Source organism: Uloborus diversus, chromosome 1 (assembly GCF_026930045.1).
Source record: "Uloborus diversus isolate 005 chromosome 1, Udiv.v.3.1, whole genome shotgun sequence".
Taxonomy (NCBI): Eukaryota; Metazoa; Arthropoda; class Arachnida; order Araneae; family Uloboridae; genus Uloborus; species Uloborus diversus.
In genome coordinates, this window is record NC_072731.1 from 211,581,143 (window position 1) to 211,642,090 (window position 60,948).

The 60,948-nt window shown below is 32.3% G+C and overlaps 2 protein-coding genes across 2 annotated transcripts in view; one reads left to right on the forward strand and one right to left on the reverse strand.

Annotated features, from left to right (window-relative positions):
* LOC129224696 (cuticle protein-like) overlaps positions 1 to 5,354 on the forward strand; it is a 6,293-nt gene extending 939 nt beyond the window's left edge. The window contains exon 2 of the mRNA XM_054859247.1: positions 3,959 to 5,354. Within this exon, the coding sequence (XP_054715222.1) occupies positions 3,959 to 5,146 (1,188 nt within the window). The 3' untranslated portion in view covers positions 5,147 to 5,354. The remainder of the gene's footprint in view (positions 1 to 3,958) is intronic.
* A 20,490-nt stretch (positions 5,355 to 25,844) lies between these two features.
* Positions 25,845 to 60,002, reverse strand: LOC129234156 (ras-related protein Rab-14). The gene is made up of 8 exons (XM_054868059.1): positions 59,873 to 60,002; positions 58,590 to 58,719; positions 52,331 to 52,508; positions 44,850 to 44,916; positions 39,534 to 39,652; positions 37,100 to 37,168; positions 31,142 to 31,272; positions 25,845 to 26,796 (listed from the first exon to the last, which is right to left on the reverse strand). Exons 2-7 carry the CDS (start codon positions 58,693 to 58,695, stop codon positions 31,167 to 31,169), a joined length of 645 nt encoding a protein of 214 aa, XP_054724034.1. The 5' UTR covers positions 58,696 to 58,719; positions 59,873 to 60,002; the 3' UTR covers positions 25,845 to 26,796; positions 31,142 to 31,166.
* Positions 60,003 to 60,948: the final 946 nt, after the last annotated feature.

The following is a 60,948-nucleotide window of genomic DNA, read 5'->3' on the forward strand; positions in this document are numbered from 1 at the left end:
ATAGGGTAGACCGGGCCATGTTTAGGCAGTGCCCTTTTTTCAAAATGAATTATAACTGGAGAGCCAACAGTCATAACAGATTGATGCTGCTCCCTAGCAAATATTCTCACAAGTTTTTGAGCATCATTCAAGCTTCGGTCTAGGATGCAGAAAGAATAATCTGTTTTCTACCAAGTCGAGTAAATTTTGAGTTGAACGTTTTGAAGCTTATTGGGAATAAATAATCCTTAATTAAGAAAGAACAAATATATAAAAATCAGCAGAGTTTTATCGTTTTTTAAGAAGTGAATTTGTATGAACTGAAATGTTATTAAAATTTTTTTACACGTTAAAAATAAATCCAAACTTGGCGATGGGGCAAGTTTACGCGTTGACGTCTGAGCACCTTTACGTACGTTCTTAATGTGTCTTACTTCTAAACGTGCTTTGATTTTTTTTTTCTCCGAACTGGCTTAAAACATTTTAGTATTTCCAGGCTATTTAGTTTTGAAAATCACCATTTAATTTTTAATTGAGTGACAAATTCGTACCTTATAGCTTACAACATTGTAGTGCTATCTTCATGCCCGTTCAACTTTTACTTTATACACTATTCAGTCTGTAATAAATTTGTTTTATTTTAACGATGGTAAGACATCCTGTTCAAAACACTAGCATAACCACGTTAGGTGTCAAAATAAGTATGCGTAAACGTGCCCCTTGTCCGGGGCAAGTTTACGCATCCGACTTGGACTCGAAAATAATTTTTTTTAACGGTTAAAAATTACAAACTGAGCAACAACTGAATATTCCTATTTTGACTCCATTAACTGCTTCATCAAAACCGCAATGTCGAAAATTTCCTAATTTAAAACACAAAATATAGAAAAAATCGTTGAAAAAAAACCCACGTAAACGTGCCCTGGTCTACCCTAATATATTTTAAATGAAAAATTTAACTTAAAACTGAAAAAAATCCATACTTTGAGTACCATGTGGGAGACTTCAAATATTGCAAGAGAGCAAAAACTGCTATTTACTGTCTGACCACGGATTGTATGGAAAGACAAACATCCGTTTTACAACCGGAAATGGGCAAATCTATTATTTTTAGCGATGTCAGCTTTTGCAGAAGCAGAGTTTCATTCAAATAAGCGGAGGTAAACGCATCAAATTTTTACTTTTCCCCCTCATTCAGATAGATTCGTCTCATCTGGACGTTTGAAAATTCCATACAATCCGTGGTTGGACAGTAAAGCGAATTATCGACTCGACTGCTTATATTTTTTCAACATGATAACTTCTTAAAATTTACCTTACATTTTTTAAAAAAATATATAAAAAACAAAATCAAATTTTTGAAGAAAATTACAAATTTTAGGCCTCCTGCGGGACACCTAAATATTATTTGATATGGATAAATATTTTTGGGGGTACATGTGAGGCTATGGAAGCATCGTTTTATCCATATGAAGTTTCAAACCTCCAAAACATTTTTTTTTCTATTTGGTCTAGTACGCAGTGTTGGTTCACACTTTCAGACGCACTTTGTTTAGCCAACAAAAAAATGTATTTGGCAATTTTATCACAAACAGGTCTTAAACACAATACTTGTTCTTATTACTTAGAACCTATTTTATTATTAACTTTTACATAACATTAAACGAAACTTAAATGAAATAAAAAATTTTGAAAACATATAAAATTTTTGTTATTATAAAATCTCATTGCAGTATTTAGACTTAGACTGGATTGGAAAAAATCAAAACTCAATAGCTTTCGTTTTTAGACAGCAAAGTTACATTGTAAGGTAGGGAAATCATACTTATTTTTCCTTCAAACAATATCAATCATGTTTGAAAATCGCTATTTTTAATTACTATTTCAAGTTTCAAAGGCAATCTAAAATAGAAAATGCAATTGTTATGATTAGACACACCTTACCCAATGATATTGGTTTAACGACGAATTTGACTCATTTTTGTTGTTTGACGAAGAAAACTCTTGGTTATAAACCAAAAGTCTTTTTTTTTCTAATTAAACTCACCATTATGTGTATTTCTGTCAAGCAGAAAAAGAAGATGCCTGTATTTCATATATTTTTTAATGCTTAACCCTTTATATGTTCCAAGAAAAACAGAGCTATTAAGAGAAAAAACTTATTTTTATTCATAAAAAATCAATTTTTCCATTTTTTTTCAGAAAACAAACGGAGAAAACCGGTTTTTTTTCCACCACTTCAAAATTTTCGGAAATTTTACATCTCCTAGGTATACTATTATAAACTATTTCCTCAACTGCAAGAGTGTTCCATATTTTTAACTTACATAACCAAAAAAAAAACATTCTTGATATAAAAACCATTCTTGAAATAAAAAAAAATGTATTCGCGTTTTTTCAAAGTAAGCGAACAAAATTCTGTAATATTGTATACGTAATTGCAAATATGATTTTAACACATCAAAGCAATTCCGTGTTACATTTCTCTTTGCATTTTTGACTACAAAAAACAGCTGCTATATTTTATCAAAATAATGTCTCAATATTAATTTATTTCCAAATTGCGTAACATGAACTAGGTAAAGAGGTTTGTGTTTTCTTCCCTATGCTTTCTCCCTATGTTTTTAAAATACAGCAAAATGACGCATTATTATTATTATTATTTCTTTATTTATTTCTATTTTTTTTAATTTCTTTGAAATTTAAGTTATAGTTGTTTATCGATTCCGCTCCAGCTAATTTGGTTAAGCTGAATTTTATTTAGTGACATTTTGGTTTTCATTTCACTGACGCTAATTTATAAATTTTATTTTTCTATATACTATCAAGTTGAAATATTTTTCTTTCTTCTAACGTTTTATAAAGTGATCACTTTTATTTGCCATCCATATCTAACAGTTAAAAATGTGTTTACTCGATGAAATTGATCTTTTACCAACTCTTGTTATTTTATTTATTTTTTTTTTTTTTTTTGATATTATAATTTCATACTGACATTCGTTAAAATGGAGCGGAAGTATTGAACAAATGCCTTTGTGCTTGCTGACAATGAAAGAAAAGAAAACAAAGTAAAAAGGCACAAATTTGCGGGAAAATGCATACCTGTGTTTCAGGTAACAAGGAACCTTTTGTCTTTTCATTAAAAGCTCAATTTTTGTGCATTGAAAAAGAGATTCCTTCTTGCTCCGAAGCAGGTGTATGTAGTTTTCAGCATATTTGTGCCTGATTGCGTTGTTTTATTACCTTTTAAAAAGCAGAAATGTTTTTTGTTCCTTTTTTTGTACTTTGATATATGTAGAGAGAGAAAAACAAACTAGGTCTACTCGTATTTTGCAAAATCTGGGCATTTCTTAAAATTTCTAAACTAATAGTACAGTGACATTTACTAAAGACATTTATTCAATTTAAAAGTTAAGTTTAAAATCATTTCATATATAGCTTTTATTTGTTGAAAATATTGTCTTAATAGCTAATTTCTTATGTTTTTTGAGGCCGTGCATCATTTTCAACATCCACATTATACTGTAGATGTGCTGCAGTCTTTTGCAGACCGTAGCGTATACTGCTGTTTCTGTTCCCGGGTTACAGCAATGAATTAAACTTTAATGCAAGAATGGCTTCCTTCTTTTAGGTGGCACTGCATATGACACTTCGAGTGAAATGTACGCATATTAGCAGTTAAATTTCAATTCGACTGGGAATTTTTGAAAACTTAAAATTGTTGAAAATTATCTTTTAATAACATCATACCTATTTATTATCTATTATTATATATTTATTATCTATTATCATTTCAGTAATTACATTTGCTCCTCACACCTAAACTTAGGATATCATCTAAAAAATTCATTGAATAATTGAAATAGATTCACTCTATTGGATACGTAAAGTAGCTCTGGGGCCACCTGTGACTCAGGAAATTAACAAACCGGATGAGCTCCGTTAATATAATCTCAAAAATTGTCTTCTCTTTTTTTAGGCATCTGTACTGGTTTTGGCAGCCGCATGCTGTGCAGCTCCCCTGGGAGATACTGGGATTAATTTTTTTAGCAACACGTTCCACAAGAGCGCTCCATTGAAGGCTCACGCTTACGCAACTGAGGTTCACCATCCAGTTGCCTACTCCGCAGGCATCGCACTTGCTCCGGCTGTCAAAGGATACGCTTATGCTTCGGAAGTCCACCATGCACCAACTTTTGTTGCCCCCGTTGCTAAAGGATATGCTTACTCCTCTGAAGTTCATCACGCTCCAGTAGCACAGGCTGTTCAACCAATCAAGGGTTATGCCTACTCTTCTGGAGAGAGTAACTCACAACCAGAATCAGCAGTATCTTATGCCTCTGAGGAAGCCCAAGAAGCCCCAGCTCAAGATTCAGAGGAAGCCCCAGCAGCTGATGCTTTGGAGGACAAACAAGTAGCTCAGGAAGAACTTCCAGTCGAAGCACCGAAACAAGAAGAGTTGCCAAGCACCTATGCCTCCAATGATGCTGACCTCCCCAAAGAAGCACCATCCGCCCCTAACGCCGTGAAAGGTTATTCATACGCATCTCAAGTGCACCACGCTGCTCCAGTAGTTGCTGTGCCAGCACCAGATCATGCCCTAGCTTATGCAGCTGCTCCAGTGAAGGGATACGCTTATTCTTCTGAAGTTCACCACTCAGCTCCGGCTGTTGCTGTTGCACCAGTGGCAGCTAAAGGTTTTGCTTATTCTTCCGAAGTCCATCATCCATCCGCTGCAGTAGCTTATGCAGCTGCTCCTGTAAAGGGATACGCCTACTCTTCTGAAGTTCATCATTCAGCTCCAGTTGCTGCCAAAGGTTTCGCTTATTCTGCACAAGTCCATCATCCATCTGTTGCTGTTGCACCAGCTGCATTGACTTATGCAGCTGCTCCGGTGAAAGGCTACGCCTACTCTTCTGAAGTCCACCACGCAGCTCCAGCTGTTGCAGTTGCACCAGTGACATACGCAGTTGCTCCTGTGAAGGGATACGCCTACTCTTCTGAAGTGCACCATGCAGCTCCAGTTGTTGCACCAGTGGCGTATGCAGCTGCTCCTGTTAAAGCACATGCCTATTCCACCGAAATTCATCATGGAGGCCCAGCAATAGCTCTTTCTTCAAACCATCACGCCGTCATAAACAACTACAAAGGCACTCCTTACTACTAAACCGCCTAATCACAGAAATACAAACCTGATGATGTGAACCAAAGAGCTGAAAGTTTCTGAACGAACTATTGGTTACGAACTATATTTGAAAAGCTTTTCACAATATAAATAATATTTAAAAAGTTGTGTTCTGAAACATACAGGATGTTTATGTTCAAGACAAATGCCATATAAATTTTAAAACTTTGAAATAAAGATTTTAAAATTATTTCTTTCGCCCCAAATACTCTATGCTGCAAAATAAGTAGATAAAACAAGAAATAGCAATAATAATAAAATTAATTTAAAAAAAAAATAAAAAAAACTGAGGTTTTGAGAGATGGAATAGGTCTGAAACTCTTTAGAAATGTTGCGCGTTCTAAACTAATCACTTTGTTAACTAAAAGTAATAAATGAGTATTTTGGGCACTGTGAATATGTTAGTTTTTAAAAACTCTAGTATTCTAGCAAAATAATTAACTTTGATGCACGTAAATTTCAAAGTTTGTGACCCTACAACGGTTCGGGGTGTATGTATAAATAAAAAGGGAGGGACAGAGAGTGACTTGGCTATTGAAGAATTAACACTACCACGAAGTTCATACTGAAAAACAGTTTTACTTTCACCGGTGATTCCACGGAAATATTCGTTCTTGCGTCGATGTGTTTGGTATGTGAATGTTGATATTAACTGGTTAATGTCGATATGTATCAGCTTTCGGACTTTCTGAGTAACATATATATCAAGAAGATAACACTTTTGTATTAACTGTTGATTGCTTTACACTCTGCAAAACGCGGCAGAAATACATTATAAAACTTAATAGGGAGTTATAATAAAGCCTTACGAAAGCCTCAAAAAGGAAATAAGCTTTACCCTTATTCTTCCTTGTGCTCATCCCCCTCAAGAGCAAAGGCTCCCTCCAAAGAAAGATAAAAATTTCCCCTACCGATACAAACAATCTACGTAAATGTTTTTAAGTTAAATAAAAAAAACAAATAAATATATATAAAAAAAGCTCACTTTTCATAAACAGATAAACTATCTTCACAGTCTGATAATAATATAGGGATTCCACACAATTCTACAGAAAAAATTAGCTGTGTTTCCCTTTGTATGAATATGCAACAGTACAAATGTGCAAACACTGCTATTTGAACGCAATATCCTGATAATAGGCGGATACAAGGGGAGGGTTATGACCCCCCCCCCTTCAACAGTCGACAATATTATCAGTGTGCATTGTGTTCAAACAGTTCACGAATGAAATGTAATCAATTTCTGTAATATTTTTGATGCATTAATTATTTTTTTAATCTTTTTATTGCTTATGAAATTAGTTAGCAACGTTTATTATCCACAAAATGAGTTATTCCTAGTCGATTTGAAGCTTTTTATCAAAACCAAAGCAGTTTCAGAAAGTTTTCGTACTCAAAATAGTTAGTTCGTTAGTGTGGGGCGGGGGCATTCTTCAGCATAACTCCCCCTAAAATGGTAGTCAGTATCCGCCCCTGATCTTGATAGTTTCATCACAGGGGGGGGGGGAGCTGAAGCAAAAAATAATACATTAAAACTGAAATTATAACATCGCAACGGAATACTTACATTTAATTTTCTGTTTAAAAAAACTTCTCTTAACCACTCATTAAAAAGCTTATAAGATAAAAATGCAAAATTTTTAAAAATTAAAATTCCCTGCACGTTTCAGGTTTTTCAAAAAATTTTCAAAAAAAAAAAAAATCCCCCGTTTTTTTTTTTTTTTTTTAATTTATCCTTTTTTTTTTTTTTTTCAGATTTCCCTATGGCATGGCATCCCAATTATTACACGAGGAAGAATGTAGAAATAACTGTTTCCACCCAAACAAGATTAAAAACGCTCAAATAAAATTGACTTAAACTATTGAAGAATCTGTAAGAACAAAGAACTAAGAAGCAAAATGTCCTAAATTTCCTGTCAACGCTTAATCTTTTAACCATCTTAAAGGAGTTCTTTCTAACCCCAAAACATGCCTCTGCAAACACATGCGACTCCACGCTGTTGTATTTATTCCCTTTCACTTTCCTGCACAAAGATTTGTTTATTTCCTAATATATATCGCTTTTACTGTCATGTATGTAGAAGGTGGGGGTGACGCAATTAAGTTTCAAGCAGAGGAAAACGGAATTTGTTCCTTTCAGTAAGAAAGAGAAATGCGACATAACAAATACCTGGGACAAGCAGAATCATGACATAACAAATACCTGGGCCAAGCAGAATCATTTTACATTTTTTTGCTTAGATTCGATTCCTCTTACACTTACCAAATTTGAATTTTTGCTTCACTCCAAATAAAGAATGAAGTTATTTAAGTTTATTTTTCCACAATTGAAAATCGCTTAAATAACATTTATATACAAAAGTACATTATCAGGAGCAAAGCTTCAAGGCAGAATTGCAAGATCTTTCACTTCTGTTCCTAATCTACTTCCTTTTCTTCCAGAATTTACATCTTCATTGCTGTGTATACATGCGTCCTCCTTCATCCTCTGTGTTCCCTTATATAATTGTTATGCCTTTCCAAAATTTAAGTGAACGCATTTTGAAAGCAATATTAAGGGATGTTCTCAGAAACTTGTTGTACAGATTAACTTTTTTTATAGGTACCCCATTAATAACGTTCCATACGTAGTCTAGTGATAGGGACCAAGGAACTGCTTGGCTAGCCCCCAGATAACCAGGGAGAGATTCAAACTAGGGCTGGGCGATGCAATAATTTCTACATCGTGATGAATCGCCAATCTTACATCGCGATACATTACGATGAAACAAAAGATTTATTTTTTTTAAAGATTTACAAAACTTACTAGTTTAAATTTTAAAAAATATGTACAAGATTTTAAAATATATATATATTATGTGAGATAATTAGGCATACGTTCTAGCACCAGCAAGAAATTATCAGAAACAGAAGTGTTAAAAGCATAAGATAACAATTAAGTGTTACAGACATGTGTTTTGTTCAGGGTTGTTAGTGGACTCAGGTAAAATTTTCTGAAGACTGAAATTTTCGGAAATTATGAAGAAGCTCGACCCCTCCGCCCCCGTAAGAACTCTTCAAACATTAACAAAAATCATTGAAAAAAAATTTTTTTCAGCAATCACGATTGCTTATTGCTTTTATTTGACTGTTTTGATGTGCTATCATTTTATTTTCTCGTCAGCACCCTATGCAGCATCACCGTCGACCGGCTCCTCACGATGTTGCTCCTCTAGCGAAAGCCATCTCCAGGTTGCGTCAATAGCCTACACTTACACGCATACATACACGCACGTACAAACAAACATACACACAGTGGCGTGCCGCCCATGTACCAGAGGGACTAGGCTGGTCCCTTAAATATTTGCCCCTTCAAAAAAATTACCTTGCAGAATAATTTATTAAGAAAAAACGTGAGCAGAAAAACAAGTTTATTAGAAAGCGCTACTTCTTTTACTGCCCCTCCCTCCCTTTCTCCCCTGTGTGCGACGTCTTAAATGGACTTGTCTGAGGGACTAGCTCTTAAGAACCTGTTCCCCAGATCTCATATAGCTTTGTTAGATCCTTGGCGTTCGCTCGAAAGCTTATTTGATTACTTCTTGCATTTTTTAAACCAACGGATAAATTTTTGTTTCCGTACCTAGTGTACAGGTTTCTATGTGAGCTTCAGGAAGCAACAAATTCACTAGTCAAAGTTATTTTCCTGCGTCCATTGTGTTTTTCTTTTGTAATGGAAGGGGACTCGGTCGAAAAAACAAGTCCCCAACTGGACGTAGTTGAGGAGCATGCGCAACAGCACAGACTGCCCCGGAGCTCGAAAGAGAATTGCTGCCTGCTGAACGTTCTCGCAAACTGTTCGTTCGGAGCTTTGACTTGACCAAGAGAAAGCTCAAATACTTTTACAGAGCAGGCCTACTCCTGACCTAGCAATATCTGCGAAGCTAAAAAATTTCAATCGGCATTTTAAGAAAGATTACTTTGAGACTGTTAACTGGCTGACTGCTTGTAAGTCAAGAAAAAAATTATTTTGCTGGCCCTGCGTCCTTTTTGAAAAGGAAAAAGGCGTCTGGAATGCCAATGGATTTTCAGATATGAGCAATTTCCACAAAGCAACGATTCGTCACGAAAAAACCCAAGGACGCTACCAAGCCATTACTCAGTTGAAAACTTTTGGTAAAACTCGAATAGATTTTCATCTTAGTGAGCAATGTTGCTCATCAACTTTGAAGCATAACACTGAAGTTGATAATAATAGGGAAGATAATATATCTATAAATATTTTTACTTTTGTGTATCGTAATTTACCGTAACCAACTAGTCCCCTAAAAAATATTGATCTGCACGCCACTGATACACACACCTACACACATACGCATACATACAGACACCCACACACTCATGCCTGACACAAACACATATGCCTACACAGACACAAACACATATGCCTACACACACATACACATTCTTCCCTACCATAAACACTCATACACACAACTACCCACACACTCATACCTGCACACAGACACAAACACACACGCCTACATACACACACACACACTCGTGATTGCGAAAAACATAATTTGAATTCCAGATGTCAAAATTCAAATTAATTTTTTTTTAAGGAATCCGAATTGCTTAGTCATCTTACTAGACCGCTATTGATGTTCCGGTTCCTTTTTCAAAGTTCCCACGTAATGATCATTTCTAGTAATTTATAAGGCAACACCTTACCCATATTTGTAACGTATTTCAATTGTTATATATATTTATTTATTTCATTTTATACAAACTGCCGAATGGCAGCACCTCATTGTTGAAAAGTAATAAAAGACGTACGAGATCGTGTTCGATAGATTTTTAATTTAATTGAGCAACGGCTTCTTGAGGTGTAACAACGTTATGTGCGATGTTAAAAAAGCTTGATTGATCTTTATAATATAATGGAGTCAAATTTATATACGAAATTAGGGGGTTGGTTTACACCTTCCCGACTTCCTCCTTACCTTAGGTTGGTTTATACCTTACTAGCTGCGTTGCCTGGTCCTACTTGAAAATAAAAATTGTGTCAAGTGACGTATATTCAACAATCAGGCATAAAAAATAAATTTAAAAAAAACATCATGATTTCCCTTCCAAACAATGACGGCAAATATTAAAATACTTTTAAGAAATTAAATCCAGAAAAATGGATTTAAAATGCGTAACCATGGAAACACAAAACAAAATAAGTTTAAGGAATTAAAATGCGAAAGAAAATGTTTCACAATTTGAGTGGAATCGAGATTTCTGAAACTTGATTTAAAAATTCTTGTAACTTTTTTTCCTTTCGAGATAAAGCTTATTTTTTCGACCATAGGTCGAGTTAATTCTGGAGTAAAAAAGGTCGCTTTTTCCAATGACGTCAAAAAGAAAGCTGTGGGACAATTCCTTCATTTTTTATTGATTTATTTAATGAAGAAAGTAGTACCTAAATTTCAGCTAAGCCAAAAAAAAATCGAGCTAAAAACGCAAATAACTCCCGCTGTAATAAAGTTAGAGCATTGAAACAAATAGCGTAGAACGCGGAAAATTCTACCCTTTCGAACGATATGTAATATTAATATGTGCAAGTAATTTTTCACTCCCATATTCGGGAATCTATGTGAAAATTGGGCCTAAATTGGAATAAAAAAAAGAACTATCCATCGAATTGTTTTCGAACTGGTCTGCAAACTTTTTCAGGACTTAAAGGAACAAACTGTTAAAATTTCAGCGCATTCGGCCGGGTAGTTCTCGAGTTTTGTGAGTTCAAATGCACAGACGCTTTTTGGGGACTTCATTTTATACTATGTAGAGATAACCATGTAGTTTTGTCATGCCTTGACGAAAACTAACCAATGAAGAACGTGCTATCGCACTACTGACATGCTATCGCAATTCGGATTGAGAAAACATCTTTAAATGCAACTTGCCAGCATTCAAATGAAAAGAGAACGAAGGGCCCATAGTACAGTAAAAATAGGGGTCGGACCCAAACATCCAAAAAAAAAAAAAAAGCTAAACCTGGTGCAAATTGTTTATTACCCTCCCAATAAGAACAGGTTAAAAGTCCCACCCCATTGTGCGTCGGGTTTTGGAATGGGGGGCATCTAAAAATTGTTGTTTTGCGTATTTTTCCAGAATTTTTAGAGTAAATTTAAAGTGAGAATATTATGTCATACTAAATTTAAAAGCATGAAATTAAAGCTGTTTGACCCCCAAGAGGGATGACATAACCCACCAATGGACAGAGCCCCCTATCCCCGTAAAACGAAGCAGTACCCACGAACCCCTCCACCATACATTTCATATGGAAACATTATTTTATCCTAAGTTAAACTTAGAAATCGAGTGTGTCCATCCTTCAAGATCGATGGTGCACCTCCTCTCAAAGCTACAGCCCCCCCCCCACCGCCAAATAAAATAAATTCTCACCCCCCCCCCCCCCCCCCCCCCCCCGCCCTTTAGTTCAAGAAGAAGTATCATTTCATGCAAATCTAAAATGCATTAAATCAGGACTGTCCACCCCATAAGAACAGTAGCTCACCTCCCAAAACGAAATTATGTACTAAAATATTATCCTTCCCTTCCACCCCCTCTGATGGTGCACATTTGATTAAATGGCCAGAAAAATTACGCTGAACTGTTTTTTGCTTTCAAATGATTTCTCCTAAGCTTGTAACAAAAAGTCTTCGTTATCAAGATGTTTTTTGGAATCTAGATCCTCAGCAAAATCGTTATTGTTGCAGCTATGTTTAACACAGTTTGAGCATATAATTGAGCACTTCAGTCCACTATTCAAACATTCACTATATCCAATGTACTAAAATATATCCCCTCAGAGAAAGCACAAGATTTGAGACGCAGAAAGTCTTCTAGAGCAGAAGGTTTGGCTGTTGTAATAGGACGCAGATTATATTTCTGTGGAGCTTTCTTTGCACCCATCAAAAATGACACTAGCTTTCCCATACTTACAAGTTAATTATGCACTGCATTGCTGGGATATTTCCTTGAAGCTTACAGATCATTACCAAAAATATGATCAAGCAGGTATCTTCCATCTATTACATATGAGGCAGTGAGAAGCAAAGGGATGTAAGTGGCAAAATTAAAAATTTGGAGATAACCAGCACAAATGGTTGGTGAACCTCTCCTCTATCTTGAGCCAAGAGATGGTACTAGTAGACCTGGTAGTTGCTTCTATACAGCATTATTTAGAAAAGAAAATCAGTGAAAGCCTACCTAGGATCTTATCTTTAAACGCGTTTTATTCAAAATTTGAAAATGTCCACTTACATCCTTTTGCTTCTCACTGCCTCATATATGACACCAGCTGTTCGTTTTGTGATGGTGGAAGAACCTTTTGCTTCAGATAATAGCACTTTAACGATACAAGATTCCTTTCCTTCTGAAACCAGATTAATCGAATACTGATGGAGGATCAGCGCATAACTCGTACCAAAAGTTTTAAGCAATTTGTTATTCCATCTTTACTGTCCATACCATTCGGTGTAAAAGATGGTTTGGGCTTACACATCTTTACAGATAGTAACTACTCTCGTAACAGAAGCTAAAGACATAACTGTTTACCTCCTTTGCAAAGAAATGCCACAAAATTGTTTGCCTTCAATATCCTTTGATGTTACTACCCGAACGCTAAAGGTCTCATCGCAACTCATCTTATCATCAGCGAGTAATACCACTACCAATTTGAGAGGGAAGAAACTTCTGGGGGCTTTAGAAACGTATTGTGATTTCCAAAGTGAGAGGCAAAAAGGTGTAAATATTTAGCATTCTATTGTTGTATTGCTCATTGCTCTCATCAAGACTTGTTCTATCCTTGAATCACTACAGGTTCTAGATTACCTGAATTTGTCACTGTGTTAGTACGTTGGATAGCTGATGTTTTAGCTGATGTTTGATGTAATCAATTTTTTTTTTAATCGCATAATGTACTCAAAAGTCTGAGATAGTGTTGCAAGTATATGTCTTGCATATTTAGCATAATTTACATAACCAGCTGCGTAAAAGAGAGGTAGCTCGGTGTTTGCCAATGAGAACCACACCGACTTGGAGGGTGCAGAATTGCAGCATTGCCCGTCTCACAATTGGCAATTTTGGTTTGTCCCCCCTTCCCCCTTACGGTGATGGCAAAAGATTGTAGAATAGTTGAAGTAAGTTAATCCAGAAGAAGTAGGGAAACTTGGTCAATTTGGACTTTTTTTATGCTGCACAGGAATTTTGTTTTCCAGCGCTTTAAACAGTTTAATAACTCTAATCACAAATAATTTGGTTACTGAGCTCGCTTAGATCTTTTAGAATTATCATTCTGACATTACCATATCATTGTGTGGCATTTTGTACTTCGGAAAAGATTAAATCAAGGAAATTTTTTCGTGAACTTCACTGCAATAGTGGATTTTAGAATGTAAATTCAGGGTCCCCCCCCCCCCAAAGCGATAGCGCACCCCTTAAGTGTGACGGAGTATCCATCTTGAATAAAAGCCCACAAAGAAGAAAGAAATGCCCCTTGAAAAAAACTTCCTTAAAAATTTCGATGACGCAAAGCTGCTCCATGAACCCCTCCCCCCCACCTGTGCACCCCTGTTAATTAGAATTTTATTCTGTGAGAGTTTATTATTTTACTATTATAGAGGGTTTCTGCGAGGTTTGAGAATTTTTTTTTAAGGAATAGAAATTATTTTTATTTAAATAGAGGATTATTTCGTCCCCCCCCCTTCCCCCCAAAACCCGACGCGCAAAGTGCTGGGACTTTTTACCCCTTCTTGCTGGAAGGGTAAGAAGTAATTTGCAACAGGTTTCACCTTTTTTTTTTTTTTTGGATGTTAGGGTTTGGTCATTTTTTGGCCTAATTTTACTGTACTACATCGCCAGACGCAGATGTTTTTATTTTTTAATACTTTTTCAGTTTTCAGGGGTGGAAAATAAAAACATCATTTCTGTATCAGCTGTGTATCAGCAAAAATTCCTATTTTGTATGAGAACGAAGTAGTATGCGATAAAGTGTTAAATAAACTGTATTTTGTTTTATAATTTAAAAGAAATAGATGCAGGTATGCATGGCAGTCAGTAGATAATATGCTCTCTCTCTCTAACGAAACTTTTTTTAAAAATATTTTAAAAGAAATGCATGCATGTATGTGTGGTAGAGATTATACTGCAAAATGCAGTTTTCAAAAAAATAAATGTTAATATTTTTACACTCTTAAGATAGGTTTTCGGCACTATAAGTACATCTTAATTTTATTCAAAACATGAAATAATTATAAAAATAATGAATAAAATAAGCCAATTTAAAGTAACATAGGTTAAAATAAATTCCATTTTTCAAAATAACTGAAAAATTTACACGATGCAAAAGGAATGAAAATTTTTGGCACAGCACGCAATTTTCAGTGAATGTTAAGAATTATTTACCCTCTCTTTTACCTATTTGCTCTTTTTTAGCTTTCAATGACAAAAAATGAATACAACTGTTATTTTTTTCTTGTAGTGAATGTTTTTGGATAATAAAATCGCATTTTTGGCACCCAAAATCGCGCATTTGGCCGTTAAATTGAAAATTGGCGCAGATTTTCCAACCCTGAGTTTTAGATTATGTTCTCAACCCAAAATTTTTGGAAACGGCAAACCAAAATTTTTGGATTACTAACACCCCTGGTTTTGTTATCGCAATAAGCCTATGTTTTCAATGTAAAAAGATGTGAGTTAATGGATGCAAAGTCATGTATATATATATTCTATGTACAAGCTCACATCTTTTTTCATCTAAAAAATGGTCCCTTTTAGCACCAAAATATGTGGCAGCAATTTGTTGTTGCTTTATCCTCTAAACTTAGTTTTTTTTTTTTTTTTTTTTTTGGTAAGTGATTACATGCTGAACTTTGTTCATCATTATATTTTCCGCCAAGTGCTAAAATAAAATTTGCAGTTCCGGTATGTTTTGGAAGAAGTGAAAGTTGTTATTCGCTTATGATACCCCCATCAGTGTGTGTTTGAAAATTTTCCTATAACAAATTCTTGACACCATTGTTATTAAGCTGAACTGGCTTGACAAACTGCTAATTCAACATTGCAGTAAAAAATGGGAAATGAAAGTTTAAATCTGGAAATGGTCATGAACCGGTGTCTGTAAATTGGTGCTTGGGTTTGTTGTGAGGTGCAGTATCCTTGCATTGGTTTAGAGAAAAATTCAAAACTGGTTTAATGATGTGGGATGTACACTTTTTTAAACATACATCAATGTATCACCCAGCCCTAATCCAAACGTTGGAGAAAAAAACACTTGTGATGCACAATGCGGCAAAACACAGTAAACATAAGGCATCATGTTAAAAGGTAAGGAGTTGAAGAGAACAAACAGTTAGTAGAAAAATACAGAATTTACAGTCTATTAAGGATTTCTTCAATTATGAAAAGAAAATAGTACAACTCATGGGGAAAAAACACATGGAGTGAGGAAGAAAAGAAAAATATGGTAGACTGACCAGTAAGGAAAAAAACACACACACTTAAGCACAATTCTCTTTTCAAAAATTTAAATCATGACTAAAAACTGTAGCATTATGCATATGACAGTAGAAACGTTTTGATTGAAAAATGTCGACATCAGGGCTCGAAAATATATTTTTAAAAATATAGAAAATATCCGATATTTTGATATATATCTGATATTTTCAACTAGTACAATTATGTTTAAATAAAAACTGCTTCCTCAAATCAATGTTATTTGTTTTCTTATATTATAATGCATTAACTTTAAAATTAACGTTTTATTAATTTTAATATTCATATAATAGATTTTATGTAAAAATTTACATATTTTGAATGGCATTTAAAAATAAATGATTTTTACAAGCATTTGTGGAATGTGATAATGGAATGTATTAGGAATAAAAAAAAAGGGTAATTTATATTGATACTGACTATCATATTGAAAAGTGACTTTCATATTCATATGTTCTCTAAAACTAATGGCAAATGAAGCAGTGAGAAGCAAAAGAATGTAAGTGGCAAAATCAAAAAGTTGGAGGTAACTAGTAGACATGGTAGGTGAACCATGAAACGTTTGAACTTTATCTTGATATTTATCACACTGCCTCACTGCCTCATATATACATGCAAATAAACTGTAGATAAACATCACAGTATCATGTTCATAAACATAAAATATCTTGTAAAATCAAAAGATGAATAGTTTATTCAAAATCATGTTATTTTTTGTGTAAAATTGCAATATGTGGTACTTATATGCATTTTAAATTTAATATTTTACTATAAATTTCTCTTGATTTTGATTGAATTACTTAAGCATTAGCCACTTTATTCATTTTTCTTTGCTTAACTACTTTTAAGAGTTTTATATGGTTCAAAATTAACAAATAGGCAATATTTTAAAATTGTTACATTATTAATAATTCTATGAATATAAAATAAAGAAGGAAAGTTATAATATTTATATTATGTAAATGATATATCAATATTCTATATAAATATAGTATATTACTTTCGATTATTTTTAATATGTTAATATGAGGAATACATACAATTTTCACATTGCAAATGTCATACTTCAAAAAATATATATCGAAAATATAAACATTATGATACTTTCAAAATAAATATTGGATATATTGTCGCAGACAAACAGCAAGATATCTAATCCTTGAAATAACACTAAGATATCTTACTAAATAGCTCTGAGGAGACGATGTATCATGACATATGTAATGATACATATCGACCAATATATATCGGCGAACTCTGGTAGTTATATTTTTTATAAATGGGGTATTTTTTCGGTTTTGTACCTTTTTTTTTTCTTTTTGAGGGAAGTGGGTTGAATGAAAAAATGTACAAAAACCCTGTAAATGAATATGTGAACATAAGCAACATTTTCTTCGAAAAACCTTTTGAAACTTGTTGCAAGCTGCTCATTCATTGGATGATCCATCCTACACATCACTGAAAAAAATCCTAGAAATAACACTACGATATCTTACTAAATTGCTCTGAGGAGACGATATATCGTGACATATATCATGATACATATCGGCGAACTCTGGTAGTTATATTTTTAAAAAGTGGGGTAGTTTTTCGGCTTTGTACCTTTTTTTTCTTTTTGAGGGAAGTGGATTGAATGAAAAAATGTACAAAGACCCTATAAATGAATATGTGCACATAAGCAACATTTTCTTTGAAAAACCTTTTGAAACTTGTTGCAAGCTGCTCATTCATTGGATGATCCATCCTACACATCACTGAAAAAAATCCTAGAAATAACACTACGATATCTTACTAAATTGCTCTGAGGAGACGATATATCGTGACATATATCATGATACATATCGACTAATATATATCGGCAAACTCTGGTAGTTATATTTTTAAAAAGTGGGGTATTTTTTCGGCTTTGTACCTTTTTTTTCTTTTTGAGGGAAGTGGATTGAATGAAAAAATGTACAAAGACCCTGTAAATGAATATGTGCACATAGCAACATTTTCTTCGAAAAACCTTTTGAAACTTATTGCAAGCTGCTGATTCACTGGATGATCTATCCTACACATCACTGAAAAAAAGAAAAAAAAAACTTTTTTCCTAAAATCTATAGGAGGGCATCCCGTTAGTTACATTAATGAAAAGTTCAACCTAAACAGTGAGGTACTACAAACAAGAATCAAGTTGTAAAGAAGTAATATTTATTTCAGTCTATATGAATTTCAAACATCTTTGTCCATAAACTACGTGAACTACCAGCAATGTCAGGCCTCCACTCTAATGAAACCCACTGATGTCACATAAACCATTGGAAGAAAGAAAAGTAACACAAAATTTAGCATGCATACATCCACACATATAATATATATGTACATATACAGAAAATCTTACATCAAAATAGCCTTCTATAAAAACATCCTAATAAAGGGCAAACAAAATAAACAAAACAATATCCTACCTATATACATATATATTTATTTGTTTGTTTATCACACATCAGAAGCAGTATTTTCAGTCTATGAAACAAATGGATTTCATTACAATGGTTAGACACAGCAGTTGGAAGAGCGTCACAAGCGCTATATATTACATAGGAAAACAAAGATCAACTTCATTGGAGTAGTTTAGATAGTTTTCTTTTCACAAACATTTTAGAGTCCCAACAATTTTACATTATTTTAAATAAATTGACCCTAAAAATATCGGTACTATATATGATAGCAGGCAATGCTGATTCAGTTGAAACGTCCCAAACCAAATTTCACTTAAGGATATTTCGATAATTGTGCAATTATGCAGAGGAAAAGCAAATTTCAAATAGTAACAGATTGATTTCCAAGTAAAATGAAAAAAATGCACAATGAAAAGAAATTTGCATTTACAAACTGTATATTACAATGATTTATTTTCGGTTGGTTAAATTACAAACTTTAAGCATTTCTTTTCATGAATTTAACGTAAACATTTTTAACTTTTACGTGATAAGAAATCAAATTTCTATTTACATAACACACGAGAAAAATCGCAAGAGCTTATTAAACAAATTATGTTTTTTTTTTTTGAATCTATAGGCTATTAACAGTCCTAAATTTTCCAAAGTCGATATTACAGGGTTCATACTCATTTTTAAAAGTAAAAATTAAGGACTTTTTAAGGACTCTCTCTCAAAAAAAAGGACTTATCGGGAAAATAACTAGATAGCTTTGCGTATACCATTTTAAAGTTTTCCGGGGGGGGGGGCAAAGTATATGATACACATATTATATATATACACATGCACAAGTGCATCAGTTTCCAAAAAGCAGGGAGAGGCCCAATCAACTGGGATGTCCCATTATCAGTGAATAAAATTTTAAAATTTCACATCATAGTGATCCAAGAGGAAAATGGAGACCCCCCCCCCCCCCCCCAAGAAAAAAAGAGTTCTTAAAATCAAGCAGAAATGAGATGAGATCATGAGTGCCCTTTGAGTCCATGACATTCCAAAATTCAACAAAAAATGGCGAATTAACCAGTTTCAAACATAATACGAAAGTTTTTCCTTATTAATTAGGCTTGAAATGATTGGGTAGTAATTAATATAATAGATAGCACATATTGTTCTTAAAAAATAACATTTAATTCTCAAATTTCAGTCATAAAAAAGATTAGGAAAATGGGGATAGCTGTAGAAAATTAGTTGCATATTAAAGCATTATCATTTAGCATACATGATTAGAATGAGAGGCAAATTGAAGGAAAATAACTAAAATCTTTTTTCTTCAAGATATTTAAACTAGTGTTTTGTTATTATTGCTTTTGATCTGTTATTGTTACTAAAATCCTATTTCGAACAAATTTGCTATATCATACTATTTCTCGCAAGTTTGTTTATTTCTATATAAATTTAAATTTTGAAAGAGAGAAAGCAATTTCTAATTCCTGAGTCCTTGAATAAAGCGGTTGATGGAGCCAGAGTTCAATCTTGGCTGTATCACTCAATAATATATATATATATATATATATATATATATATATATATATATATATATATATATATATATATATATATGTATATATATATATATATATATATATATATATATATATATATATATATATATATATATATTGGGAGAGGGAGTTTAACATTTCTTTTACAAAAAAACATTTGAAAATAAATATATATATATATATATATATATATATAATTGATTATCCTTTTTCCTTGCAATGGAACTCATAGTTTGGTTTAAAAAACTTCATATTATTTCACGATTTAAAAAAAAAAAAAACTGAAGTTGCTTTATTTAATCTTTAAATTCCAAAAAATTTTACAGGCTGTAAAGCCTAACCAAAACCTTTAGAGATTCACCATAAATATATTGAAAGCTTTTTCAAATACATAAAAATAGTAACCATGACAAGTTTAAATACAATCAGAGACTGGGAGTTGGACCATATTTTTTCGATAGTCTTTTGCATTTTTTCTAAAATAAATTTAAGAAATAAAAATATTATTGAAATAATGAAAAAAATAAACAGATATAAAGTAGCATATTGTAAAAAAACCTTCCAACATTTAAAAAGATTGAAATATTTGCAGGATGCAAAAAGATTGCAATCTCAAACAAGGCAAGCAATTTTCGGCGAAGCACGTGTTTAACGTGGTCGGCATGTCTCCAAAACATACGTTTTCGGCACATATCGCGGATTATAAAGATTTGAAGGGGTAAAAACGAAAAAAATAAGAAAAAGGGGACCAAACTTGATACAGTGGTTAAAATATTAAGGAAATTTTCAGAAAATTAAGGACTTTTTAAGGGTTTTTTAGGGACCTTAATTTTGCTTGATGAAATTAAGGGTTTCTTAAGGGTTTTTTAAGGAAGTACGAACCCTGATATTAGCCAATAGAATTTAACCAATTCTTAAACTCACAGCTGACAATTTCTTTCTTCTGAATTCTAAGAATATCAGTGAGGTGGCATATAATGTTCCCAAAGAGAAGTACCAATGGAATACTTTTTTTTTAATTTAATGGGATTGCAATAAGTATGACAAAGCTCAACAGAGCTCAAAACTTTTAGTTTGGATGAAATAAAGACTCAGAAGATAAATTCAAAATATTAAAAACAAATGGCAATATAAGGCTTGAATCTTTATAAGGCTTAAAAATTTAGTAAGTATGACTATGACAGTAAAAAATTTCAAGTTAAAATCAAGGAAAAAAAATGTATACACATGCCAATTTTGAAAGTAATAGTAAAAAAGATTTAAATAGTACATAAGCTGCTATTTTACAAGAGCTAATATTTACAATATGACACATATTCATAAAATGGGAGAGTCCTTATCTCTCTTGTGGAATGTTACACTATACACAAATCATCAAGCACATTTTATACAAGAGAAAAAAAAACACAGTTGATCACATTTTGCATCCAAAGGCATGTGTAGCTTAATCTGAAAAAGCACCCCAAACAATATGAAAGTACACATTATAAATTTAAATTTTAATGTATCAATAATTTCAAGCAACATCTATATAATACGTTTTTAAAAAACAAAATAAATCTTTCTCCTAAAATTCAACATTAATCTGCCACAAATTGAAACAAAGAGCTCATTAGACAATGATTTCTAATTCACAAAAAAAAAGTAATATATTGCTTTCTGATGTACAACATTTCAGTGTTTGTTATGAGAACAACTTTACACCACTGCAACTTAAAATGACAATAAGTTACAAATTTTGATCAAGATTTTTAAAAAAAAACTCAAACTAATAAAATGTTTAAACCCCAGTAGTACATAATTATGCATTTTTGTTACTTTCAATTCACTAAAAATCTTATGAATCTGTGTTAGGTGTTTTAAAGATTCTTTACATGTTATATTGAATTTTTTTCAACTTTTTAACAGTTAAATTTATTTTCTATTCCTTCCTACTTGTTGTTGTCGAAGTCAGCAATTCTCAGCTAGTTGTCAGGCACTGGTCCACAGAAAATTTTTTGAACAGTCCTCAGATTTTTTTGCTTGTCCACGTTAAAAAAAATTTCCTTTCTCAAAAAAGAAAACACCATTATTGAAAACAAATATCCTACAGGACACTTTTTACTTGAATTTTAAAATTAATTTTGAGCTTTTGTATGATTTTTCACTAGCAATTTGATTTCTTCTAAATTAGAAAAGAGGAACACTTTGAAAATTTTCAATAAAAAATAATTAGCAAGGTAGGACAGTTAGTAAGAAAAAAAAACTGTCCTTAAAATTCAAACACCAAAAATTACTTAATGCATTACTTTTAATTATACTTAAATGAATATTGTTCAGTCATCTGTTGCAGTTAACTAACACATTTATACATGAAGAACATTAGTTCAGCATATTGAAAAAATGTGATACCGGGACATGTAGTAAACTTATACAGCTCTAGGTGCAACACCTCGGTTAAATGTATTAAGCAGTGTAACATTTTAAGCAGTTTTAGTTATTGCTTTCCCAATAAAACATACAAGTGGGTGACAAAGAATTCCATATCTCACGTGTGATAAAGACAGCAGCACACAGGTGGATTAATTGGTTATTGTTAAAGCGGTATGTATACTACATACATTTAGTGTTATACACCTTTCCTGTTAGAAATTATATGTAAATGTAAGTATCACCATCAGAACAAGCCCACGATAGACCAAAACCTTCCTCAGAGTAATCCTTTATTGTAATTTGCCTCAGGTAAGGCCTTTCCAATTTCGGATATTAAAAACTTTTAAGGTTATTTTACATATCATCCAACCATCTCGTTTTGTGAAAACATTCACAAAATAGTTGAAGTAATAATCAATGATTTTCCAATGAAAATTTTTATTTGTAACAGCGAATATTTCTTAAGCAATTCCAAGAAACTCCCAATGATAAATGAAGATGTAACCCAGCAATATGTAACTTTATTTTAGAAATAGGCATTACAAAAAAACAGAACAAAAAATTAAAAGATTCATTACCTATTTTCACTGTTTAGTCAAGAAAAAGGCACAAAAATGACTACTATTAATTAAAAAATGAAATCAAGCTTGTTGGGTAAATAGTGGAAATTTTGCTATACAGTTCTTGAGTATTTAAGAAAGTTAAACTTTTAAATGTCCAATTCAAATAATAATCAATTTAATGTGGATCGTATTAGGTAAATCACACATACAAAATAAAACAGAAATTAATAATTTTTTGATACTTAAGTATTGATTAGAAAGTCAGCAACAACTTTAATGATTAACTATTTTTCAGTAATTTACTTGCTGTTATTCAACTATTATTCAGTAATTTTTCTGCATATGTTTGGAGTCATTGTTCAAGTCAATTTATGAATGATATAAAAATGAAAAATTTACAAAAATGAAGATCATACGCATGTCTTCGTCACAAAACTATTGATAACAAAAGAAAACCATACTATACATGAACTTTATGATATTGATTGCAATTAGCAAGCGTCACAACAGCTCGCTGCAGTTTGTTTCTTTGAGTCAAGTATTATAATCAAATCAACAATAATTTTGGTTATTTGTTGCAAACAAAAGCACAACCAGAGGTTTTAAGAGAAAAGAAGCAAATTGTTTTAATTTTACTAAACAATGTTTTCCTATTTCAGCAACTTTGATTCATCAATGTTCCCTACAAACCTTAATTCTTTTCTGATGAGTTAACACTTTATTTGAATTTTAAAACTTATTGTATTTCAGGTAACATATTTCTGTAATTGAACTTCAATGAAGTTTCTTCTTTTCCCTTCCCACTTTAATTTCTTGTGCAATTGATGTGTTTTAAAAATTCGTTTCTTTAGGTGTGTGGGTGTAGGTATGTATATCTATGCACATATGTATACGCAATAAGCAAACATAAATATGCTCAGATTAACAGAAGCACAACAATGAGTAATTATTAATGTCCTCTGAAGAGCACATATCACATTAAATCACACAATCATAACAAGGAATGAATTTTTTACATTACTGATTTATTTGAACAATTTGAAATGTTTTGAGTAAAAAAAGGATATAAAAAACGAACTTAATTTTTCCAATGAACATCTCCCTTCATTTATTAAATATTACTGAAACTAAACTTAATTTTAGTTCAAGAATATTGGAAAATGCTTTTAGTATGCATTATTTGTAGCTATTTCTTGCACCCTAGGCCTTATTTTTCTCTCAATTCAAATTTATTCAAATCTTTGTCAATTCAAATTTGGTTTTTTATTTGTTTCTAATCTACTCTTAGCCAACAGAATAACATAATTAACACATAATAAATAAAAAGCTTACTCTGTAAAAATTATTATACATTGAAAACAAACAAATAATCATCAAAATTATTAATTACCAATAAAACTCTATAAAATACCAACTAATTTTGAAAGGCACCAGTAAGTTTTTAAAATCTCCAAAGATTAAAATCAGAGCACAATTAATTTACTCTAAATTACCCAATGCTCATTAAACACTTTACAAGGTAAGGCAAATGTGCTTATCATTAACAACAAAATGGAAAATTATATATGTCCCTTTAATAAGAACACTGACACACTTTGAATGCACAAGTATACAAGGACTGGTGCCCAACCTACGCCCACGGGCCACCTGGCCCGCGAAGCTCGTCCTTGTGGCCCGTTTTGTTTCAATACTACAGATCAAAAAGCAGGACTAATGAAAAAATTAAATTTGGTGTCAAATATTCAGAAATTGGGTTCGAAAAAGGGATGCAAATAATAAAAGATGCAACAATTGAAGGGTTGACACAACAAAAAAAAACAAGTGTAAAATTTCGAGTTTTCTTCGCCCCCCCCCCCCCCCGAAAAAAATTACTACTCAAGCCAATAGCATGGAATTAACAGTAAGCCAATCTGCAAAATCGTTTAGTTTTTTAAGTGACGGAAGATGGCACTAGCACATAGTCTACGATACTTGGCCTGGTACTTTGGCCTTTTTTGCTTCCTCTGTAAAATTTTCTTTTGGTGACTTACAGTTATCCCTATTTCAGTTCCTCAATCGCTGGTTTTTCCTTTCCATTTTCTATATCTTCTCATGTTATTTAGAAAAATTGTAAACATTTTTAAAATTTTGCGTGTTTCTGATCCGAGAGAATAATTTTAATATGAGGTGCAGCCCTCGAGTAGAAAAAGGTTGGGCACCACTGCAAAACATTACCTGAAAATTTTCACAAATGAAATCTGGGATTTGGAGAACTAAGGGTGAGTAAAAACACAAGTTTTGAAATTAAAAGAAGGAGCAAACTAAAATTGCACACACCTTTTTTTATCAAATTTGTTACAGTTTAACACATTTCACAATACTGAAAACATGTTGCAGATTAACTCATTGCAACAAAAAATTTTCCCCAGTCCATTCATTGTGGTTTTCATTCATCAAACTTGAACTTTCAGGGCTAAACTTATTTAATGAGCCATAAAATTTTCTTTTCAGTTCAAAAAATAACAATCATGGAACACTGAAACCCATGACCATGATTATTTAATGCCCTTAAACTACAAAATTTAGAACATAAAAAGGACTTTTAATTAAAGATTGCATCATACTTTTGCTGCAATTAATGAAATACCACACTGAGTCACCCAATTTAGTTTATCAAAAATGAAGAAATACATATAGCTAAATTGGTTAAGCACATAAATTAGAAATTTAAAACCATAAAAATCAATACTAAAACAACATCAGAATATAAATAAGATATACACATTTTTTGCTCAAGTTAAAAAGTGAAACTTAAATAAAATACTAATGTGCAGATTTCTATAAAGAGTTAAAGTAGACCCTTCACAAAACTATCAGCATTAAAATATTCATCTCAAATTTCTTAATCCCTTTGTTACAACATTCATACTTAATTACATCTATTTCAACCTGGTTACAGCAATCCTAGATTTAACAAGAATAAGGGTTTAATTGAGGAACTGAGCAATAAATAAATAATTTGTTCAACAAACGATAAACTGTTAGTTTAATACAATTAATGACTTCACAAAATTTTACAAATTTCTAGAAAATTGTCTTCAAGACTTTCTTAAAATGTTTCCTTCTAAAAAAAGGCCTTTAAAAAGAGAGTGAGAGAGAAGAAATTGGGTTATTATTTGGAAAATTTAAGATTTACAAGATCCTTTAAAGGACCATGGAACATTCTGACAATTTTAATAGCTTGTTTTGTTCACACCACTGTTGTCAACTTTTTCAAATCCATATTTTAGGAAGGTTTGGGCAAATCAGAATTTTCTTCCCAGAAAAACTACTCATATGTATGAAAATGGTATTGAAATACCAAAATCATTTCAAATCACTTCCGAAATTTCAAATAAAACATTTTGTCAAAATGTATAAAATAAATAAATAAATAAAGGAAATGAAAATAATTTATTGTGTGACCAAGTAAAAGCAAGTAGAACAAATTACTAACAAATGTTTTTACCACAATATTAACGAACTTAAATCTTAAAATGATTTTCTTTCCTTTCGTAGTTTTTATTTTTAGCCTTTGTAATGTTATTAATATTTGTTATTTACACTAAATACTTAACAGTAAGTTTCGTCTGAAAACTTATGTAGTTTTCAGTTTAAGAGATTTGAGAGAATTGATTAGTTAATTCATCACACTCAGCATTTTGTATGAGTGAAATAAAATGTTTAAGGTACAGTTACTAAGTATTTTCAAGGAAAACTACTTTTCAACTCTGAATTTCAAGACAAATTCTTTCATTAAATATTTTTACATTGTTTAAGCATTGTATTGGCCTGCACCAAGTTCACAGTAAATGAGGATTCAATAGCTCTTTTGGCCCCATATTGTCACCAACCAAGTTGAAGATGATAGAGGTTGAGGACAACGAAGGACAAAATTGGAGGTGGAGGTAAAAACTGATGGAAAAATGAGAGTGCATTCCCTAAATTTTTACAATGTACAACTTGTCAGAAAAAAGTCCTTTGGGGCCAGTCTATCGTGATGGTTCCCTTTTCAACTTGAAAAAACTAGAGCTGCAATCATGGCATCAGGGGTGGAACAGAACCAGAGTGCCACTGCTCTGCAGCATACATACAATTATCAAATCAGCAGGCTCCTTCCTCCTTGACACCTGTAAAAAAATTAAATTAAAAAATATATATATTTTACAATTCTAAACTACAGTGAAAATAACTGCGTAACATAAAATTCCATGAGGAATATGCTCAAGCAAAAAACGTTTCGAAGTCAACTGGAGCAAACATGCACACATTTCCCTTTAAAAAAAAAAAAAACCTTATAACCATCTACGGCATTTCTCTCATTAATTGAGGAGCAGCCCAATAAGATGAAGTATAAAATTGTGAATAAAATTTAGCATCCTTAGAGATGCCATTTAAGAACTTTAAAATAATGGGACAAGTTTCTGAGGTGATCACCGTCCATCTCACCCTGGTAACACAGAGGACAACATGGAGAATTCTTCACTCTAATTCTATGTAGATATTCAATGAAATAATGACCTCTTGTCAATACATGAAAACACGCTACTCCAACAGACTGAGCCAAGAAACGGTGGGTTTTATTATTTTTATTGAGTTAAAGATTTCCCACTTTCTATCCACAGTTGCATCACTATATGAAGCAGGATCGGATGGGGGAGGGGTTATGCCCCCCCCCCCAGCGACCAAATATAGCCTAACTCACAGTTGGTTAAAACTTTTTTTTTTTTTTTAAACCCCCAAATAAATCAGGTTTTTTGGTTTAAACCGGGTTTATTTGGTTTAAACACTATTTGTAAGAAAAACAATTTCATTTTAGGAAAAATCATTAAGATTTTATAAATTAATCATTAAGGAATGTTTAATATTCATAATTGAACCTAATTTCCTCGGAGTTGATTAAATAATTACGAGTAAAAACCTGTAATTTCATTTTCTCATACTAGAGATTTCTATAGGAGAATATTGTTTGAAAATCTTTTAAAAAATACAATACGTAAATGGGCCTTGGAACAAATAATCAAAGAAATAATTTACTGTGATAGTTCAGACATTATTAATCTCAAATAACCAAGAATAAATTCTTGTAAATTAATTTCCTCATAATCATAGCTATCTAGGATAAATAAAAAATAAAAGTAAAATTAAAATCATGCATTCTTAAACATGGAAAGTATTTTGCAGTATCTACAAATGAATAACAAGTCTGATATACATTACAGAACTTCAAAATCAAAAGATCAATGCATATTGCGTTTAAAAATTTTTTTAAAAATGTATAAATCATGTAATTTATTTACCTAATGTATCAGTGACAATAATTATAGAAACAGGACAAGTAGGTTTTAAGAAAACCAATATGTTTTCTATTCATTATGTTCTCCTGGTTTAATGCATTTAGGAATACAATTTCTTTATTAAAAAAAAATCATTTTAATTAAAAGCCTCAGTATGAAAATACAGTTAGCTCTTTGTTTAACGATGCTCTATTTAATGATTTTCTGTATTTAAAGACAGCTTTTCATAGTCCCGGATGCTCCACTGTACTTTTAAAAACATTCTATTTAAGGACGAATTCTTGTGGTCCCTTGAAAGTCGTTAAACAGAGAGTCAACTGTACTCTTTTAACATATTTTAATAACGAAGATTTATAAAAATTAATCTTTGTTGATTCTTTCACCATTCATACATGAGATTTCTCATGTTATATTGGGATCAAAAAAGTGCTTTGGAAGGTAAAAATTTGGCATAATTTTTTTTTTAAATAAGAGCACTCAGTTACACATTAATATTTTCTGTTTTCATAATTTTATATCTTTTCTTTTCTTGCTCTGACCGCATCGTTTATTGGGGATGCAAAAAGTGGGCAGGTATAAAGCGATATTTTATGCTTACTCTAAGTGTTCTTGGACTTCAGTTATTTTTTTTTCTCGTCATTTAAATATTCCAGCGTTAAGATTTATATACACTATGCATCATTTCAATGGTACATAATCTATCTCAATAAATCTTAAGTAATCAAGCAAATTAGGTAGTAAATAAAAGTTTTGGTTGAAATTGAAATATGTTTTTTGGACTATTTTGAAATGCAAAAGACTGAAAAATAACGATAATTGAAAGAATGAAAAAAAAGCTACTTGGATTTTTTCTCCATGTAATTTTAGAAAAACTTAGTTGGTCTGCCTTGTATGTTTAAGGAACTAATAGCAGAGCTGCATTGATTTAAAAAAAGACAAAAACAAAAGAAAAACCATTTAGGGAACTTGCATTACCTTAAAAAATATAAGTTTCTAAATTTCTTAAATCTGTAATTTATCTATAAAACTTTGCTAATTACTTTGCATTAATTAGATTTTACTCTTTTCAATAAGAAGTAAAATTTATGAAAATATCTGGGGATTATGAAGTTTTTCAAAAAAAAAAAAAAAAAAACACGGTTTTTTAAAGAAAAAAACTTGGATTTAAACCAAACAACCCTGGCCTAAATCAGCGTTTTTGGGGTTTTTTATTTCCCAATAGTTGATCCAGACCCACTATCTTCGCCAGAAAATTGTACCAGAAATTTGCACCCCCTTTTTGATGATGATCCCTTCTAAATCAGAAGCTGGATCTGCCCTTGATATAAAGAATTTCTTATTTTTTAATTTGTTATAAAACAATATAATTAATTTCCCAATTTTATAAGTCTGTTCTTAAAAAAAATTATTTTTTATTATTTATCAAAGTTATTCGGTTTGAATTTCAAGTTTTTGAAAAGATTTAAAGATATTTTTGAGGTTTTTTTTAAAAATCATTTATAAAGTACAGTACAGAAAAGTAAGCTAAAAAAGGAACAAAATGAAATTTTGTAATGACATGTATGGTCATAAACATAAACTAGTACTGCAAAAGCACTTATTTTCGCAAGACATAATTTTCAAGAAACTAAAGCTATTCTTCCGTGCTAAGCCTTAGTAAAGCAGCAAATTTAATAATGTAGCAGTTTATTGTCTCACAGAATATTAAAATTAGTTTAGCAATGAATAGTTGATACAGGTTGATAATAACAGCTAATACAACTTTGCATAATTGTTAAAGTAAATATTCAGCTATTTCTATTTAAATGGTTATTTAAAATGCGAATTCTAAAGATGAAATGCATGTAAAATATTCACTAATTCTTTCATGCAAAAAAAAACGCATTTCATTCTACGGCCAGTAATATTTTTATTTAAGTATCGTCTGCTGCCAAAATTATCTTCATGCTCTGTAAAAATGAATCTAGAAAATAAAACATTAAAAAAAAACACATTCTTTGAATATAAAAAACAGAAAATTCTTATGGATTACAGTTTTAACTGTCCGAAGTTTTGAAAATGGTATCTTTCAGAAGATAGATTCTGTTAGATTTATATTCTTTATCTTTACTAATAATAAAGCTGAAAGTCTCTCTGTCCGGAGGATGTCTGTGATGCGCAGAGCGCCTAGACCGTTCGGCCAATTTTCATGAAATTTGGCACAAAGTTCGTTTGTAGCATGGGGGTGTGCACCTCGAAACGATTTTTTGAAAATTCGATGTGGTTCTTTTTCTATTCCAATTTTAAGAACAAAACTATCATAAGATGGACGAATAAATTACGAAATTATCAAAATGTGGAGCCGTAACATGGGCAAAGCCAATTGGCGAGATACGAAATTATCATAATGTGGAACCGTAACATGGGTACAAGCCAATTGGCGGGAAAATTCACCATACATTTGTAAATATACAGACGAACAAAAAGACCTTTTAATTTTTCTATTACGGGCGAAGCCGTGCGGGTACCACTAGTACCAAATAAAGCGAAACAGTTAAGTCCAAAGAAAGCAGATATTTTCAGTATTATTTAATGATACATTGAGCACGTTTTTCTAAGCTACTTTTGTCTTATCTGTGCAGATACCCCTAAAAATGCCTAGTAATTGTCACTTACGGTGCAAATAGCTTAATATATGGAAAGGTTTTGAAAAGAAAATTTGTCGTAACTACATTTATTAATTTTAAATTAAGATTTTTACAAAAATACTCTCTTACAGTTTTTAGATAAGTTATTTACGAAACAACTACCGCAAGATGAGCATTTAATTAAGTCATAAATCAAAGAAACAAGTTGTAAAACTTTAATCATCAATTTCTCATTTTGAGCTCTACTGCAGATACCACATCTGTGCTTAGCACGGCAGTATTGGTGATTTAAGACCTGAAAATTTAGCAAGTTTTATATGAACAGAACCGAAAGTTCATACATAAAGTTGAAATATTTTGTGTGGCCTTAATGGGCTCGCAAAAGTCGTGACAATGAAAGCCTTGAAAAAAAGTGCTTTTTCAGCATGTACAATTTCAGGACTTAATTTCATTAAAAAATGAGAGAAATTTCAATTTTAAAACTTGTAACTAACAAACAAAATGCATCACATCACATACAGTACAACAAAATGCGAATGTTGTACACCTACCATTTTCTCACAAACTAGAAGACAGTTAACAAGCACATCCATCTTTGCTGGGTTGTTGGTCATTGCTGAGAGCATTTCGTGGAGCTGTGGGTTTGTGCTGGACTCCAGACTCTGCTGCATTCAAGTCCAAACTGCCATGAAAGGATTACAAGAATTTAAGGAAATTGTTATTAACAGAAGCAATGCTCATTTATTGACAGCAAAATGAAGAGTTTTGATGGATTTTATAGACAGTATGAAATAAATTACTTTTCTGCAGAACATCAACTACAGTATAAATATGTATGTATATTTTTGTTTTACCAAATGACTTTTAATAGCAATTTCTGAAAACCAAATTCTATGAATATAATATTAGTAAGATATGTTTTAAACACAGTGAGATTAATTCCATTGCTGAGTTCAAGGTTATGAGTAGAGTAGAAACAATTTAGGACACAAATCTGATAAAATTTTACGATCTTAAAATGAGGCTATCAATGAATGGAGCTAACACTAGGCTATTTGAAGGTTACAGGGCCTTACTATCTCCTTTGCTGCAGTCCATTTTCAACTGCTATTTAAAGAACTGCTTTGGCTCTTCCATGTATAAAATGCAAAATATTACATGAACCAATGTCTATTTTTCTTAAAAAAAGTTTTCTTCGGTGCAAAACCACTTTCAATTTTCCTTTTTATTCATGGAATGTCTTTGTTGAATGAAATTTGAGCACAAAATTTTGCTTCAAGTTGAATCTTATCATGTATTTGTGTGTTGCTATTTTTATGTTCATTTTTTGCTTTTTGAGGACATAAAAAAATGTCCTTTTGGAAACAAATGTATCAAATCAGACATTAAAACATATAATGAACCCAGATATCAGAGTGGGCAAAATCCAAAGATGAAATTGGGAATGGAAGAAATAGTCAAAACATACACCTACACCAGATATGGAATTATGAGTGGCATGCGAAGATTTATTACAAATTTTAGAAGTTGAGAAAAAAAAGTTGTGCTCAGAAACTGTCAAATTTAAAAAATCCTACTCATATTCAAAGAAAATATTAAAAATCTTACATGCAACTAATTTGTTTTTAATTATAGATACAATGCATAACTAGTATGTTGTGGCCATCACGAAACTTTCTTCTATATTTTTCTTTTTTTTTTTCTGATCCCTCCCCATGCTTGAGGGGGAAGCAATATTCCCAACAAAAACAAAATTACACATGCAAAAACTTGACGACCATCCCAATGTCTGAATTATTGCAAAAGCAAAGCAAAGAGCGAAAATTGAAAGTTATTTCAAAAGCCTTGCTTGAATTAATTACAAATATTTTATTTGTTAACAAACATAAGATGGCAACAGTTAAAAATTTTAAATCATTGAGATAATATTTCCTATCATTTCCATACAATTAAAATCACGAGAAATACGCAGACGACAATCTATTACGATTTATCTTTTTTATTGTTGCATTAATAAAAATATTTTTATTCACAAAAAAAAAAAAAAAAAAAAAAATCAACACCTCTTGGAGCGATCGGCGTCAAAATTGAACCAAAGCCTGTTTACATATGGATTCACATATATTCCAAATTTCAACCAGAACGTAGCATTACTTCTTGAGATAGGGCACTCAAAATTGAAAAAAAGAATGGGTGATTGCGCTACCCCCCTTTTTAGCTGTTGACACAAAAATAAAATCAGTTCTTATACCCACTAAGGGCTACTTGCCGATAAATTTTTCTTTCATTCCGTTCATTATTTCTCCAGATACAGCAGTCACAATTGACGACAAAAAACGTTCTATAGCTCAACCCCCGTTTGAGTTATTGACACCAAAATTGAATCAGCACCTGTTCCTGTTAATACCAACATATGGACCAAATTTTTTTGATTCCGCCAGTTACTTCCTGAGGAATAGCAAGCACGCGTAACTCGAAAAACGTCCCATTGCTCCACCCCCCTTGGAGGAATTCACGCCAAAAACTAATGGGCACAAGTTCACATAGGGGCACATATGTGTACTAAATTTCGTTTGATTTCATGCGGTAGTTTTTGTTGTAGAGCGGCCACAAAAAACTGGTCACACACAGACGTGACACATACATACACACACACACACAGACAGACAGACATTTTCCAAAAATGGTCGAAATGGACTCAGCACACCTCAAAACGTTCGAATCCGTCAAAATTCGAAATTCGAAAATTTGCACGAATCCAATACTTTCTTCTATATATTAGATATAGAAGAAAGTAAAAACATGGTAATTTAATTACCATGTGACTTTGAAATAAATTCAATATTATATATAAACAATTTACAATTAACAAATTTTCATTTTCTGAATGCAAATTGTTTGAAATCACATCAATTTTAAAGTCTTTTGAAGGAATTTCAAGTTAAATTCTAAAGGAAAATCATGCTAAAAAATAGGAGAAGTAAGAATTTTTTGCTGAAAAGTAGGAAAAGTAGGAATTTTTGCTGAAAAGTAGGACAATTCCTACTTAAGTAGGAAAAAGTAGGAAAAGTAGGAGGAAAATGAGCCCTGTAATTATAATAGCTTTACCTAGAAAAATATACCTGCATTGCTTGGATAACATGGGCAAAATGGTTAGCAAACAAATTGTCTGAATTACGAAATTACAAGTATTTTTCATTAGCTTTGCATGCAAACGGACATTGCAGACAATTTGCAGCTAACCGTAGTTGTGTATTACACAAATGATAATAAAAACAAAATGAAAGAAAGGGGGGGTTCAACCGAAACAAGCACTGCAACCAGAGATCTATTGTACTAGTCCCCAAACAGAAGTCTCAAAAAAGAACAATAGCTGAAGCATAATTCAATGAACACCTAATAGGAATGTTATGAATTTTCTATGGTTCAAGCAAATGATGACAAAGGTGTTCAAACCTACAGGAAAAAAACACTTCAGAATCTAGGGTTCATACTCTTTCTGGATGAAAAAATTCCATGACTTTTCCAAGACTTTTTCATGACTTCACAAAAATTTTCATAACGTTGCTATGTGAAAAGAATAGTACTATTTACTATCAAACTTGTCAATTTTTGGAAATGAGCATTAGCAAAACTTCCATGCGAATGATACTACCTCATTGAAGCAATGACTTGTAATTGAAAAACCATCAGTGTACAACTAAAAAACTAAACTATTCTTATTTGTTTTCATATAAATTTAAATAAAATACAAATACAGTGAATGGAATAAAATGCTTAAATGTCTAATACGTTTTTTTTATTTTTTATATAAACAGGCAGAATGACAATGAATGGGACAAAGGTTGAATGAGTCATTCCTAAGTTTCAAGAAATTTGCTTCAAAAGTTGCCTTTTAGTGCCAACAGTGAATTTAATCATCCACAAACTTGACAGTATTTTGGTTCTTTTAAATTCATGTTTCTAAACCAGATATTTATTTTTTTTTTAAACCATTCAGTAGTGAATAAATTTTTTGATTCAAATTTACTTGTTCACTTTTCAAATGCATAAAAATTAATAGGTTCAGAAATTCCAGAACCTAGTGTTTGATTCTTGATATTGAATGTAGCAGTGGGTCTCATGGATCAGTTTTGTGGGCCGTAGGTTGGGCACTATTGTTTTCAAGTATTAGAATTCCCCTACTGCTGTATTCTACCGCCTGATTAAAGATCATTATTTTCTAAAACCTTCAACAAATTAAGATATAAACTCAGATAAATTTAAAAATAAGGTTTTTAGGAGTGACGGAAACAAACTCGGATACAATTGAATTGAGTTTTTTGAGTGGGCCTGGCAAAATCAAGACTGCAAGTTCGTTACTACAGAATATAAAATATAAGAAGTGTTGAAAATAATGATAAATTCAAAATGAGTGATATCCAAGCAGTAAAATCATATTGCAAAAAAATACCAGCTGCTACAGAAGTGGATGCAATGAGATTTCAAAATTCAGATTTCTTTTTGGGATCGTTCAATATTCCAGTTTTAATAGCTTTTATGGGCAATACTGTTGAATCACTCAAGATTTCTAATGCTCTTTTAGCTGCTGTTAATTTCTCTTCGCTTAGGATATTTTTCCGTGACTTTAAATAAAATTCCATAACTTTGAATGAAAATGTCAATTTTCCATGACTTTTCCAGGTCTGAAAAATTTGCTTATTTTTTTCCATGATTTTCCAGGATTTCCATGACCTGTACAAACCCTGAGAATCACACATGTGATGTGAGTTAAGTTTCCTCAAGAAAGAGAACCCCAGAAAGTTGGAACTTTATTGACACCCATTAAAGCAAGGTGGCGTTTTAAGGCGCAATGGCCAATAAGAAGCCTTCCTAATACTATTTTTGTTAAGAAGTCTTTTGCATTTTTGGCATGTGATCCCAAAAAGAATTAGGAGTCCTTCTTAGGATGTCCAGCTTAATACCTTCAATGTTATTGTGGATAACTTCTCCGAAGTGAAGGTTTCTCACACAACAGCCATCATAAACATACTCCATATGCTTGAAGCTAACTAATGCTAAACTATGCTTGAGTAGCAGTTAAAGATGCAGCAGTTTGTGCAAGAGAAAGAGTTAGAACCTACAACCAAAGAAGTTTGATTTCTCCTACTTTCTCGGGAAGAAGGATGTCATAGTGGCTTTCGTCTCCTGTCCCAGTCTCCCCCTCTCCTTCCTGTTGCATTTTTGTGCAAAATTGAGTACTCCCTGCCCCCTTACTGCAGAGTCGGTGGGTTGCAGACTCCCACCATCACCTCCTCCAGCAGCAAGGTTGCTGGCTTTCTCCTTCAAGCCAGCCTCCAACTCCACGGAAGCTGGGAGCTGTGAGGTGGTAAAAGGTCAACACCTACACGACCACATTGTAGGAGCGTAAGGCTAAATACAATGAGGTTTCGCTCAGTTCCTCGAGGAGATCCATTTAAGCCATCATAACACCTAGATGCCATCTATCCATCAGCATGGTGCCTTACACCTTAGATTGGGTGTCAATTTTAGTCGCCTCTTACGACATGCATGGATTACTTTGGGTCACCACACGGAGGTACACAAATGATAATTTCAATATTGCAAAGGAGCTTCTTCACTTGCACCAACTAGTTTCAACTATAATTCATTGATAGAAAAGTTCTTTTGTTCCCAGGAAATATATAAAACTAATGTGCTATTTGAGTCAAAATCATATAATCAGTTTATAAATAACATGCTTTCACTTTTTCACAAAGACATAAACAATGGCTACCTTAATTGAAATTTTACAAATTTTAAACAAAGGTTCACTTAATGTAAGCATAAAAAGAATAAAATTACACAATAATGATTGGAAAAACTCATTATGAGTAAGGATGGAAATGACAGCCTCATTTTCCTTTTCTATTTACTTTGATGTTAAATACACCCAATCAAGATGCAGAAATTTATACACACAAAATTCTTATTTTATTAACAAAGCTAAGATGGCTGCTACCAAAACTGAAAGTTATTTAAGCAGCCAGTTGTACCTTAGTGGTTATGAAAGCTTGCAAAAACTGTTGGATGGTAATGATGCAAAGTTATGGGGACAAGTTTTAACTATGAGAGAAACATATCTATATATACAATCAAGCAAAAAAGAAATTTGATTTCAAATTAGAATACTTGAAACATTGTAAAAATCCCTTTTATAGTACATTTTAGATTTTCTTTGCTATTGAGGCAGACCATTAAAAACAGAAATTCCAAATAGGGACATTGGATAGTAATGACATTTTAGTACTTATATGAAGCCTGCATATGAATAAGTATTATTTAGCAGTTAAATGTTTCTAATTTTGTTTAGAAAGTGACTATTAAATAATATTAATAAAAGAAACAGAATCACTTTTCTTAGCTATGAGCATGGGAACATAAATTGCACCTTTCTAGAGCCCATTATGAAGAAAGATTTTTTTTTTTTAAAAGGAGCATTTTCATTAATGAGAGCTTTAATAAGTTACCTTCCATCTTGAATATTTTGGTATATTTTTTTAGCTGTTTCTAAGAAAGCTTCTTCAACATTTTCTCCTCTGTAAAAAAAAAAAAAAACACAGTTTTACAGAAATAAAACTTCAAGAATATTATAAAAATAGCTTTCATTAAATAATTTGCAAAGTTTTAAGACTTTTTTAATGAGGAAACTAATTGCTTCCTACAACCTGATTATTAATGACCGATAGTAATGGATTATGGAACAAAATGAACGTCTTTCTCAAAAGAACATGTGTATTAAAAACAGGAAAACTTCACGAGCGAAGGATTTTTTTACCTAAGAAAGATTGTCATCATGAAGTTCTTCTTTTGCCTGAGAGCTATAAAATATTCGATACTGCAAGAAACTTAACATGACGACCCGCCATGGCAGGGGCACCATCTGCTGCGCAAGCACTTACATTTGTCAATGGAACTTCTTTTTCTTCAAAATAATCCTTCACCACTTTAAAAAATCGGCGATCCCTTTGTATCAGTAATCAAAGTTCTGGCGAACAACATTTCCTCAGTTATCTCTTTCAGATCATTAATAAACCTCACGTAAGCTAATAAAATAGCTCTGTTATCTGTCACAGTTGATTCATTAATCTGTAGTGCAAATTTTGTTTCAAAACAATTATGAGTTTGCACTCAACGTCAGCAGCCATTTCATCTATTCTCCTGGAAACTGTGTTGTTACTCAGGGGCAGAGATTGACTTATCTTTTTACCGGAGCCCTCACCAAGCAAAATTTCAACTATTTTTTTGGCAGCCGGTAGAACAAGAGATTCGCCAATCGTATGAGGCTTACCACATTTTGCTATCAAAAGAGACACTTCGTAAGAAACAAGAAGCCCTTTGTCAAGATCTGTTGCTTGTGGTCTAAGTAATTCACCCACCTTTGGCCGTTTATCCGCTTTTGTTTTAAGGTCTTGAAAATAACTAAGAGGTTTATTTACTTTGTCACCATGTACTCTTGACAAATGCTCCTTCATTCGCGAGGGCTTCATCGCTAGAAAATGTTTTATCGCACAAAAGACAATGCGGAAACTGCACATTTTGCGGTGACGTGACAAAAACCAAATTTTAAATACTCTGCTGAATACTGCCGGCACTTCTTTTTCGAATTCATATCGATTTTCCACACTACGAAACATGCACAATTAAACAGAAATTCACTAAATTAAATCAAACAATAGAAACTACGTAAGGAGTTTTATGCGCTGATTCCTACACATATCCATCCACTTTTCAGGCGTTAAATATATGCTGGCGCCAACGGTCAGACAGTGCTTACAAGATTTTATTCCTTCCTCGTGAAAACGGCAATAAAATTAAAGATGTTATTTTTCGCTTTTGGGTTTTTTTTTTATCCGAACAGATTTGATTCAGCTGTAAATCATACATGCCATATTTTCTGGGAACGACTTTCATTGATTTGACGTGCCATATGCTTGGTTCGGTATTACACAACACAGGTATTCTGAAAGATATTGCTGAATTGTGTACTGATTTGTTTTAATAAATATAGTTTTTGAAAAAGCAAGAATTTCCCATTACAAGGTATCCGAATACCGGTCCCCCCCCTATCGCCCTGCAGAAATTTATCGCCCCCTAGAAGAGTTCGATCGCCCCCAGGTTGGGAATCTGATCGTAAACATTTTGTTCCGAAATCAAGCCGCACACTGGCGTCACTCGGATTCTTGAGTACCTTCCCCCTTAATGCAAATAAGCGTGATTCGGACCGGACGAGCAGCCGCCGCTGACGCAATCATGCGTCATTTGTCCGGAACGGGTTAAGAAGTGTTACAAGTAAGCACCCGAAGCTTTCTATTTATCAGCTTATCGAGTAGACCCATGATTTTGTGGGGAAAATCCGACCAATTTGGAAAGGAAAGGATTTTCTACATTTTCAAATGAAAAGTACTCCCAATTTTTCCTGTAGACAAAATTCCTGACAATTTCTTTTAATCAATTTTACATTTGGTTCTTGCATGAGGATTTCTACCTTTGTTTGCCAAATCTTAGACTGAACACATGATTTTCTGGTACCTTTTGGGAAAGAAAGGTTACATACTACAAAATAAAAATCAGTTCTTTTAAAATGTTTAAAATTTAAACAAAGCGGACATTTTTTAACCAATTTTAGAGAAAAGATGATGAGTACTACCAAAATGACTTTCCTTTTTGTTTGAAAACATAAATGACCATAAAGGTACTATAAACATAAATAGCATAGTAAAAAATATCCACGATAGTTTTTGCACAAATAAATGCAAGATATAATTTTTTCTCCTAAAGGGAAAAAAAGACCTGAACTGAAAGCTGACAAATAAGACTTCACTTCTTTGATTTCAAATATCAGTGAGCAGAAAATTAAATGAGATAGCTCAAAGAGTGCAAGGAGTGTGGATTGAAACCTACGTCTTTGCACTTGCTTCTACAAACATCAAACCATTTTCATCAGCAAACTGTTTAGCTTCCTCATAAGTGACGTCACGTTGAGCATCAAGATCACATTTATTCCCAATGAGGAATATCACCTGAAATGAAATGTCAACCAGAAAATTTCAATTCTACAATAGAAATTAATGAGATCAAGAAATATTATGCTTGAAAATACATGCATACACATTTATACATAAATAAGCAATCATAAGCAATAATACATTTAGAATTTTCAAATCCATGGCTTTCCATGACACATGAAATGTAATATTTTCAGGCAAAACATAATTTTTTTGAAAGAAATATCTAAATCTAAATTAGTGTTTTATGAAAATAAAATTGTAACCAGCTGCACTACTATTAAATAAAAACACAATGTAACATGATGGGATTTTCATATTCGGCAGCTATTGTAAATGCCCTCAACCAAGGACACATCCAGAAAGTGTTCAAGGAGGGGGCGATTGTATTTTATTCCTTACTCTTCGGAACTTCAATTTCTAAAATCTTTTGAAGTGGTGTACTGAATAACATCATTTACCCTTATGCAATTAAAGGTATCCTACAATTGTAAAATTGAGGTGGTTTTGGAACTTGAATTTCAAAAAAAATCCCATAGAAAGTTCTGGTTCCTATCCCGCAGTAATAAGAGATGGGCTATGGTTGTGTTTTCACGACTTCAATTCTGGAAGAATTCCGAATAAGAGCTCCCTTTCTCCCAACACAATCAAAGATACAGTCAAACCCCGCTATAACGAACCCTCAACGGACCGACTTGAGAGATCGCTATAACCGGGGGTTCGCTACATCCAAAAAATAGTCAAAATTCGGTAATATTTTACAATAATAATCATCATAATTGCACAATGACTTAATTAGTAGTTAGGGTAATAAAATTAAGTTTTAGAAATAACTAGTAACTATATTTTACTCAATAATAAGCAAATTAAAATTTTACTTTTTTTTATTTATCAGTAGCATGGAAGAAAGACGTTATTTTCGGTTGAAAACTTTTGGATTTTATATACATATCAATTTTTTTCTCAACTACTGCAAAAGAATCCACAATATGTTTGTCAATGTTTTCAGTCGCAAAAAAAATGTTCAAAATATTTACAGCTGCTTTTGCAGCAGAAATGGACCCAAGATTTTTTGTTTGATTTATAAACTAGAGAGAGTTTCTTCACGTTCTTAAAGCACCTGGGTTTATTCGATTTTCCAATAACCATCAACTTTCGTTTTTCAGAGCCAGTCATGTTAGCACAAATAAGTGGTTATCCGTGTGTTGGAGTGTTTTCCGCCGACATATTTTTCACCTTTTAACTTCAATGTTTGATTTGGAGTCAGCTTATAAAGTAAGCCCGCTTCGTTGGCGTTAAAAATATCCTTTTCGTCGTAATCTCGGATGATGTCCGGCCACACATTTTGCATCCAATCCTTCACATCAGAAGAGCACACACTTGCAGCTTCACCCACAACTTTTCCACTCGTTATGCTGTGCCGTTTCTTGAATCTATCCAACCACCCGTTAGAACAGACAAACCCTTTTTCATTAAAATGTTCGGCAAATTCATTTGCCTTTGCCTGCAGAATGGCTCCCGTTATCGGTACATTTCTGTTCCTCTGCAGAGTGAACCACTTAAATAACGCTTCGTCTACATTTTCCCTTACTGCTTTTCGCATTTTTTTACAGCCGTTTATGTTTGTTTCATGGGCAGAAACAATTGCATCACGGTTCTGCCAAATAGTGGCTACAGTAGATATTGAGAGCGAAAAATTTTTGCAAAGTGAGGATTGGGTTTCGCCACTTTCTAATTTGAGAATTAATTGCACATTTTCTTCAAAAGAAAATGCTTTGCCTTTATTTCGCCTGGCCATGATGATTTCTACCTAGTTCACACGATTATCCGCAGTGGAAATTAAACTAAAAATCAGAGCAAACGCACGAGTGACCAATAATCTCGTCCTCTGACTAAAACCAGTTGAGAAAATTGAGGAAGCTTGAAAACCAGCTCGTCCCCCCCCCCCCTCCTGAAGAAGCAGCTGCTCTTGCAAGGAACAATAAATGAGGAATGTGGTTTGGACTAGAGATTTCCTAGAAAAAGGGTTGAGAATTGTAGAAGATGGAGTTTGCTGAGAGAACAATTGCTAATGAATTTCATTTGGGCATGTGCAAAGAAGAACTGGAAAAATCAGACATTTTAGGATCGTTATAGCCGATTTTTTCGTGTTTCTGGATCATTATAAGCATATGGAATTGTATTAATGACATAGGGCTTCAGTTCGGACCAATTAAAAGGTTCGCTACAACCGGGAGATCGCTATATCCCGGGTTCGCAATAGAGGGGTTTGACTGTATTGTAAAACTGCATTTTCGGAACGTTAATATCAAAAGTATACCTGAGGGAAGTTCCTGTATATCGGCTCAAGGAGGGGGCGATTGCCCCCATCGCCTTTCCCTTGCCCTCAACGTTTTAGAACAATTTTATCACCAAAAATTTTCATAAAATTAAGGTATACACTAAAAATTACAGATAATTAGCTTGAACTGATCGGATGCAAATAATAAATTAAAACTTTTGAGCATGACAAAATAGCTGGTGTGCAAGTTTTCAATTACACATTACAAAGTACAAGAGTTACAAACAATGATTAAAACAAACTTATTTATGTCAATGATGTAGAATCACATAGTAAAAAAAAAAACGAGCAAGTTTTATAGAAGCAGCTGCAAGTGGATTAACAACTTTCCAATAACAGCAGAAAAAAATTAGAGCTTTTACATCTAATTCGTAAAATTGGGATACTTATGGAAGTTCTAGAGTTCAAAAACTCTCAAGCAATTATCACTTTCGTGTTTTCTGAGCTTTTTTTTAATTATTGAAAATCCTGACTTTCCATAAAATTTGGATCATGATCAAAATTTACGACTTTTGAAGTGCGCATATACAGTGCATTTTCTTAACCTCTCCTTTATAAACCTTTTCCTTTAATCAAGAATCTTTAGCAATCCCTCTTAGGGTAAATAACAAAATAGGTATTTTGTAGTAAGTTACCGCCCTAAGCCAGGGCTAAGGCAGAAATACTTAAAATACACCACCAGCTCAGTTATTCCATCCGAGGACTGCAGTTTCGTGCTTTTTAGCACTCATCAGCCCGGAATAGGAATCACATGAGCTGGCAGCGAAAATCCTCTTAAGGGAGCCAAGAGAACCAAACAAACTGGTAGCTAATGTAGAATTAGCACACCAGATGAGTGACGCAGCAATGGTGCGGTTCAACATGAACATACAAAAAATGTATTCTGAAAATGATTCAAAGGTCATTATAAAAAACATTTCTTAATGCTTTTAGTATGTCGAGTGAGTTACTTTTGAAATGCACTAACTTTTCCTAGAAGAGTAATTTAAGTTATGTGGAAGATATTTATGCAGGCCTTGGAGGATAAAAATTTGACAGATTTCCTGCACAACAAAATGATATGTGTGATAAAAGTAGATAAAGGTAAATGGTAGTTGCACTCGTATATCTAGTACATATATTTAAAAAATTGCAATTGATATTGCACATATTTCTGAACATGAACAAATTGCTGAACGGTTTACTGTTTACCATCGATACTAAAAACACTAAATTTTCAATTCAGTACAGTGCAAGCTGAAAAGCTTCCAACTTTGCAATACCAACATTTATTATACACGGTGAATTTAACCTAATCTACCAAATGAAAAGGAATGAATCGGTCAAAGAACTGGGGATGATAGAAGGGTCCAAGTGGAGCACAAAACTGCTTGTTATCTTTTCCAACCCTTAACTGTAACCAAATTATAGTAGATAGAAGGAAAATTAGTCAAAAAACAAATTTATGAGAAAAAGGCAAATATCTGAAATAACTTGAAAACATACACACAAAACAAGTACCTATTGGAAAAAACAGACAAAATTCTATAAAATGACAATTTTTTCAACAAAGTTGAATTTTTCAGTGAGCTACAATTTTTGAAACATTGGAAGGACTCAAATTTCATTTGCAGCAAAAACCAACAATCGGTGAAAATAATCGTCTGAGCTATATTTGGTCAAATCAACCAAAAACTTGTAAAACCCACTAGCTTTTGGAATGATACCTCAGCGAATCATATTGGGGTTTTCTTTGAAACATAAAAATTGGTGTTTGTGAAAATAGAACTGGTAAAACTGTGAACTGTCCTTCTAGTAGAAGATTCCTCTGTTAATTTCTGCCTTCATATGTTTTTTAATCAAAGCAAAATTTTTATACATAATTACAATTGGAGGAAGATGTTTCTGGCTGGTTGCAAATATGACCAGAAGGAGAGGAAACCTGAATGGCCGTTTTGAATTTCAGGTGCCTTTAATTGGTTTTCGTTTCATAGCTCAAAAATGTTTTACTTGCGAGTGAAATCATGCATTAAGGAATTAAAGGGCATAAAATTAGCATTAAGATTTTTTTTTTTATAGCTGAAAAAAAGTTTTTCACATAATAACATTTTTTTACAAGTTGTTGTTTGAAAATAATTTTGCAATGATAACACAGAAAATAAGGGCAAAAATGAACTAATTTTTATTATTTCATTACTTTTTTTTTCACTAAGTAGGGTGTTGATATTTTCAGTTATACAAATACATCTAATATATTATTTATTTAAATTATAAGATTTTCTGCTACAAATTTAAGGGACTCTCCCCCCCCCCTTCCACTAAAGGACTCAAATTTGCTTCTCTAATGGGCCCCTGGCTACAGAACATTTAGAGCAAAAATTAAGGGAGGGAGTAGGGCAACTTTTAAATTACTAGTTAAGTCAATGATTGTTGTTGTTGTTTTGTGCCAGCTAGAATGGCAAGTTGGGATGCACTGCTTAACTTTACTTTTCAACTGTACTGTAATTTGGAGTGAAGTCCGACTTACGCAGTACACACATGCAATAAAGACATTTTTATAGGGTAAGTAACCATTCACAGCATAACAACACATTCACAAAGAATGAGGACAGAAGAGACAAAGTACATCCATGCCCGAGCCGGGATTCAAACCCGGGACCTCCCCCCACTGCAGTCAGACTCTTCTGATTACTAGACAGAGCGAGCGGCAAGTCACTGATTCTTTTTGATATAAGTGACAACTTATCCCAATATTCATGGTTCAACTCAAGGAAAACCATATTAAAATAAAGGTTTCATACAACTGAGCATAAAATCTCTCTCTTTTGTTAACGACTTCAGTTAACTGCACAAAATTTCATGTTTCTATTCAGATAAACTTTAATACTTTACCGTATTAGGGTTGGTCAAATTCCGTGCATCAGTAAGCCAGCTACTCAGATGATTGTAAGTACTTCTCCTAAAAAGAAACGGCCGATTTAAAAAAAGGTCAAGACCATGAAATCTTTATCATATTTGTTTTTTAATTTATCATATTTGTTTTGATCAAGCCATGAAAAGTTTCATGAAAATGATTTTTTGGAAGTAATGAACAATTCCTCACTGTAATATTAACAAACCATGAAGATTCGGATGGAATTATTTTGAAAAAGAGCGCTCATCTTTAAAATCAACAATTAGATAATTTTATTTTTCTGAATAAAAATACTAACACAAGCAAAATATTAATGCCAAAAATGCTCATTTTTGTTTATTAGATTAGATAATTTTAAAAAACGAGCGTGTTTAATAGAATCAGATGCAGTCAAATTTCAAAATGAGCAAAAAATGAGGGTTGCTGTGGAAAAGTGCAAGAAAAACAATTAAAACCATTAGAAGAAACTTGATTAGTTTTAGAACTTGAAATTCATGACTGATAGTCCATTTAGTCAGTGCTCAGATAACCTATAATTTGCAAAGGATTGGTTATTCTCTTAAATGACCCCAGTCTAAAATAATCCATTGTAAAGCAAACAATATTTTAAGAATATCAACAAAGGTTGGAAAATCTGTGGTTGGTCACAAAAATACATCACTCTGAAATAGCACAGCATATTTGAAGAGCATTTGAAGTACAGCATAAGTGTTAGAGGTGCTGTTTTTTTTTTTTTTTTTTGGACAAGTGTACAATGCGATCAAAATTTGATGCACATAGTATGGATGAATTGTACAAGTTAGCTGCTGTGCATTTGTTGTCATTAATACTTTTTTAAATTAACAAAAAGGTCACTAGGACTAACTTTTATACAAGGGTGGATCCAGAAATGTTTCAAGGAGCGTGCAGTTGATTTTTTAACTTACCTTTTACTATGCATTTCATTTATACATGATTGAAAGGGGGTGGGGGGGCTGAAACAGCATTTTGATCTAAGGTAACTCAAATATAGAGATTTAGCTTAGGAGGTCCCTGAATCTATTTCTTTCCTTTTTTGTTGAAAGAGGTATTTTAAAATTGAGTTTTCTTGAATTTTGTAATCATTCCATTGGAATGCTTTGAAACCCTCTCCCCCCTCACATCATAGAAGGTGGATTTAAATTGCTCGTTTTGGAACTTCATTTTCGTAAAATTACTGGACGAAATTCACTAAACCTATTTTCCCCTAACACTATTTGAAATATCTATCGCCGAGACTTTAAGATCTAATCTTTGCAAAATGACCGAGAGAAGACCTCCTATCATGACTAAAGATAGTCTAAAATTTCGTTTTTAGAACTACAATTCCGAAAAGTTTCTAGGGGGGATTCACATTTACTGCAATATTTGTAATGTATATATACATTAATGGATTTAATTAATGATTATTTGAAAATATTTTTTTTAAAGTGTTCATTTAAAATATCTTTTATTCAAAAAAATTACCAATAACTCTATTACATAAAAACTTCTTTATGCAAGAGTTGGTACAGTTATGAAAAGAAATTCATAACACTACCAAGAAAACTAATTTTAGTTCCATTTATAACTGAAAGGAATGTTATTAAATGTGCAATATTTAGGTGAAAAAAAAAGCTTTATTTTCAAAATGGTTTTTGAACGTAAGTTTTGCACAATGGTTTGACAAAAATAATTTTTTTAAATCATAGATTATAGCACAATAAATTGCTGATTAAATATATGCACTTGTACAGTCGGACCCTGATTTAATGAATCTCTATTTAACGAATTCCACGATTTAGCGAATTTTTCTTTTTCCCTGACTAAAATAAAGGCAAAACTCCCTATTTACAGAATAATAAACCCCAAATTAACAAATTATTTTAACAGCCAAAAAAAAATTTTTTTTGTTGTTCATTTGAGTTAGGAAATATTGATTATTTTCCAAATGTTACATCTATATTGCCCAAAGCAGAAAAAAGACTTTTATTGGAATCAGACATTTTTGATGGACGAGGGGACAACTAAAAAATAGTGACTGATGCAGAAAGCGATGGTGAAACTCCAATTGAAACTGTTACTTCTTCAAATGCATTACATGGTCTGAAAACTAAAAACATATCTCATGCAACAGGCTGTGAAAGGCACAGAATTTTCTTCTTTCCATAAAGTTGAAAGAACTATTTCTAGTCAATAATCAAGGAAATTGTCAAACATCTATTACTCAGTAGTCAAGAATTTCAAACTAACTAGCGTGTAATAAGTCGTGGAATGCTGAATAAAAAGTGTACACTTTCTAATTATGGATATTTTTGCACAGTTGCTTATTAGGGGTTTTAGGTAAGATGTGTGTGTGTGTGTTTTTTTTTTTTAACACCCCGATATTAGGAAAAAACCCCATTTAACATATAAAAATTTTGGGTCCGGTGAATTCATTAAATCGGGGTCCGACTGTATTTTAAAACTTGAGCAGTTTCTTTTTTTGGTTCATATCTTTTATATATATAAAAATGAATGTTTGTCTGTATGTCATCCATGAACTCAAAAACTGCCCGGCAGATTTGGCTGAAACTTTCACCGTTTGTTATTTTTGGTAGGGTCAGGTGGGGTGAAATGGGTCATGGGGTGAAATGGGTCATGCTGTGTATTTTTATTAATAAAAATTTTTGGTCTGGCTGAATTTTTCTCAAACTTTACATAAGTTATGAGGGGCTTTTTGGCTACAATTCTGATTTTTTAAAAGTTTCTGTGTAAATTGCTGGGAGCAATACACTGATATTTTGTTTCTCAAGTCACATGTGAATTTTTAGGAAGCCTGACAAACTTCTTAAAATCTTGCTATACATTTTTTTTCAATTGAAATTCTCAAGTGTTATCAGTTAGAACAGACTTTCATCTACAATTTGCAAAAAACAGGTAGAAAAAGTATCAATTCTTTCTTTTTTTGTTGCTATTTTCATGTGGTGGGGCGAAATGGGGCATAGTTAGGCTTAGCGAATTTTAATTCATAATGAGAGTAAATTGACTTTTAAAATCCATAAATAGGTCTAAAACAGAAATTTAGAAGATTTTTACATGTAACAAAAAAAGTATGCATTATTAATGTGTAGAATTCAAAAGCTAAACTTGCCATCTATATTTACAACCTATATTACCTACCTACTCTTTCCTAATTCAAATTTGTTATTTATTCAATGAAAATGCCTGGGGTTATGTAAGAAAAAGGGAAAAGATAATTTCAGACTCTGATTTAGAGGCTGCACTAATTTAAGTTGAAGGTGGTTTAGCAATTCCTGCAGCTGCAAGGAAATATAATATGCCAAGAAAAACACCGAGGAGATGGGTCTCCGACACACAAAGTCGAAAAGGTTGGTTGGACGTACAACGGTAAGTGAAGAAGAAAGATGTACTGCTTCAGCTCCACAAAGTGTGGTTCCCCATTTGATAGAAAGATACAATCATTGTCGCTAAGGTTTTTATAAAGACTAATTCTGAAAATGCAATTTTGGCACTCTTGGCATAGAGTGGGCCAGGAATTTTGAAAAAAGGTCGGCATGCCACTTATGTAAGAGGAAGCCAGAATTGCTCACGAAAGCAAGAGCCAGGATATCTTCTAAAAAGCAGCAACCGAATGAAACCCAACTCTTGGATGAAGAAATGTCTGAGTTACTTTTGCAACAACGAAAACCTGGAAAGTGGATTCTTGTCTAATACAAGGGCAAGAAATCATCAAAAGAATTTGTTGATCACTTGACATAAAGTCAATGACCAGGATTACAACAGCTTAAATTTTCTACGAAAAGCCAACTCGGGCAAATACTACATCTTTCCCGAGTAGGAAGATACAGACATAGTTTCTAGATGTCAAATTCTGAAGACATTGAATGATCAGAATTGGATTGTTGTGGACATTATATTTTTGAGTTTTAGTTCAAAATATTTTGGTGTTGAATAAGTTAAAATAAATAAATGGTTCATTGGAAACAATTTCTTTCAGCTATTGTACGTGTTTTGGTAATAATTTCTTAGTTATTGTATGTTTCTATTGCAATGACCCATTTCACCCCATTAAAACCCATTTCACCCTACCGTGGGGTGGAATGGGTCATATACTTTAATTGCAATTTTCAGATTGTCAATGACAACAAATTTCAATGAGAAGCAGCTTGAATTAAAGGGGAAGAATCAGATGTAAAGAAGAAATTTTAAAAAAAGTACAAAAAAAGTTTATGGGTTTGCAAATGGCATCATTTTAAAAAATAGACAAAATCCGCCCCATTTCACCCCACCTGACCCTACTGGGAATGTTTATAGACCAGTTCGAAAAAAATCTGATTGACAGTTCCTTTTTTATTAAAATTTAAGTCACAATCCATTGGATAAGTACGAATAAAATTATTGGCTGCAGAAATTAATTCGCGTGAAAGATCTCATTGATAAGAAGTTAGCTGTTGCCATTTTTCTTGAGTTTGAACAAATAAATTCTTTCCTTCATGACCTTGTTACATGAAGAGAGTAGCACTATTTAAAGTCAAACTTGCCATTTTTTGGAAATGAGCATTAGCAAAACTGCTATGTGAATGCCACTACCTCTTAGAAATGGAAAAAGTATAAGTGTACACCTAAAAACTAAACTATTCTTATTTTTCTACATCATATAAATCTAAGTAAAGTAAAAATACAGTGAACGGAATATATTGATGCTTAAATGTCTCATAATTTTTTTATTAAAAGGCAGAATAAAAATCAATGGGACAAAGTTAGAATGAGTCATAAGCTTCAATAAATTTGCTTTAAAGGTTGTCTTTTAGTGTCAACAGTGCATTTAATCATCCACATAACTTGACAGTTTTTTGGTTCTTTAACGTAAAGCAGCATTCTTTAGTAAATTCATGTTTCTAAACCAGATATTTATTTAAATAAAAAATTCAGAAGTGTATCTTCTCATTCAAATGTACTTGTTTATTTGCACATTTTCAAACGCGTATAAATTAATAGGTTCAGGAATTCCAGAACATAGTGTTTGATTCCTGATACTGAACGCAGCAGTGGGTCACATGGATTATTTTTACAGGCCGTATGTAGGGCACTACCATTTTAGAGTATTAGAATTCCCCTATTTATGTATTCTATCGCCTGACTAAAGATCTTTATTTTCTAAAACCTCCAACAAATTAAGATAAACTCGGACAAATTTATTAGTAAGTTTTCACGAGTGATAAAAATGAATTTGAATGCAATTGAATTGCATTTTTTATGTGGGCGTGGCAAAATCAAGAACGTGTAAGTTTGCGACTACAGAATATAAAATATTAGAAGTGTTGAAAATAATGGTAAATTCAAGATGAGTGATGTCCAAGCAGTAAAATCACATTGCAAAAAAAGACGAGCGGGTAGCGACAGAAGTGAATGCAATGAGATTTCAAAATTCAAATTTGTTTTTGAGATTGTTCAGTTTTCCAGTTTTATTAGCTTTTATGTGTTCAATACTGTTAAATCATTCTAGGTTTCTAATGCTCTTTTAGCTACCGTTACTTTCTCTTTGGCCAGGACATTTTTCCATGACTTTAAATAAATTTCCATGACTTTAAATGAAAATTTCAATTTTTCATGACTTTTCCAGGTCTGAAATGTGCTTATTTTTTTTCCCATGACTTTACAGGATTTCCATGACCCGTACGAACCCTGTCTGTAACTACAAAAAATTGTTATTTATTGAATTTAAGTCAATCATTGCACTACATTTTAAACACTTTCTTTTGCACACATGCATAAGTGCCGAAAAATTTGGTTTTTATGGGGAAAAAAAACTCATGAGTAAAAATTGAAATTTTTAATGAAGAATTCAACTTCTGCGTAACTGGATTAAAATCTGCTGTATGAGTAATTTACATATATATTAATACTTGAATGTTCACATTGAATAAATATTTTTAGAAAAACATAACTTTGACACATTTTGTTCAGTTTTCGATATTTTCTCACAAAATATGATTTCTCAAAAAATATAGAGTTTAACACTTTTAGACAGTTTTTTGCACAAGGGTTTTGAAGAGATGGGCAAAAACCTTGCCAGCCCTATTTTTATTTGCACACATGCATAAATATGGGGAAATTTGGTTACAATTATCAAAAGGAAAAAAAAAATTAAATAAACTTTACACTCAAGCACACAAATTAAAAATTTCAATCAAGAATTCAACTTCTATGTAACTAAATTTAAATCAGCTGCATAAATAAGTTGAATGCTCATATTGAATAAATGTTCAATATAAAACATTACTTTAACACATTTTATTCTGTTTTTAATACATTCTTACAAAATACAATTTCTCTAAAAATATAGTTTTGGACAGGAGGGTAAAAACCAGGGATTTTACTGTAGTGTCCAAAACCTTGCCAACCTTGATTCAAACCCTATTTCTTACCTTAACGTCATCAAAAATGGCCTACAATTGCGTTCAAGAACTTCCATTTGGAAAAATTTCCAGTGCAAGGTTCCTCAACGGAGTGTCGATCGTCTCCCCCCCCCCCCTTATATCCATCCTTGTTTCTAGAGATACAGCGAAATTCTGTTACAACAAACTCCAAGGGAGATAAAATATTTCGTTGTAACAGAATTGTCTTAAAACTTGTTTTATTCTTATCAGGGTTTATTTCGCAAATCTAGAATCTAATGTAATTAAATCTGCAACATTTATCGTAACTAACGATCTAAAATATAATTAAATACATTAATTATTCTGATAAAACATAGAGAAAAACATTGAACACTGAACTTTTATTCATTAGTCGTAGTCGTCATCACAAACAATATTGCTAATTTTCTTTCGTGCGAGAGATTTGGTCTCAAAGAACATTATAAAAAAATTCTATAATTTATGAATTTCATTTATACTGACCACATGAAAAGTTGAAAACTTGCTGATCCCCATGCAAATTCTCAGGGTGCGCAGAAATCAACAGAAGGCCAAACAGCCAACAAGCTTTTGTACTCACACATCAACTAATGTTTCAGCATGAGTAGATTTCCACCTTAATTGGCTGTTTCAAAAGTACAAATGGAGTTTTCACGTTACGACGTGTGAAAGACGTTTTTTAGTTTCTGAAAACTAAAAGGAACTAAGGAAGGAAAACTAAAGGAAGTAAAAAATTTTCTAATTGGAGGTAGGAAAAACATTTTGTTGTAACAAATTTGTGAAAAAATCGTTTCGTTAAAACAAGATTTTTTATACATTATCTTAATGGGTTTGGAAACGGAACTGAACGTTTTTTTCGTTTTAAAGGATATTTCATTATATTGGTATTCGCTACAATGGGAGCTTACTGTACATCTGAATGTTAGCTTGCCCTTAAAACTTTTTTGTCCTTGATTTTTGCAAAAGAAATTTTTACTTGGCTATATACTGATTGACAGGAAAAAGTGAGATCAAGTTTCATGATAAGAGGGGAAACGTACCTGGTGATGTCGTATACCATGAGAGCCCCGGCAGCACCCCGGTAGTAGCTGCGGGTGACAGCCCGGAATCGCTCCTGGCCAGCTGTGTCCCAAATCTGAAGCTTTATCTTCTGCCCACATACCTCAATGATACGAGTACCAAACTCCACCCCAATTGTGTGGGGGCAGTCTGCCATGACTGAAAGAGAAATAGAGGCTGTCATACTTATCTCCAAGTTATAACACATATTTAAAATAAAATGTAGAATGAGATGTGGGAAAAGATAATTCTATGGAGCTTGAGATGGTAGAGAACATAAAATTGTTGATCGGTTGGCTCAAAAATTTATAAAGTGCAAATTTCAGAGAAATATTGAATTTCCAAAATCAACTGTAGGTTCATTATAAAAATTTCCATCCTTTGCATTTCAGGACAAAATGCTACTACAAACACTAACAGCTATATCTGTGAGGTTGAATATTATACACTAGGTTTCCTTTCACAACCTGTGCTCGATACTGCATGAGAAGAAGCCAACCCTTCATCTATGCTATGCATGGTAAACCACAGGATTCTTACTAAAGGAAGTTAATGTTTTAGCGTATAGACAAGAAAATAAGCGCTTGGGGAAATAGAGTAAAATCAAGGACAAAAGCACAGAATTCCTGAGTACAAAATTAATAAACAGTTAAATAATGAAGAGGATGATCCTATATAAAAAATTATTAATGATACTATAATATGTACTCCTGATACAGAAGTTCAGAAAAATGAAAATGATCAAGGTTAATTTACTAAAGAATATGTAATTGTTTGGAATAGCATTATTAGCAATAAAAATTTAAATCAAGGCATCATGATGACAACTGGAAATTTAGAAATTTCAAACTTCTGAAAAGAAGTGGAAGATTCTACAACGTCCTGAACTTAGTTGGGTTCGCTCAAAAGCCAAAATACTCATACATTTTCAAAGACTTTTCTGAAGAATCAGATCATTTAAAAAGATTTTTTAATTGGTAAAAAAATACCAAAATAAAAGAGAGCCTCAAAAATCTCCTTTAATTTAATTAACATACACCACTTGTTTTCCATTTAAGAAGCTAAAATTATTGTTTTTGCAAGCAAAAACAAATATTTATTCAAATAGAACCCAAAGGTCAAACTATTCTAAGTTTAAAATTTATTTTTAAACATTACTTTTTGAACCTTTGTCACCAAAATATAATTCCAGTTAAACCACGATGGTGACAGTAAAAATTCAATTGAATTGAATCCAAATTTGTATATTCAGTAATTACCGCCCTATAGCCAGGGTTAAGGCAGAAATACATGAAATACACTGCCAGCTCAGTCAATTCCAGCCGAGGACAGCAGTTTCGTGCTTAGTAGCACTCATTAGACGAGAGAGCGAGTTGAACCAAACAATAGTTTCGGTCTCTAGTCAGGTCAGTGCTAATTCTATATTAGCTACCAGTTTGTATGGCACTCTTGGCTTCCTAAGAGGTTTTCCACCTCCAGCTCAGTCACTTTCCTATGCCGGGCTGATGAGTGATAATAAGCACGAAACTGCAGTCCTCGGCTGGAATTGACTGACCTGGCGGTGTATTTCTTGTATTCCAAATTTGAAAATTTTATCAAAAAAAAAAAATTCACATTAGAATTAATTTTTTAACTACTATCCAATTTGCAACATATACAAAAATATATTATTCTTCTGATTAAAAAAAAAAAACCATGGCAGTAAATTGTACTTAAATAGTTAATAACTACTAATGACTTCCATTTATCTGATTTTAATAATTTTATGTAAGAAAATGAATGTTTTAAATTTTATTTTATTTAGCTCTAGGGTCATTCCATGTCAGTTCAACCACACCCCAACACCCACCATCTCAGATTCCAATGAAACTTTGTATATTTCTACTTTTTATAGTCCTAAGTAACCTCCTAAAATATTTCTTCTCTATTAAAAATAGTTTTTATTTTTTGACCCTTCAAAGTTTTGCGATTTTGCCTCAGTTGTCATTTACAGTTCTCTGAGAATGAACAGCAGCTGTTTGCAAAAAAAATTATTTCTCAATAACTAAAGATAAAAAAATTTGGAAAATTTTTATATTAAATATTAAAATTTCAAGTATTTCAGAAAAAAATATGTCAAAAATTTAAATTTATATTCAGCAATTAAAAAAATTAACAACCTGAAAAATTTTTAAATTTTTTCAATAAAAAAATGATAGTCAAAATTTTAAAATTTTGGCATAAGGGTCTAAATTAAAATAATTTATATATTTTTTTTAATGATCATTAACATGTGTGCTAACATATAAAATGAAAATCTTTAGGGGACTTTGAGGGATTCTGCCCCCCTGCCCCTTATTTTGATTAATGAAAAAAAGTTGATCACAATATTACAAGCTAAGTTAATAATTGCATGAAAGAAAATTTAAATATTGAAATACATTGGTGTTCGAACTTAAATGTAAACATTTAAATACTCAACATTTTTTTGAATTGTAAATAATTAATTAAATTAATTAATAATAAACAATAAAAATAAGATACCGCAATATTCGAAATTTTCCTACAGCAATTTATGCATGCTAAAAATTATTGTTAAACTTAGATCAACATAGAAATTAAAACTTTTTATCTAATTCTAATTTATAATTAGGCAGTTTATACAAAGTATTAAAAATTCTATAAATACCAGCTCAGAGCTTTTAACTTGATTCATTAATCGAATGCAATATCAAACTGAAACTTGGATTTGGTTTAACATAGCAATTTATTGGGTATGAGATTAAAATGGTTACCATTGCCCAAAATGTTTATAATTAAGGCTTTGCAACAATCTCATTCAAGGGCACCCATATAGGGGGGCAAGGGAGGGCTCGAGCCCCCCCCCCCTTTTCAAATTAGAACTTCCTTGCTTTTAGTACTTTTTCCTTTACACAAATGTAAAAATATTTCTTCTCCACCCCTTTTAATGAATAAGTTATTAAAAATGTCTAATTTTAATGACTCTAATCTGTCCTGAAATTGTTTTCTACGGTAAAAATATCCAGCTAAACCACGGGGAAAATATTTGAGTCCCCCCTTGCGACTTTGAATATGGGCGCCCATGATCTCATTTGACCTTAAAAGTGTGTTTCGTTATCTTGAGTGTTTCTATGATCATAAATGGATCCTAATAACCTGTCATTTGTACAAATGACAGGTATTTTTATTTTACACTTCACTAGTAATTTTTTTAGATGTTTTGTTTTCTTTTTAATATATTTGCCTGTCACCTCCCTAACTTTGGTTGCTTTACTAGCCCCCAAAAAGGAACAGCTGGTATTAGATGACAGCTGATCAGCAAGCTGTATGGTTTACGTTTATAGTTAGTTGTTTATATTATGACTGTGAGATTGGTAACTACTTTTTATTTAAAATACACTTTCTTTTTCTTGATCCCTCTTTCAACTGCTGCATTAGTTTTATCAAGGGCAGTATGTTCTTTTAAGCCACTTTTTATTTTCTACAAATGATTTATAAACATTATGTATAATTCCAGTTTAAATACAGTGAAACTTCAGTAACTGGACACACTGATAATCCAGGTAACTCGACATTTATTTTTCTTAGGGTCTGCCTAATGCTAACTTCAATGGTTGAAAAGCTTTCTAGCTTGACACACATTTTGCTAGAACTCCTATAAGTCAAACATCTAATTGTTATTCTAGTTCAATTCATTCTTTCATATTGACCTTTTCTCAAAATTTTAGAAAAGTTCTTTCTGAGAATTCTATCTTTTATCCAGGGAAGTCAGCAACCACTCTGTGCTGTTAGTGCAATTCTGATAGGGTAGGATAAAATGTACTCCATGGGAGGCGTGTAGAGAAAGAAGGCACCATTACTTGTTTTCTAAACAAGTGTGAGCAGGACTTGTTTTTTTAGCAGACCTGACTAACAAGAAGCTTTTATCTCTTTTCAACAATTATGTATTTATTCCTCACAAGATATTCAAATCCATTATTGTTTTTAAAAAGAAAGAAAACAAAAATAATAGAAAATTCATTTACTGGAATTAATTTTCATAATGTGAAAGTTAAGCATTAATAAGCATAAGTGATACAAAATTTTGGAACCCCAGTAAATTGAGGAAAAGTTACGAGTTATGTCATTAAGCTAGGGGGGGGGGGAATCTGGACAAAAAAAATTCCATGCAAATAATAATTTGTTTTCCAACCGTCATTAAAAAATATAAAAATCCATTGAATACAAGAGGTGCATAAATACTAATTTATTTCTTCATTTGCTTTGAGGGGAGGAGGAAAGGTAATTTACTTCATTTAGTCATATTATTACTAAACAATCAGGCCATTAATTTTTAAGGGGTGTTAAATGTAATTTCAAGGAATTAAAAGGATGAATTTGTCATTATACAGCAGTAAAACTATAATGGAAAAGCAGTTGCACGATAGCAATTTCTCTCAAACGTAAGGGGGGGGGGGGAGGGTGGATCCTGAAAGTACTAGTACATAACTGTATGATTATGAATTGGTGTTAAGAATTTACTTTTGTTTTAACTTGTCTGGACTAAAATGCAGTAATCCATATGCAGATATTGTTGTCTGCAACTTTTGAATTTCATGATATCTTATTTTCAAATAATTGTAATAATTTTTAACTATTTCAAATAAAAAAATAGCTTGAATATTAAATTTATATGTTTGAGTTCAATATTTAACACACTTTATATTTAAATTTTTTATATAATTACTGGGAACCCTTGTTTCAAAGACATGGAAAAACTTTTCTCTATGATGCTTTTGTTGTTTCTAGGGGGGAGGGGACAGAATCCCTAAAAGACTCATAACTTTTTTCATAGGAAAAGTTAAAGCACATACTCATGATCATTTTCTCTTTAAATCATGATTTTTAAAACTGACCCTGATAAAAATTTAGAATTTCAACAATGGTTTTTTTTGACCAAAAAAAAAAAAAATAATAATCAAAATGTTTAACTTTCTGATTTTTAAAAAATTCTTTGTATAAACTAAGATTATTATAATATTTTTTATAAAAATATTCAAAATCTTAAAATTTTTTATGAAAATTTTCAAGAAGGTAATATTATTAGTTGCTGAGAAACATTTTTTTTACCCATTAACAACAGCTCAGTTAGTGTCTTTGAAAATGACAAAAAAATGCAAAATCGAAAAATTTCAAAAGTCTATAAATTAAAATACATTGAGATTGAAACAAAAGAAACTAAGAGGTTGCTTTTAACCACAAAATAAGGAAGTATACCAAGTTTCATCAAAATCTAGATGGTAGGTGTTGAAATCCCATTTTTGTGGTTGATTTGAAAAATTTTAAACTATTTCAAATAAAAAAAAGCTTAAGTATATTTTTTTTTATATTTGAGTTCCATATTCAACACATTATATTTTAATTTTTGTCATAATTGTTGACAATTCTGTTTTTAAGAATATGGAAGAGATTGTATGATGTTTTATGCTTTTTTTCCAGAATGGGGGGGGGGGGGGCAGAATCCCTTAAAGTCCCCTAATGTTTTTCATTGGATAAGTTAGAGTACATATTCATGATCATTTCTTAAAAAAATCGTGATTTTTAAAACTGACCCTTTTGTTGAAATTCAGTTTTTTGCCAACATCTTTTTTTGAAAAAAAAATTCAAAATTTTCAATTTTCTAATTTTTTAAAAAAATTTTGTGCAAACTAAGATTATTGAAATATTTTTTATCAACATGTTCAAAGTCTTTCTATTTTGTGTAAAAATTTTCAAAAAGATTATAGCATTAGTTACCAAGAAATAATTTTTTTCGTAAACAACAACATCTCAGTTTGAGTGTCTCAAAAATGACAAAAAATGTAAAATCGCCAAATTTCAAAAGGCTGTAAAATCAAAATGCATTGATACTGAAAGAAAAAAAAATAGGGGGTTGCTTGTAACCCTAAAGGGATGAAGTATACCAAGTTTGATCAAATTCCGAGACGGTGGGTGTTAAAATCCCATTTTTGTGGTTGATTTGACGTGGAACGACCCTCTATAGAAAGACAAATGCACTTCTTGGAATTCAATATTGTCTAACAATTTAGCTGCCTAATTGACAGTTACATCCTTCAAAAGTTTTACAAATACTGCAAGTTTTAATTCTAAAATAAATTCTGATTGTTACACTTGAATGCGTGAATACATAAAATATATTTTTATAATACCTTCCATACAATGAACAATACTAATTCATAAGACTGAAGAAGAAATGCTTACATTTTTTCTCTGTGAACTGATGCAACAGACAGGATTTACCAACTCCCATATCACCAATAATAATATATTTGAAAATATAACTATAATTATAAGGGCCCCCCGACATGATCAACCAGTTTCAATTGCACACCTGAAAATAAATACATAGAGTTAATGATAAAAATGGACAATTCTTTCTTCTTAAACATTCATTCTTAATCTATTTCTTAGCGTTTCTTCAGTGGAAACATTTAAATGGATTGACCGAATAGAATGCTAAAGTAATGGTTGTATTTTAGGAAAGAACGTGAATAAAACTTGGACGTATGTAATTAATAAAGTTTGTTATATGACTTTACGGTACACATGTGCACCTAAAAAAAGTTTGCTTTTATGATGAAGTTTTGTTAAAGCTTCAACGGATCAAGAGGGCGCTTAGAGAAATGCAAAAAAGGGGAGATTGAACGTTAACTTAAATGGGGCAGGAAGCTATGTCCTTCTAAAAATGCCTCTGTAGGATATCAGAATTTTTATCATGATTTGAATCAAAACTATAACCTGCCAACACCATACAGCAAATATTTACAAAATTAGGTATACTAAAGTCTCAGTATAGAAACTGTTACGAAATAGTTTAGTTTAACTAAGGTTTAAACAATTATCACTTTTAGTACTTGCATTAGCAGACTAATTTTTAATGATCCTGTTAAATAATTAAAGTTATTTAATAATTAAATTTAATTTTTTTTGCAAAAAAAAGCAAAGAAAACAACACTTTCGATTCGAATCAACATTTAGATGATTCACGACGGTAATCATTTTTCTATGATGAATGAGATATAAACAATGCGTTATACTAATCTTCTTACTAAAATGAAAGCCGACATGGAAATAATGCATGTAAAATTCAACTAACTGTGCATATAAATGAAAATTTATTACATCTTTTAAAGAATGATAAACACAAAGAAATTTTTCTCAGGTACAATAGAAAAATATGTCAAGCACTTGAAAAGTGGTTAGTCCTGATCAACCCCTTTGCAATCATATGACCAACGAACGAAATGTCAATCATAACGGTATGCTATAATTAAGTTTTCATAAACATCAAAAGCTAACCCATCCTTGGTGATAAAAATACCACCATCAAGGAAGAATTTATGAGCAAGATTACTTTATTGAACATGCCAATACCAAAACGAAACAAAAAATAGGAAAACATATTTTTGACGCATGTTTAATTTACTACGCATAACATGTTAATGACGCATTGAAATACACAACAACAATAATTTTACGCTTACCAATTTAGAATCAAAATTTAGATAAGTTCTATTATGCCGTAGTGAAAGCGGCTTGAAAGAAGGAACGAAATATTATTTTTACTTCCCGGATGAACACAACTCAGACGACAAAGATGGCCACCCCTTCTATTAGAGCTGTTGCCATAGGTTATTATAAAATATTTAGAATACATCTGCATTTTTGATCTCTCAAAAAGTAAAACCATTCGCTGACGGAAGTCCCCAAATTTTATTACGCTTATTTATCATTTCCGTTGAGTGTTTATTGGAATATTTTTTGACGACTGGTATGTATGTATTGGTATGTTATGAAACCAAAAAATCTACAGTTCTCAATATTTCATTGGATTCAAGAACTTACTCCCTGATTTCATGTTTTGAAAAATGTTAGTTTTTCTCTTTAGTAACTATTTTTTATGCTAAAAACATCATTAAAAACGGATTTTAAAAGAAACGAACCAGAGTTTCTATCAGCGAGAATGCTGATACTTCCTTCGACTATTATTGTCGTCAAAGGTGACTTACAAAATGTTAGAGTCCTTATATAGGGAGTAGGAACTCTGCAAAGGCTGCATTTGAGAACATGAAGGGAACGGAATGGTGATCAGTACTTTCCTCTGGAAATTTTTAAAATCCAAAAAACTCAATTTAAGACAATTTTCGATTCGGTACTACAGGGGTGCCCCACCTAGAAAGGGTTCAAGGCGTATACTGCGCCATTGATATTTTCAAGAAGGCAGTATTTTAAGCAGCATTTTTCTCTCCTTTGTTGGTGGGGGGGGGGGGGCTTTCGATTTTGGGGAAGGACGTTTTGGCAATTGTGGGGGGTGCGCCCTTGCTCTTGGGGCATTCCTAGACATTAGAAGAAGGGCTGGTTCGGAGCGCTCCAACTAGACCCGGATCTACGCACCTGCAGTGGGGCGGTGAAGGGCCCTGGTGATTTTTTTCAGGGAGACTAAACATTTGTAGACCAGTACCTGGTTCCAATGGAAAATTTTCAAAACATAAACGCAGTGGTTGGAAGTAGCGCGCTACAAGTAGCGACGCTACTGTAGTAGCTACATTTTTTAGTAGTT

Excerpts from the sequence above, each read along its gene's own strand:
- LOC129234156 (XM_054868059.1), bottom strand. The coding sequence starts at position 58,695 with ATGTCGGGGGGCCCTTATAATTATAGTTATATTTTCAAATATATTATT. Across the intron at positions 39,653-44,849 it reads ATTTGACCAACCCTAATACG|GTGATATTCCTCATTGGGAA; the intron begins GTAAAGTATTAA and ends ATTTCATTTCAG. Across the intron at positions 31,273-37,099 it reads CAAAATATTCAAGATGGAAG|TTTGGACTTGAATGCAGCAG; the intron begins GTAACTTATTAA and ends CTTTCATGGCAG.